Source organism: Lolium rigidum, chromosome 7, assembly GCF_022539505.1.
Source record: "Lolium rigidum isolate FL_2022 chromosome 7, APGP_CSIRO_Lrig_0.1, whole genome shotgun sequence".
Taxonomy (NCBI): domain Eukaryota; kingdom Viridiplantae; phylum Streptophyta; class Magnoliopsida; order Poales; family Poaceae; genus Lolium; species Lolium rigidum.
The window spans coordinates 138,192,211-138,254,199 of NC_061514.1; the positions used below are offsets into that span (position 1 = coordinate 138,192,211).

Below are 61,989 nucleotides of genomic sequence, written 5' to 3' on the forward strand. Positions count from 1 at the left end.
GATATCATCCGATAACCTGGCGGCGGTGGTCGGAGGAAAATGGCCGAATTCGCCAGTCCAGGGGCTTCCCATCTTGCGCGCTTCGACAAGAAAAACGAGGAGAGGATGGTGGTGCTGGAGGTATCCTCGGCGAGGCTCGGGGCTACCTCAATCGCCGGCGGTGAACGGAGGTTGGCGGACTAGGGTTTCGGCATCGAGAGAGAATGACGCAGAGAAAACGGGAATTAGGGCTTCCGCTGCTCTTTATACGGTCTACGGCGTGTGCTAGCAGTCAATAACGGCGGCGACGACGCGGGATGTGGCGATGGTTGGCTCGGTGGCGAGCTCCTGTGCGCGTAGAGGAGAAGAGGAAGACGACGACCCCCACCTCGTCTTTATCCACAGCGAAGGGGTATTCGGGCCGCGATGGGCTGTGCTGGACTTGAGGCTGCCTGGGCTGGTGGTGGACTCGTGGTGCTTGGGCTGCTCGTGGGCTGCGACGGCGAGTAAGGTCCAGGTAGGTTTTTCTTCTCCTTTCCTTTTTCTCGTTTTCATTTTCTGTTTTATAATTCAATTTTGAATTCAAATTTGAATTCTTTTCTGTTTTGCAGGTATTTGATAATTTGAATTTCATTAGGACTAAATAAAGGATCATTGTAACACTTGGATTGTTTTTGAATGAGCATTTAATATATGTGAACCTTTATTGCAAATTTTAATTAAGCATGATTCATGCTCTCATTTTAATTTCCATTTATCTTGTGAATCAAATCTGTTTGGAAATATTGGAGTTGATACTTTCAACTTAAAGTATTTCGGAGGTTGTATTAGGACTTGACTTCCATTTGGGGAATTGGTCACTTGCACATGATCTTATGTGAATACTCGGTTTGTTAAGATCTTGTAGGTTTAATTATAGCCCTATTTCAAGGTTAGCACTATTATTGTATTTTACTAGTACCTTGAAATACTTAGAGTAATTCTACTCTCATCATGGTTTGATCTTGGTTAATAGGTTAAGTGGTTGATCACCATACATATGGTTTCAATTATAAAATGTAGCACAAGATTTTGCTTATGTTCAAGAATTGAAGTATAAGATTTATTTGATGTGCAAATCTAGGGTTCCAATGCTATTTACCTAATGACACATGGTTTGAATCTTAATTGTGGTTTAGGTTTTATTTGTGATCACCCAAGTGATACACAAACTAGGGTTGAGATTTAATTCTGGGTTGTAGAGATGGGATGACACCATATTGCATGTGCTTGGGGTTTAATCTCCCTAACCAAGGTGATATGGTTACTTGCTTAATAGTTGAGGTTCTCCTTTAGTTACTAAGGATATGAGAATTGGTTTTATCTTATACACATAGATTTCTATTATATCCTTAATCTATTGTTAAAGCAACTAAAGTTGTTATAGTTCTTTTTATAGTTAACTTTGGTCATGTTGATGGATGGTTTCTCACCATATTAAGTATGGGGTTTTACTCTAAGGTTCTCTTTTGTTTATTAGGTGAAGAATAAGTGGACTGTAGATGTGGGAGAATTCTACTTATGATCACCAAGTGGTTCACAAGTTAAGGTTGGGATATAAGCCTAGGGTTTATGGTGTACTCACAAGATCTCTTTAGGTATGAAAGATTAAGTCTCTACCTAGAGGGCTTAGTTGAATTAATCTCTACTTTACTTCACCTATTCATGGATATAGTCTTGTTCCATTTGATATTAGGTTATCTCACCACTCCAAGAGGAAATGGTTTACAACCTAATACTTTGGTTCAATGGTTGTCCTGGATTCTTAGATAGGTAAAGCTAGGTTTAATATGAATGTTCTCTCTCATTTGGAAAGGCTTGAATAATACTCTAGGTTCCTCTTGAAGATATTGTTGTGATTATATGGATATTTATATCCAAGATTTAGCTCTGAGTTTGTCATTGCTTCTCTAATAAATAAAATAGGACTCTCTCACCTCTCTAGGTTTGATGTATAATAACTTGGAATAGAGAAATATCTATTTCTGGATTTGATCTCCTTGTCTTATTTCCAAGAATGAAATAATATGAATACCATGAGGTTCATGGTAGGATCATGGATTTGTTTAAGACATGGAAAAGATAAGTGAAGAATAGTTTCTCCAATTATTGTTACTTGATTTCCAATTAAATGGATGTTCATATGTTATGGCAAGGAATATCATGTTGTGATCTTTAATAAGATCAGGTAGTTGATCATTGTGTAAAGTGTTATTGTGTTGATTATTAGTTCCATTTGATCTAACCCCTTAGATCAAATTATCTCTACCCAAAACAAGGTTTTAGCAAAGTCACATTGAGGTTTATAGCGCTTGACTTGATGAGCTACTTCAGTTCCACCAAGGTCAAGTGAAACTTCGATTCTTGTGGATCTGTTTTACTTTAAAGCGCGAAAATTCCCCAGATTTTCTATGCGTGAATGCAATGCACACATCTGTTTCCTCTATTTTTTGTAACCCCAATACCTGGGATATTACAGTGTCCCACGTACGGGCCGGCGTCTCCCACAGCGTGGCTAACTCCTCTTTCAACAGACCGAGATACAGATGCATGTCGACACCCGGTTGTTTCGGCCCCTGAATAAGAATACTCATGTGTACGTACCGCTGCTTTGTGCACAGCAAGGGGGGATGTTGTATGGCCATACAAACACGGGCCAGGTGATATGCGTGCTACTCTGGTTTCCAAAGGAATTGAGTCCGTCAGTGCTCATGCCTAGACGAACGTTCCTCGATTCGCTCCCGAACTCATCTGCGAACTCAATGTCCAACGCATTCCAGCGGCTAGCGTCCGCGGGGTGTGTCGGGATCTTGCCCTTCTCCGAATCATCTGCGGGCTTCTCCCTTTCCGCGTGCCATTGCATGAGCTTTGCTTCCTTAGGATCTATGAAATACCACTGCAGATGGGGAGTGATAGGAAAGTACCAGACAACTTTTCGAGGAACTTTCTTGTTCCCTCTCTTGTACCGTGCTTGGCCGCACACCGGACATGTGGTTCTGTCCTTGTACTCATTCTGATAATGTGCACAATCGTTTATGCATGCGTGGTATTTTACGTGCGGTAGGTCGAGTGGGAAAACTATTTTCTTAGCCTCGTACTTGTTGGCAATGTAGCGGCGTCTGCGTGCTCTCGGCTTCTCCACCACCATCTGCTCCGGCATCATCGTCTCCTTCATCGGCCTCTCCTTCCTCATGATGAGCACCATGTTCGGGAGACTCTTCGTCTTCTCGCCCGATGTCGGCCTCTTCTTCATGACCAACATTTGCCGCCGGCTCCTCATTGAAGCCGAGCATGAAACCGCGCTCGAGCAGGTGTTCCTCCGGTTGTCCGAGAATCGGGGTCGATCCACCTGCCGGAGTCCGCATTTTCGACACGGACATCTTATCAGGGTCATGTTGTTCCTAACCATGTCGGCCTTCGCGTTCACCTTGTATCTAACCACATGGCCTTCCCTCATATGGATGACCATGGTTGACTGTGTGTCATGCATAGAGCAAAAAAGAGTTAATTAGAACCACACACACCATGCACAAACACACATGCATGCATGCATGATCGCTGGAAAATTTCTGCATGACCTATCCTAAAAGTAGGACATATGGCTAGTGCAAAAATTTGCAATGGAAATGAATCAACATTTCGGCAAACATCCATGCACCACGCCGGCACAAACCAACAACACCAACAACACAAATAAGCTTCTTCGCAAGCAAACATTCAACCACAACACAAAGCTCAACGTAGAAATACCATCGTCTCGCCGCCGCAAACCGTCCGGGAGCATGCTAATCTTCACCTACAAAACATCCATACACACAAAACATGCATCCAATAGTACTCAACCTCTCACAAATCTACCAATCATGGTGGAGCAAGAGGATGGGGTGGTGGAGAGAAAACAATGGAGCATGCAAGAGGGAAAGTGGAGGAGGGAAAGAGAATTGTGGTTTTTAGTACCCTCTACAAGTTGGAGTGGCTTCCCCTTACAAATATGCCCACAAAAATAGGCTTTGAGCTATCAACAATGAAGGAAAATATGACCAAAATGGAATGGGAGAGAGGAGCAACACGAGCTGGTTGGAGGAGACGAGAATGGAAAGGGTGGTGGGTGGAAGAGAAGAGGGGAAAGCTGCCATAAAAGGCTAGATCCACTGTGCACATTTTGTGCCGCATATGCTGATATGCGCAACAGAATGTGGAACTTCTGTGGCGCATATCAACATATGCGCCATATAATCTTGGCCTCGTGAAGTTGGGGTGGTCCCCCACAGGGTATTCTATGGCGCATGTACCAATATGCGCCACAAAAGTTTAAATTTCTATGGCGCATATTGGTACGTGCACCACAGAATATCCTTCACCCATGTGCAGTGGTGGACCGCTCATGGGTCCCACAAACTTTTTGTGGCGCACAAGAGTACGTGCGCCGCAGAATGTCCACTTTCTGTGGCCCATATGCTGCAGGTGCGCCATAGAATTCGATTAAATTTTGTGGCGCATTATTCTGCATGCGCCACAGATGCTATTTCTACCTATAATGGTTTTCCTACTAGTGAAGCACTTAACCACGCTCCTGGCCCAACGGAGAATGCGAGGACGGACATCAGAGAGTTTAGCGGACATCGGTATGGGGGACCCCGCCCCTACCGGCAGCCCGTACGCAGCACCAGGAGCTCCGCCTCATCAAATACTTTCACCTCGCACAGACGGGAGAGAGGTGTAAGATACACAGCCGCCAGAAACACCGAAACACCACCTCTAGTATAGATCCGGAGGAGGAACTTGGGTGATGGCATCATCTGAGCTAATACATGGATCATTGGAGGACAAGGAATCATCCCCTTCATCATCAACCACTACATCTCCATCTTCATCGCCATCACCGATCCCATTATTCTTCAACCATAGTTGTGATCTCGATTGCTATGTGGATTTGTATTTGAATTCGTACAATTATCTTCCTTCCATTCATAAGATTATGATGTTGTTCTTGATTGTCTCCATGTGTGAGTAGTTCCATTCGTGCTTGCGGAGATGGAGAAAACCTAGCACGAATATGAGATGAATCAAAGATGATCTATGGTTTTAATATATGAATGTGTGTTAGTTCTCTCTCTAAATATTATATGAAGTACACCATGTAATATTTGCCTTAGGGATTAGAGAGGGGACTACCCTTTGAAGTATGATAAAGTGTACGACGACAAGTGACATTACCATGCCGGCACTTTATCATATGGAAGAGGGGATAAAGGGAGATTCACTAAGCTCATATCGATAACCATGGGGAAACCCTTAATTGCGATAGTAAATATGTGGTTTGCAAAAGACTAGCTGCAATGGTTATTTAGAGATGCGATGACTGATGGTTTTCTAGGCGCATCTTATTATGGAGCTCTCTCAACACACTACATGATTAAAAGCATAGCTTATCTTGATTAACATGAATCCTAATTCTTGGTTGGATCCAATAATCTCTGAGAACACTTTGTCTTATTGAGTTTCACTTTATTTTTCTCACAACTCTTGTTACTTTATTGCTTTATTTACTTTCTTGCAACCAATTACAACAACATTTAAAAACAAATTTATTTGAGATTAAAGAACGACTTAGATGTGGCCCTTTATAGATAGTAGCAAGGGTCATAAAGACCTTAACTAGTAGCTCCTCGTGGTTCAATACTCTTATTTCGAAACTAATTACAACTGAATTGTACACTTGTAGTCATCAAGGCTCCCAAAGGGGGCTCTCCTTTTTCCCAAGGGGAGTTGTATGTTCCTCCTTCCCACGCCTCCACCTTATATAGGGGGAGAGGCAGGGGTGGTGGCTGGCCCAAACCCTAGGGAGGGGGCAGTTGGGCTAAGGGGAGGTGGTCGGCTGGGCCACTAAGGGACCATGTGCCCCTGCTCCAAACCCTAGCCACCCCACCACATGGCCCATGTGGGGGGGTTGGCCGGCCCCTTAATGGGCACCCCTCCGGAGGGGCCCATTTAAGGTGGGTTGCACCTTTAATTAAATAAATATTTTTTCAATATTAATTCAATTAATCAAGAAATAATACATATTATTTAATTCCCGATGATCCATGACATCTCCCGGACCACTCCGAACATCCTTCTGATTCCCCCGGTACCCTTTCTTGCTCTGTCTTCTCTATTCTTCAGTGTTTTCAATTAATCGAAAACAATCTTATATTCCGTTGAATCCTTAAGTGTGTTACCCTACGGTTCAAGCACAACACAAACATGATCAAGATGCCTCTCAAATCAATGATCACCGGGGTATTCTGAAGAACAATAATGACCCCAGTGTATTCTACGAAGATGTGATCGTTGATGCGTGTAGCTGACACGTCCATTGGGAACCCCAAGAGGAAGGTGTGATGCGCACAGCGGCAAGTTTCCCTCAGTAAGAAACCAAGGTTTAATCGAACCAGTAGGAGTCAAGAAGCACGTTGAAGGTTGATGGCGGCGGGATGTAGTGCGGCGCAATACCAGAGATTCCGGCGCCAACGTGGAACCTGCACAACACAACCAAAGTACTTTGCCCCAACGAAACAGTGAGGTTGTCAATCTCACCGGCTTGCTGTAACAAAGGATTAACCGTATTGTGTGGAAGATGATTGTTTGCAAGAAAACAGCAAAACAAGTATTGCGACAGATTTGTATTTCGAGTATAAAAGAATGGACCGGGGTCCAGAGTTCACTAGAGGTGTCTCTCCCATAAGATAAAAGCATGTTGGGTGAACAAATTACAGTCGGGCAATTGACAAATAGAGAGGGCATAACAATGCACATACATGTCATGATAAATATAGTGAGATTTAATTGGGCATTACGACAAAGTACATAGACCGCCATCCAGCTGCATCTATGCCTAAAAAGTCCACCTTCAGAGTTATCATCCGAACCCCTTCCGGTATTAAGTTGTAAAACAACGGACAATTGCATTAAGTATGGTGCGTAATGTAATCAACAACTACATCCTTAGACATAGCATCAATGTTTTATCCCTAGTGGCAACAGCACAACACAATCTTAGAACTTTCCGTCACTGTCCCAGATATCAATGGAGGCATGAACCCACTATCGAGCATAAATACTCCCTCTTGGAGTTAAGAGCAAAAACTTGGCCGAGCCTCTACTAATAACGGAGAGCATGCAAGATCATAAACAACACATAGGTAATAACTTGATAATTAACATAACATGGTATTCTCTATCCATCGGATCCCGACAAACACAACATATAGTATTACAGATAGATGATCTTGATCATGTTAGGCAGCTCACAAGATCCAACAATGAAGCACAATGAGGAGAAGACAACCATCTAGCTACTGCTATGGACCCATAGTCCGGGGGTGAACTACTCACTCATCACTCCGGAGGCGACCATGGCGGTGAAGAGTCCTCCGGGAGATGAATCCCCTCTCCGGCAGGGTGCCGGAGGAGATCTCCAGAATCCCCCGAGATGGGATTGGCGGCGGCGGCGTCTGTGGAAGGTTTTCCGTATCGTGGCTCTCGGTACTGGGGGTTTCGCGACGGAGGCTTAAAGTAGGCGGAAGGGCAACGTGGGGGGCCACACGAGGGTCCCACACCATAGGTCGGCGCGGCCGAGGCACGGGCCGCGCCGCCCTATGGTGGCGGCGCCTCGTGGCCCCACTTCGACTCCTCTTCGGTCTTCCGGAAGCTTCGTGGCAAAATAGGACCCCGGGCGTTGATTTCGTCCAATTCCGAGAATATTTCGTTACTAGGATTTCTGAAACCAAAAGCTGCAGAAAACGACAAGCGGCTCTTCGGCATCTTCTTAATAGGTTAGTTCCGAGAAAATGCACGAATATGACATAAAGTGTGCATAAAACATGTAGATATCATCAATAATGTGGCATGGAACATAAGAAATTATCGATACGTCGGAGACGTATCAGCATCCCCAAGCTTAGTTACTGCTCGTCCCGAGCGGGTAAAACGATAACAAAGATAATTTCCGAAGTGACATGCCATCATAACCTTGATCATACTATTTGTAAACATATGTAATGAATGCAGCGATCAAAACAATGGTAATGACATGAGTAAACAAGTGAATCATAAAGCAAAGACTTTTCATGAATAGTACTTCAAGACAAGCATCAATAAGTCTTGCATAAGAGTTAACTCATAAAGCAATAAATCAAAGTAAAGGTATTGAAGCAACACAAAGGAAGATTAAGTTTCAGCGGTTGCTTTCAACTTGTAACATATATATCTCATGGATAATTGTCAACATAGAGTAATATAACAAGTGCAATATGCAAGTATGTAGGAATCAATGCACAGTTCACACAAGTGTTTGCTTCTTGAGGTGGAGAGAAATAGGTGAACTGACTCAACATAAAAGTAAAAAGAATGGTCCTTCAAAGAGGAAAGCATCGATTGCTATATTTGTGCTAGAGCTTTTATTTTGAAAACATGAAACAATTTTGTCAACGGTAGTAATAAAGCATATGAGTTATGTAAATTATATCCTACAAGTTGCAAGCCTCATGCATAGTATACTAATAGTGCCCGCACCTTGTCCTAATTAGCTTGGACTACCGGATCATCGCAATACACATGTTTTAACCAAGTGTCACAATGGGGTACCTCCATGCCGCTCTGTACAAAGGTCTAAGGAGAAAGCTCGCATTTTGGATTTCTCGCTTTTGATTATTCTCAACTTAGACATCCATACCGGGACAACATGGACAACGAGATAATGGACTCCTCTTAAATGCATAAGCATGTGGCAACAATTATTATTCTCATATGAGATTGAGGATATGTGTCCAAAACTGAAACTTCCACCATGATTCATGGCTTTAGTTAGCGGCCCAATGTTCTTCTCTAACAATATGCATGCTCCAACCATTAAGGTGGTAGATCTCTCTTACTTCAGACAAGACGGACATGCATAGCAACTCACATGATATTGAACAAAGGGTAGTTGATGGCGTCCCCAGAAAACATGGTTATCGCACAACAAGCAACTTAATAAGAGATAAAGTGCATAAGTACATATTCAATACCACAATAGTTTTTAAGCTATTTGTCCCATGAGCTATATATTGCAAAGGTGAATGATGGAATTTTAAAGGTAGCACTCAAGCAATTTACTTTGGAATGGCGGATAAATACCATGTAGTAGGTAGGTATGGTGGACACAAATGGCATGGTGGTTGGCTCAAGGATTTTGGATGCATGAGAAGTATTCCCTCTCGATACAAGGTTTAGGCTAGCAAGGTTATTTGAAACAAACACAAGGATGAACGGTGCAGCAAAACTCACATAAAAGACATATTGTAAACATTATAATACTCTACACCGTCTTCCTTGTTGTTCAAAACTCAATACTAGACGTTATCTAGACTCTAGAGAAACCAAATATGCAAACCAAATTAGCAAGCTCTAAGTGTTTCTTCATTAATGGGTGCAAAGTATATGATGCAAGAGCTTAAACATGAGCACAACAATTGTCAAATATCAAATTATCCAAGACATTTTAGAATTACTACATGTAGCATTTTCCAATTCCAACCATATAACAATTTAACGAAGAAGAAACTTCGCCATGAATACTATGAGTAGAGCCTAAGGACATACTTGTCCATATGCTACAGCGGAGCGTGTCTCTCTCCCACAAAGTGAATGCTAGGATCCATTTTATTCAAACAAAACAAAAACAAAAACAAACCGACGCTCCAAGCAAAGTGCATAAGATGTGACGGAATAAAAATATAGTTTCAGGGGAGGAACCTGATAATGTTGTCGATGAAGAAGGGGATGCCTTGGGCATCCCCAAGCTTAGATGCTTGAGTCTTTTCAAAATATGCAGGGGTGAACCACCGGGGCATCCCCAAGCTTAGAGCTTTCACTCTCCTTGATCATATTGTATCATACTCCTCTCTTGATCCTTGAAAACTTCCTCCACACCAAACTCGAAACAACTCATTAGAGGGTTAGTGCACAATAAAAATTAACATGTTCAGAGGTGACACAATCATTCTTAACACTTCTGGACATTGCATAAAGCTACTGTACATTAATGGATCAAAGAAATTCATCCAACATAGCAAAAGAGGCAATGCGAAATAAAAGGCAGAATCTGTCAAAACAGAACAGTCCGTAAAGATGGATTTTATCGAGGCACCAGACTTGCTCAAATGAAAATGCCCAAATTGAATGAAAGTTGCGTACATATCTGAGGATCACTCACGTAAATTGGCTTAATTTTCTGAGTTACCTACAGAGAATTAGACCCAGATTCGTGACAGCAAAGAAATCTGTTTCTGCGCAGTAATCCAAATCTAGTATTCACTTTACTATCAAAGACTTTACTTGGCACAACAAAACACAAAACTAAGATAAGGAGAGGTTGCTACAGTAGTAAACAACTTCTAAGACTCAAATATAAAACAAAAATACTGTAGTAAAAACATGAGTTGTCTCCCATAAGCGCTTTTCTTTAACGCCTTTCAGCTAGGCGCAGAAAGTGTATATCAAGTAACATCAAGAGACGAAGCATCAACATCATAATTTTTTCTAATAATAGAATCATAAGGTAACTTCATTCTCTTTCTAGGGAAGTGTTCCATACCTTTCTTGAGAGGAAATTGATATTTAATATTACCTTCCTTCATATCAATAGTAGCACCAACGGTTCGAAGAAAAGGTCTTCCCAATATAATGGGGGAAGATGCATTGCATTCAATATTCAAGACAACAAAATCAACGGGGACAAGGTTATTGTTAACCATAATATGAACATTATCAACTCTCCCCAAAGGTTTCTTTTTAGCAGTATCAACGAGATTAACATCCAGATAACAGTTTTTCAATGGTGGCAAGTCAAGCATATCATAGACTTTCTTAGGCATAACAGAAATACTTCCACCAAGATCACATAAAGCATTACAATCAAAATCTTTGACCCTCATTTTAATGATGGGCTTCCAACCATCCTCTAGCTTTCTAGGAATAGAAGTTTCAAGTTTTAGTTTCTCTTCTCTAGCTTTTATGAGAGCATTTGTAATATGTTTTGTGAAAGCCAAGTTTACAGCGCTAGCATTAGGACTTTTAGCAAGTTTTTGTAAGAACTTTATAACTTCAGAGATGTGGCAATCATCAAAATCTAAATCATTACAATCTAAATCAATGGGATTATCATCCCCAAGGTTGGAAAAAATTTCAGCAGGTTTTATCACAGAGCGATTTTAGCAGTTTCGGTGTAATTTTGCGCGCTTTGCACTAGGAGTAGAAACATTGCCAACACCAATTATTTTATTATTGATAGTAGGAGGTGCAGCAACATGTGAATCATTAGCATTGCTAGTGGTGGTAATAGTCCAAACTTTAGCTACATTTTTCTCTTTAGCTAGTTTTTCATTTTCTTCTCTATCCCACCTAGCACGCAGCTTCAGCCATTAATCTTATATTCTCATTAATTCTAACTTGGATGGCATTTGCTGTAGTAACAATTTTATTTTCAATATCCCTATTAGGCATAACTTTCGATTTCAAAATATCAACATCAGAGGCAAGACTATCAACCTTAGAAGCGAGAATATCAATTTTATTGAGCTTTTCCTCAACAGATTTGTTAAAGGCACTTTGTGTACTAATAAATTCTTTAAGCATAGCTTCAAGTCCAGGGGGTGTATTCGTATTATTGTTGTAAGAATTCCCATAAGAATTAGCATAACCGTTACCATTATTATAAGGATATGGCCTATAGTTATTACTAGAATTGTTCCGATAAGCATTGTTGTTGAAATTATTATTTTTAATGAAGTTTACATCAACATGTTCTTCTTGGGCAACCAATGAAGCTAACGGAACATTATTAGGATCAACATTAGTCCTATCATTCACAAGCATAGACATAATAGCATCAACCTTATCATTCAAGGAAGAGGATTCTTCAACAGAATTTACCTTCTTACCTTGTGGAGCTCTTTCCGTGTGCCATTCAGAGTAATTAACCATCATATTATCAAGAAGCTTTGTAGCCGCCCCAAGAGTGATGGACATAAAGGTACCTCGAGCAGCTGAATCCAATAAATTCCGCGAAGAAAAATTTAGTCCTGCATAGAAGGTTTGGATGATCATCCAAGTAGTCAGTCCATGGGTTGGGCAATTTTTAACCAAAGATTTCATTCTTTCCCAAGCTTGAGCAACATGTTCATTATCCAATTGTTTAAAATTCATTATGCTACTCCTTAAAGATATAATTTTAGCAGGGGGATAATATCTACCAATAAAAGCATCCTTGCATTTAGTCCATGAATCAATACTATTCTTAGGCAGAGATAGCAACCAATCTTTAGCTCTTCCTCTTAATGAGAAAGGAAACAATTTCAATTTAATAATGTCACCATCTACATCCTTATACTTTTGCATTTCACATAGTTCAACAAAATTATTAAGATGGGCAGCAGCAGCATCATCAGAACTAACACCAGAAAATTGCTCTCGCATAACAAGATTCAGTAAAGCAGGTTTAGTTTCAAAGAATTCTGCTGTAGTAGCAGGTGGAGCAATAGGTGTGCATAAGAAATCATCATTATTTGTGGTTGTGAAGTCACACAACTTAGTATTTTCAGGGGTGGCCATTTTAGCAGTAGTAAATAAAGCAAACTAGATAAAATAAATGCAAGTAAACTAATTTTTTTGTGTTTTTGATATAGAGTGCAAGACAAGTAAATAAAGTAAAGCTAGCAACTAATTTTTTTGTGTTTTGATATAATGCAGCAAACAAAGTAGTAAATAAAATAAAGCAAGACAAAAACAAAGTAAAGAGGTTGGGAAGTGGAGACTCCCCTTGCAGCGTGTCTTGATCACCCCGGCAACGGCGCCGAAATTTGCTTGATGCGTGTAGCCGACACGTCCGTTGGGAACCCCAAGAGGAAGGTGTGATGCGCACAGCGGCAAGTTTCCTCGATAAGAAACCAAGGTTTAATCGAACCGAGTAGGAGTCAAGAAGCACGTTGAAGGTTGATGGCGGCGGGATGTAGTGCGGCGCAACACCGAGATTCCGGCGCCAACGTGGAACCTGCACAACACAACCAAAGTACTTTGCCCCAACGAAACAGCGAGGTTGTCAATCTCACCGGCTTGCTGTAACAAAGGATTAACCGTATTGTGTGGAAGATGATTGTTTGCAAGAAAACAGTAAAACAAGTATTGCAGCAGATTTGTATTTCAAGTATAAAAGAATGGACCGGGGTCCACGAGTTCACTAGAGGTGTCTCTCCCATAAGATAAAAGCATGTTGGGTGAACAAATTACAGTCGGGCAATTGACAAATAGAGAGGGCATAACAATGCACATACATGTCATGATAAATATAGTGAGATTTAATTGGGCATTACGACAAAGTACATAGACCGCCATCCAGCTGCATCTATGCCTAAAAAGTCCACCTTCGGGTTATCATCCGAACCCCTTCCAGTATTAAGTTGTAAAACAACAGACAATTGCATTAAGTATGGTGCGTAATGTAATCAACAACTACATCCTTAGACATAGCATCAATGTTTTATCCCTAGTGGCATCAGCAATCCACAACCTTAGAACTTTCTATCACTATCCCAGATATCAATGGAGGCATGAACCCACTATCGAGCATAAATACTCCCTCTTGGAGTTAAGAGAAAAAACTTGGCCAGAGCCTCTACTAATAACGGAGAGCATGCAAGATCATAAACAACACATAGGTAATAACTTGATAATTAACATAACATGGTATTCTCTATCCATCGGATCCCGACAAACACAACATATAGTATTACGGATAGATGATCTTGATCATGTTAGGCAGCTCACAAGATCCTACAATGAAGCACAATGAGGAGAAGACAACCATCTAGCTACCGCTATGGACCCATAGTCCAGGGGTGAACTACTCACTCATCACTCCGGAGGCGACCATGGAGGTGAAGAGTCCTCCGGGAGATGAATCCCCTCTCCGGCGGGGTGCCGGAGGAGATCTCCAGAATCCCCCGAGATGGGATTGGCGGCGGCGGCGTCTCTGGAAGGTTTTCCGTATCGTGGCTCTCGGTACTGGGGGTTTCGCGACGGAGGCTTTAAGTAGGCGGAAGGGCAACGTGGGTGGCCACACGAGAGCCCCACACCATAGGTCGGCGCGGCCAGGGCCTGGGCCGCGCCGCCCTATGATGGCGGCGCCTCGTGGCCCCACTTCGACTCCTCTTCGGTCTTCTGGAAGCTTCGTGGCAAAATAGGACCCTGGGCGTTGATTTCGTCCAATTCCGAGAATATTTCGTTACTAGGATTTCTGAAACCAAAAACAGCGTAAAACAGACAATCGGCTCTTCGGCATCTTGTTAATAGGTTAGTTCCAGAAAATGCACGAATATGACATAAAGTGTGCATAAAACATGTAGATATCATCAATAATGTGGCATGGAACATAAGAAATTATCGATACGTCGGAGACGTATCAATCGTCGTTTGAACCATGATGTTAAGTCCCATTCCCTTTGTTCTTCGATACCGACACTCGTCTGAGAAGTAATCACCGGTATCATGATCTCACCGAGTGGGCCTAGAGTATCTATCCATCACGCGGATGAAAAATTCCTCTCTTGACACATACGCCTCATCGTATCCCTTTGGATACCCAAAAGCACATTTATGATCACCCTATCACGGAATGGCGTTTGATGCAATCATAACGGCCTCTGGTGATAATGATTAGATATGATCTCATGATCTAAGGAATTAGGTCTCTACTCTTTCATAAACATCGTAACGTTGAACTTAGTGACATGATCATGTTACAATGCTTATATGTTTGTGTAATTCCATCATATCATTCATGTAATGATATGACTCCATTGTCAATGACGTGTGTGTCCATATGCTCGGGAAACCTTGACCATGGATTGACCACAATGAACTAGTTTGCATATGCCCACTAGGGACCCTGGTTTGTTTATAATACCACATATGTATCAATATTTCCTATTAATAAAGTTATAGCCTGACATGAAACTATTATGAACCGATGAGATACAATAATAAATACTACTTATTATTTGCCTCTAGAGCACGATCTCCGACAATCTCTCCATAGTTGTGTATTTGTATGATTGAACATGGGCGTGATCTTAATAACATATGCATCTATGTTTTCTTTTTCATCCATGCGTGATTGATTGATTTGGTTCTAGGTTGAGGTATGATCTAGTGCGCTAAGTTAGATTTTGTTGTGATCTAAACGTTAAAATACATGAGTTGGCGAAGATGGGTTCACGAGATCCTTCGTACAGAAGTGTACTTTTGCCACGCGAGTGACAAGCGAGATTCATGCATAGTGCATGCAGTGTGACAACCCGGTAGCCATCAAAGAGAACTTTTATTTTCGTAAGTAATGTCGTGTAGATAATAGATCGCATACATTCGCTCATCTAGTACTAGTGAGACCAAAGCCTAGAAACCAACTATAATCTCCTTTCTTTAATTTGAGTGGTTCTTTAATTTAATCTTTTAGTTCTTTATTATTAGCTACTTTAAACGTCTCGATTATCACTATTCTAAACTTATAGAATAGGCTATTCCAAACCACAGTTTGGATCTGAATATGGCTGCACTGAAAATGCACTCGCGGGATTGTGTAGTTTCAATTTGTGAAGCTTCCATGGAACGAACTTTTTAAATAATATTTTCTACTATAAGTACTGCAATAACCCTGTGTTGATATAGGAATCTAGTCATCTTAAAGCACATTCTGCAATATATTCAAAGTACACTCAAAGTTGGACTTACCTTTCAGCGATCCTCTTCTACTCTTCTAAGTGCATTTTCATATGTAAACTGGACATGATGCCTTAATTAATTACAGACGATCGGCATGAGGTTTTTCTATATTCTTTGGTTTTAACTTGATATCATGGAGTGCCAGAAAACAAGATAATGTGTCTCGCTCTAGCACTGAAGTGGAATATAAGGCATTAGATAATGCTACAATTAAGTTGATTTGGGTTGAGGTTTTAATTCAAGAACTCGGTGTTATTCTGCAGGAAAGACCATGTCTTTTGTGGGATAATCTTGGTGCAACATACTTATCGGCAAATTATGTTTTTCATGCTTGGAGGAAACATAATAAAAGAAGCTATCACTTTGTTTGTGAAAGGGTTGCTGCCAAACTACTGGATATCAGGTTCATATCTACAAAGGATAAGTTGTAGATGGTTTTACAAAAACTTTAGCTGTTGAAGATTTACATGAGTTTTTGTGTAATCTAAGGGGTTCTTAAGCATCTATATTACAACTTTTTATTCTTATATGTATGGAGTAGTACTCCGATGGGTACGACTCCTCCAAGTCCTTCTTGTACACGCCTATGAGGGTTACTTAACATGAACCATGAACCCTCGGTAGGGTATCGTCCCCCCGTATATTGATAATTACAACCATTTACAATTTATGTTATTTACAACAATACCTTATATTATGACACATCATGAGCATATGATAAGAAAACATTGATCGAATTGTTTTTTCTTCACCAGCACTGTGTATTTGCGTTGGTGTCTAATCATATATCATCTCAGATGGGGAAGAGTCTTGGATGGATAATAAAAAGAGACGGGATATATAGGATTAAAGAGATCACACATTCTTTTAGTCTTTATAATTTTTCAACTAACAGTGTTTTTAGTAATACACTAACTAGTATTATTGTTTATGTGCACCCCCGAGTGCGGAGACCTGGGCAATTTTTTCATTTTAAAAGAAAATTATAGAACCCAAGACATAAAATTTAAAAAAATCTAGATAATAATTTATCTATAAAAAATACATTCTAATCGACTTTCGAGGAAGACAAACCATGTCAAGGACAGATAATGTTTACATTAATAGCACATAATTAATTTAGTTCATACTAGTAAAATTTTATTTTTATTATGGAGTAAAAAAATAGGGGTATTGGTCAAATGGTCATTCTACTTCTGAGAACACAAGCATCCAACATGACGTGCTCGTATGCGTCAGACGTGACATGCACATAGCGTTGCGACAAATATCAATATCTTACTTCGCATTTCTCCTATCCTTTGACCACTTTGCACGGTTCGGAGGAAACGAATGACAGACACATTCAACACAATCTCTTGCAATAAATAATGAAGGCGAGAGGAACGTCACAATTCAGCGAGCGCTGACCGAACCGGTGGCTGGCTCAGCGTACAGCCACCGCATAAAATGAAGCAATTGGAGAAGGGATTAAGCAAGACGACAACAAGAGAACGTTCGGATTGTAGTCCTGGAGGGGACGACTTGCCACCGTTCGATTTTTTAGTGGACGGTGGATAACAACTTGCAGCAGAACAAGTTAAAATAAGTTACCATGTGGCAATGGGGATGGACAGGGAGAAGAGTATTAGGGGGTGGATTTGGCAATTTGTACAAATCTCATGTACACATGTAATCAGAAAGGTTGAAATCATAAAAACATGCAGTATAATTGCAATAGTGCCGAAAGTAGGATGATACTACAATGGCGCAACGAGCTCCGCGAAACATGGCGCTCAACTTTCTTGTAGATAGAAAATAAAATAATTGCACACAAGAAGGCATGTAAAAAACAAAAAAATTAAGCGAACTCCATGTGTGGCAGAAATAAGACATGGTCTTCTGAAACCCATTATTCATGCTGATGCTTACGACGCTTACATTATTTGTTTGCAAATTCCAATCCTAATGAAATCTCAGCATCAGAACACATCCTAAATCATCTCCGGTTCCATGCCGAGCTCCAGTGCCCTGCGCTTGATCTTCACCTGCAGCTGCTTGTTCGTCAGTTTCATCCTTTCGTTCTCCAGCCGCATCTTCTCCAGCTCCATGTCCTTCCTCCAGCTCGCAATGGCCCACTTCACGCGCTTCTGCTCCAGCCTCAGCCTCCTGGCGTCAAGTTCAAGCTCCTTTTTCTTGATCTCCAACGATGAAACCGCCCGGTGTGGCACCGAGCGCTTACCACCGGCGGTGGCGGGAGGGCTTTCGATGTAGCTATCATCGTGGTGGGGCTCCTTGTTGATGTCGATGGCGAAACCATTGTATCGCTTCAGCTTCTTGGTAGCGTTGGTTTCCTTACCGTGGTCTTCGGTGTTGGCTTCCTTGCCGTTGTCGGTGCTCTGCTGCGCCCGACGCGCCGCCCTGTTCTTGCACGCGCAGTCGTGCAGCTTGTTGAGGTCGCTCTCTAGTCGCTTGCCGGCAATGTCGGGGACGGGCCTCGCTAGATCCGTGGCGCTGGGAGTCATCATATTGTTATGGGAACTGAGGTTGCACTATTGTGAATTGGAGGCTGCAGTATGCTTGCACTTAAATAGGAGAAGGGGCCTTGGATGAATTAGTGGTTGGGCAGCCCACATTTATTTGTTTCTTGTTCTTTATTTCACCCGGATTAATAACCCAAATCTTTAGAGTTAATGCTCCAAATTATTTTCTTTAGATCTCTCGCGCATGAATTACACCTGGATAGTGCAAAACCTTGCTACGCATACACAGCTGTACTCTTCTATTTTACTCCTTAAATGATGGTACGTACCTGAGCTGGAATATATGCACACCTGCACTATTTCCCTTCAGGTTTGCAAAATGGATGGATGTGGAAGATGCAGTGCAAACAACAAGAAACATAAACTTCCAAGTGACAGACTAGACAACTACTGCATGACGGTTAAGAAATAAGAACCCTTATATTTCTAGAGAATACGGAAACAGCTAGCTGGAGATATAATCCATTTCTAACACGTATAAACTTAAATAAAAGTAGAAAACTTATACTATATAACTCATTGATGCAACGTACAATGTCCAGGACAATAATAAATCAGAAATAAAATTCAGAAATTATGAAAAGTGTGATGTGATGAATCTATAACATGGTAGCCGCTAAGAATATTACAGAAAACATGAAAGAATTTGTAAAGCGTCATAAATCAAGAATTGTTTACAAAGCATTGTCCCAATGAGTACCTCCTTGGACTCCTTGACATTTGACTGTCAAGCATGTAATTTTCTATTCATGCTATAATCTGTTCATGTAATCATATCTTTATGTTTTTAACTATTTGTATTTGGGGATTGTGCATATTTGAAACATATATATACCGAGCTACAATGTTATGAGAATTGACATAATATTCGCGTTATTCATTTGGTAGTTTTTATCATGTACATGGGTATTCCGATTTTAATTTTGGAGTTTCCCCACCCTCCAATATTTTCCTGAGTACTACGGTTGACAACCGCTTGGGCTCCTCCCACATGAAAGCAATATTGTTTTTGTATTTTGGGAGTGGTGAGAGTCCCGCTAGACTGGGCCATAAGAGCATCTCCAGCCGTTGGGGCTACCCAGGCTGAAATCCGGCGCTATTTAGCATCAGATAGATGTAAAATTTGGCCTGGGGAGGTCCATATTTCTAGCGGCGAGTCCGAGATGGATGTAAAATTTGAACAAATATAGGCGAATTCAGATAAAATCAGACGAAATACATTCAAACATAGGCGTAATTTAGATATATTTAACATATATAGGCGAGTTCGTACATATATAGGCCGAATTCGTAATATATTTGAATTCGGCCAGAGGGAAACATAAACTAAAGCTAAACACGGCGATCTACATGCCGAAATGGTGGTAGAACACCGTGTAGTCGTCGCAGCCATCGTCATCGTCGTTGGAGTTGCCGGTGTTCTCGGGCGGCGGCGCCTGCTGGCTGCTTGATCTGGCCGGCGTCTCCGTACCAACTGCTGGAACCCTGGGCAGGGTCTCCGTGTGGCGGCGTCGGCCGATACAGCTCGTCGTCGCTGCTCTCCTCGAGCTTGATCAGCGGCACGGGTGCGACGGGTGTGGTGGGTGTGGTGTGGGCGGCGCGTGGAAGCTACGCGTCCGGCGAAGACTGACTGGCAGTAGGCTTTTACAGCGTGCGGAAGATGATGCGATGAGGACGACGATCGGCCTTTCTTGCCGACAAGTCGGGGCCACCAGCCGCGCGGGAAGTTTTCTCGACGTTTCCCGCGCTTTCGTTTCCTCCGGACTCCCCGAGCACTCCCCGGGGGGGGGGTAACCTGGGCTCCCCGGATGGATGAAAACCTAAATCTGGACGAAAACAAGGATCCGGAGGCGACTAAGCCGTTTTCGTCCATTTGGATAAGAAAAAAGGGATCCTGGGAGCCTTCCCGAGTAGATGGCTGAAGATGCTCTAACAGTTAGATTAGACTGCTTCAGCCCACACGTCCATGGAACTTGAGTCTTTCTCTAAAAGCATCTCCAACAATTAGAATTCACTAGAAAATATGATGACCTGCACAAAGGTTTCTGTGTGGAGCGCTCTCATTGCACCGTGTGACTCGTGAGGGCTATATCTCACAACTCGATACATGTTACAAGAAGGAAAAGAAGTGGGGGAAGGTTGAGAAAGAGGGATTCCGGAGGATGAAAGAATGCAAAATTTTGCATTTATTTTAAGTAATGTAATTTTTTGTTTTTTGAAGTAAAACAGTGGGGAAAACCCACTGCAATTTTTATTATTTAAAACAAAGTACAAATTACAGATTACAAAATACAAAAGAGAGTGAGAAACTCTCAGAAAGATAAAAGAAAGTATCAAAAAAATCTAAGATCTAGAGATGAGACTGAATCCAATCCTTGAAAGTAATGTAAATTTGAAATGATATGTCTTTCGAACCAAGCTTCTAGTTACAAGCGGTTTTCTTTACGTTACATGCATCTAGATCTCCGAAACAGAATCTCATGATAGGTTTGCCGATTTTTTTGTATTGTTAAAACAAATATGCATGTATTTGAAATACTCGTGCAAACATGGAAGTACACATAGTCATCTGTAAAGGCGGCTCCATCTATCTATTATTTGCTCCATTATCTAAAATAAAGTGACACCTACACATTTTTTTAGGGGAAGTGACATGTACACATGGGCTCGACATGAACCATGCGTTGAGAGACTAACTTCACAAAAGTACTGGCCTCGGACCATGGGCCTGCTAGGATGATCTAGACGAGTGTTACAAGGGGTAAAGGGTCGGCTACAACCAGGATGTTGACCGCCTAAGATAGTCATTGATGGTGTCTATACTACAAACATATGGTTAAAAAAACAAGCAAAAAGGTTCATAGATGTGGAAGGCCATGCAATATAGTCAATAAGAAAATGGTAAATATTACAAGATTGTACTATATTTGAGAAGAAAGAGTTTGGAGACCTTAAAGATTTGCTACTATATTTTAGATTTTATTTTGTAATCATTGGGGATAGCTCGTGTATCTACCATGTACTATTTATTATTATAAATATATATGATATTGATTGTCAGAAATATACTAAATATTATTAGGGAAGTTACACGAGAGTTTTAGGGAAGTATGTAAAGAATAGAATATTGAAACCATATTGATAATTCAAATTGAAAGGGAAGTAAAAAAAACAATAGTCAAATGATCATTCCATAATTTCAAGAAGTGAAATTATTGTTGTATACCAACAAATTCTAGTGAATTAAAAATATTATATAAAATGCTACAAATATTCACCGTGCTTGACTTTTACAATTCTTGATGATTCCCTAGTTTGCTAGAAATTTCCTTTGAAAAGAAATCCTAATTATATGTTTCATATTATTGTTCATTTGGTTTTTGTATGATCTGCCACTTGTGGAGAAACTACAGCCACATTTTTGTAAGAGGCTTTGACAAAATCCCCAAAATAGGGGTAAGGTTGTTGAAATATGGGCCTAAGACTAAGGACATCTCTAGCGGCGCGACGCATTTTAGCGTCCGGAAATATCCGCGAGCGTCTGTTTGCGTCAGCCGAAATGGTCGAAATCGACCGCGCGTCCGTTTGCGTCTGGGGGTGGCTCTAGCAGCACGACGCATTTTTTGGCCGAAACATTTTTTTTAACATGAAAACGTAATTTACATAGTTTAACACATGAAAAAAAACCTAAACGCCTGCGCCTACTGCTGCTCGTCGTCGCTGTCGAGCACGATGAGCTCTGGTATCGCCCACGGCCAGTTGCCATCCGGGGCGTACGCCGGGCGCGCCGGCGGTGCTGGAGGTGGAGGCGCCCAGGGTTGTGGTGGCGGTGGAGGCGCCCAGGGATGCGGCTGTGGCGGCGGTGGAGGCGCCTGTAATATCCCAGGTTTAGAGGCAATAAAATGAGAGAACACCAAAGTGTGCATTGCATTCATGCATAGAAAATCCGGGGAATTTTCGCGCTTCAAAATAAAACTTACCACAGTAACTGAAGTTTCACTTGACTTGTTGTAATTGAAGTAGATCATCAAGTCAAGCGCTATAAACTTCACTGTGATCTTTGCTAAAATCTTGTTTTGGGTAGAGATGATTTGATCTATGTATTAGATCAAATGGAATTAGTTTTACAACAAACAACACCTTAAGTGAGGATTAAATACCAGATCTTATAAAGGATCATAACATGGTATTCCTTACAACAACACATTCTTTAATAATCCAACCCCAACTTATTAACACTTAAAAGTTAGCAACTACTTTTGTGTGTAGTTTAATTCACTTCTAAACTTATTACCAAATAAGGTAAACCATAGGGTCTAAAGTGCACAAAAGCCACACATTCTTATTTAAATCATAACTTATTAAATATATGGAATATCATAAAACTAAATCCATTTACATTATGAATTATAGTTCAAACTATTTGAATAAAACAAACTATGAGTATTTTGAAACTCATATGATCATGCCTTGGTGAATTCAAACACCAAGTATCAAAAATTGAGAAATAACCTTCAACCTTGACTTTTTGACCAATATTATAACATAAATCCAATCATACATGATATGGTGCACTATTCACAAGTATAAGAGCATTCACAAGATATTTAGTAACAAAATGTCACTTGGCTATCCAAAAATAAAACATATGAGAGGATAATCTCCATGCCACATAGGATGAAAATATCTACATGACTTGCTTTCCAAGCTATGCCACCTCATGCTCAAAGGATTGCTATGGATGAGGGCATGACAACCAAGCACCTTATTCATCAAACCAAAACAAGAGTCACCCACCTATGTGTCATGATACTAGAGCTTTCCCAAGCCTATAAGTAGAGCCACACCCTTCATCCATTTGCTCATATCTAGTACCATGATACATGGTAACAAGCACATAGAGCCACTCCATATGAATTAGCTAGGATCAAGATGAAGAAGCTAGGAGGTGGAGGCATACCACCAGATGCAGGTTTATCAGATTTCATGAAGAACAAGCTATAGAAGATACGAAGGTAGAATTCCTAGGAAAACCATATATTTAGAGGATCATATCATCATCTCTTAAGTAGGACCTTAGGATATTCCAATACATTGAGAAGTGAGAGAAGTTATAATACTAATCATAGCCATGCGCATACAAGAATATTAGAGGAAGTACTAATCCTAGTTGTTCAAGTCAATATTTGATCTTGGAGGTGAGAACCCTATTCCAATAACAATACTTTAGGAAACCAATTCTATAATCATCATAACATGGTATTAATTATAAACCCTAAGAATCTTGGATAATTGTGATGAGAAGAATATTAAAGAGGGATTAGTGAGGAATGAGTGGATCTTGTCTAATGCATGATTATACCTTGTAGATATAGATGATAAGTTTAACCCATATAATTAATTGATCTCATCTATCACATAAAATAATAAGTATATCACTAGTAGTTAACCCCAAACCAATACTCATGCCTTATATGGAGGAGTAATGGCATTAAACCTAAACCTTGTTTATCCAAGCACTAGAGACAAACCTAGCATTATCTTGATGCATGAATCCTAACCAAGTGAGGAGGAGTAACTCTAGCCATTTAAACATAACCCTAGCCATAATTAAATTATATGGGAGTAATCACTATTGTTAAGCACATTTGTTAAACCTAATAATGTGTTCACTCGCACCTCGTTATTAATTTTCAAACCATTTGAATATATTTGGTTTCTAAATAAAAGTATTTGAGACAAACACTTAACCCATATCTACTTAAAATTTAGAATACCTCTCACAACAACACAAATTTAATCTAAGGTTAAATATTTGTTTGAATAAACAACACAGTGAGTATTATTATCAAATTGTTATGATGTTCACATAATTTAGGACCTGCAAAAACAAACATAAATCAATTTGAATTCAAATATCAAATTCAAACCAGAAAATAGAAAACAGAAAATTAAAATAGAAAGAGAAGAGAGAGAGGAGCTAACCTGACAGGCCGTCACAGCCCAGCAGCAGCCTTTGTCGCCAGCCCAGCCCACGAGTGAAGCCAGCCCAAACCACCATGTATCGCTTCGTCGCTGGCGTCAAACAAAAAGGAGACCGTCGTCTTCCTCTTCCTCTCCACGGCGTCGACAGCGCAGAGAGGAGCTCTGGCCACGTCCTTGTCGTGGATAAGCTCACCCCGGACGCCGCAGAAGGTTCTAGAGCTCCACACTATCGTCCTCGCGTCCGAGTCTATCCGTTCGCATCAAGATTCGCGCCCTCACCTAGCTCACCGTCGCTGCCGCATCTCCACCTCTGTCGCCGGCGACACGACGATTCTGATCACCTCGAGCCCTATAAATATGCCAGGAGCTCCGCATTGAAACCCTAGTGCCTCGCCGCCCTTCCATTCCCTCTCTATCCCTTTCAATCTCCCGTTATCACCCACGAGCACTCGCCGGAGTCGATCAAGAACTCGACGATAGAGACCACCCCGGCGTTGATTGAGTGGTCGAGGTGAACTGCTCGAGTACGCAGAGCACCCTGGAGGAGCAGGGCATCAAGGAGATCAAGCAGGAGGGAGAATTTTAGCGTTCCCTTTCCGTCGGGTTCGCCGAAAAACGACCTATCGCCGTCGTCTCCGTCACCGTCCATCGTCATCGAGCGTTCTGCAAGACTCAAGGTGAGATTGCGGTCATTTAGCGCCCAGATGTGCATCCTATCGACCTCTGTAGCTCTGTTTAGTCATCTCGCCGGAGAACACCGCCGCAGTACCCATCGACGGCAACGCTCCGGTGAGTCCCCACAAAAACCATCACCACCAGTAGCTTTGTTTCGCAGCCCTCGTTCGAATATGCCTAGCCCCACGCGCATCCCGGGGAGCCAAAAATCGGCGGCGCCTAATCCGTCTGGCCGCCGGCGTCAAGCCGCCGGCGAAATCAGAGTGTCCACAGCCACGTCAACATCTTTAACTTGGTCTTCTGCCCACGTGGCAGTTGACTGGTCAAAGGACCCACTAGTCAGTCTCTGTTTCTAGACCTGAACCGGTACATTTAGTATTTTCGAGTTATTTCAAATTCCAGTAAATAGCTGAAACTTTGCAAAATCATAGAAAATTCATATCAACTCAGAAAAATATGAATAATATATCAAAATGCTCACAAAAATAAACTCTATTCAAATAAAATATAAAACAAAAATATTTGACAAAATAAATATCCATTTATTTTTAACTTCATTAATTATGCCTTTTCATTTATTTAAAACACAATTTGAATTCTATAAATTAGTGAAGTTCCAAAATTCAATGTTAGCTATTCAGTAAGTAAATAAAATGTTAAGATTATTTTTCCTTATCATATTTTAGTAACTTAAATATTAATGGTAATTCATAAACTCTAATTTGCAAATTGCTATTTTCTAATTTTCTTTAGATAATAATAAATCAAGAAAATGATAAAAACTAATATGAGTTTGGAAATTCAAAACTTGTTTACTTAAACATCTTTAGTTAACAAGTTAATTATTTTAAAACCTAATAACAATTGTTAAACCCTAGTTTCTAAATTAAATCTAAATAGGAGTTACTCTAATTATTAAATCTTGTGAAAATTAATAAAATGTCAAACCATTACTAATTTTGTTTCAAAGTAATTAGATACCACACCTGTACTTCCAAGCATCATTTTAAGAGTTGTACTATAATGTAGAAACCCTAGTTTTAATTTAAGTAAGATCTTGACCCCATTATTTTATGTGTCCATCCTTAATAGTTGCAATCCTAAAAACCTAGGGGTTTAGCCCATATGATTATATAAACCTCAACTTTACATGTAGAACCTTGATAAGTAACCAATGAATGCATGTTCATGATCCACCAACATAAAACCAAGTCACATGAGATTATCATTTCATGTCCCTATTCTTAATTAAAACCTATATGATTCCCTAGTGTCACTTAGGAGCAAACCCTAACTTGTTAATTGGATTAGTACCATTGATCACCACTCCTATATACCATATCCTTAGGACCAACCTCAACCATCAAACCCTAGTAGAATCTTAGTGATGAACCCTAACACCAATTTTGTGTAGTAGTGCACATAACATGCTCCTATCCCACTAAACCAAACTTAGAAAGTAATAAACCACTTAGATTAGAAACCATTAGTGATTAATTAGTGAAGCAAATGTGAAGCCATAGTAAACCCTAACTCATAGCAACACCTTGACCATCATTCTTGGATATGATACCATAATCAACCGTAGTAATACACCTGCTAATACTTGCTACATATAGACCAATTCTATTTAAGAACCCAACTAGTTCCTATTAGAGAACTAAATGAATCCAATAGTAAACCCTAGAAAGCCATAGCTCCTATGTATAGTAGTTCATATTCTTATTTAACTTGTTCTTCAAAAGTTTTTCTTTTGAAGTATAATACAATAATCATCGACCATGTCCTGTAAAACTTAAAATTGATAACTGCTCTTTACATATTGTTCAACTACAAGTCCTTTATGTGTGTGCTTGTTATGATGTCTTATATCATTTGGTTATGATGCTAATATAACCAAACCCTAATAAGAACCTTGTTTGAGAACCATCCTAAAAGTGCAACACACCCTAAAGAAATCTTTACAACTCATCCATCTTAAATCATCGAGATTAGGTTACGCTCGGGACGATTGCATCTCATACTATGCATTATAGCATTTTTGCCAGTTCTTTAAACATTGTCCTTACCGGACAATGATGGTATTTCAGAATTTGGAGTTCTCACGTATCGAAGCTTTTGCCTGCATAATCTTGCAGTCAAGAAAGGCAAGTTCATCGCTTGCTCATGTCATTTGATTATTTTTATCAAATTATATGCAAAGTACTATACTTATCACTCTTGCATTGAAAAGCAAATATTATTTTTACAATTATGAATATGACTATGTGGTGGTTAATGGAACCATGGTATGTCTTGATTGGTGGAGGTTCCATTGCACGGGTACTATTCATCTAGGATTAAGTACCAATACCGTCCAGTGATTCTAGCGCCGTACATATCGCGTTAACCATAAGATCTATAATGGCTCTGGGAAAGCCAACTGTATCTTCTCCCTCCTGCACGCCAACGGACTGGTTAGAGCTGCGGGGTGCTGGAGGCACTGCCGTAGGTTGGGATGGCCTTTTAAATCCCCATCCGTGTGGATGACTGGCTCTACTGTCTATGATGGATTGTCCAAAGTACACCGTGGATAAAGCCGTATGATCGGGAGACGTCTACCGGGGGTGTACAGGTGGACAAAAGGGTGGGTTTGCAGGGTCGTAGAAGGCGGTGTGGGCTTGGATCTTACACCTGGCCTCACACCAAAGGAAGTGTGGACGGGAAAGCTTGCGCCTGGTTGGCAACAAGGATAAGGTCTCTTATGGGAAAAGTAACGCACCTCTGCAGAGGATACTGAATTGTGACTGTCACTCCCTGTTCCGGGAAGGGAACAACGAACGCGGCAGGAAAGGAACTCCATGAAGTTCTATTCAACCTGTGAAGACTGACGGGCATAGTTTTCAGAATAAAATAAACCTTTTGAAGAAATGTTTATGAAAACTTGCATTGGCCTATGTCTTTCCCTAATCCTAGCACCTAAGTAGCTAGATTTCTATAGCAAGCCAAGTAGCTCTTAAACTTGAGTTAGCAATAAGTTATACTATGAGTCGTTCTTCTGGAGCTTTATTTGAAGTTTTACCTCACTGTAAAGCAGGAGGCTGTGTTGATCTTATGTAAACAGATCGTGTGTACTTCTATAGACATACCTTGGACTCGCATATGTTTCCGTTGTACCACTCTGAGGGATGTAATATGAGTGGAACGGTGTTTCACTTGTGTTATGTCAACGACTTGTGTACTACACCATGCAGTGGTACGCTGGGTCACCACAGCTGGTATCAGAGCAAATGCTTTGACCCTAGGATTAAAATCCTTTAAAGGAGACTGATACGTCCCAAACGTATCCATAATTTCTTATGTTCCATGCTACTTTTATGATGATACTCACATGTTTTATACACACTTTATGTCATTATTATGCATTTTCCAGCACTAACCTACCGACGAGATGCCGAAGAGCCGATTCTGTTTTCAGCTGTTTTTGGTTTCAGAAATCCTACAAAGGAAATATTCTCGGAATTGGACGAAATCAACGCCCAGGGTCTTATTTTTCCACGAAGCTTTCAGAAGACCGAAGGGAATAAGAAGTGGGGCCACGAGGTGGCCAGACCATAGGCCGGCACGACCAGAGGGGGGCCCGCGCCGCCCTATGGTGTGGGCCCCTCGTCAGCCCTCCGACTCCGCGCTTCCTCCTACTTAAAGCCTTCGTCGCGAAAAACCCCAGTACCGAGAGCCACGATACGGAAAACCTTCCAGAGACGCCGCCGCCGCCAATCCCATCTCGGGGGATTCAGGAGATCGCCTCCGGCACCCCGCCGGAGAGGGGAATCATCTCCCGGAGGACTCTTCATCACCATGATCGCCTCCGGATTGATGTGTGAGTAGTTCACCCCTGGACTATGGGTCCATAGCAGTAGCTAGATGGTTGTCTTCTCCTCATTGTGCTATCATGTTAGATCTTGTGAGCTGCCTATCATGATCAAGGTCGTCTATTTGTAATGCTACATGTTGTGTTTGTTGGGATCCGATGAATATGGAATACTATGTCAAATTGATTATCAATGTATCATATATGTGTTGTTTATGTTCTTGCATGCTCTCTGTTGCTAGTAGAGGCTCTGGCCAAGTTGATACTTGTAACTCCAAGAGAGAGTATTTATGCTCGATAGTGGGTTCATGCCTCCATTGAATGCGGGACAGTGACAGAAAGTTCTAAGGTTGTGGATGTGCTCGTTGCCACTAGGGATAAAACATCAATGCTTTGTCTAAGGATATTTGTGTTGATTACATTACGCACCATACTTAATGCAATTGTCCGTTGTTTGCAACTTAATACTGGAAGGGGTTCGGACGATAACCCGAAGGTGGACTTTTTAGGCATAGATGCATGCTGGATAGCGGTCTATGTACTTTGTCGTAATGCCCTGATTAAATCTCATAGTAGTCATCGTGATATGTATGTGCATTGTTATGCCCTCTCTATTTGTAAATTTCCCAACTGTAATTTGTTCACCCAACATGCCATTTATCTTATGGGAGAGACACCACTAGTGAACTGTGGACCCTGGTCCATTCTTTACATCTGAAATACAATCTACTGCAAACTCTGTTCTTTATTGTTCTTCGCAAATAAACATCATCTTCCACACTATACATTTAATCCTTTGTTTACAGCAAGCCGGTGAGATTGACAACCTCACTGTTACGTTGGGGCAAAGTACTTTGATTGTGTTGTGCAGGTTCCACGTTGGCGACCTGGTGTTGCGCCGCACTACACTCCGCCACCAACAACCTTCACGTGTTCCTTGACTCCTACTGGTTCGATAACCTCGGTTTCTTACTGAGGGAAAACTTGCTGCTGTACGCATCACACCTTCATCTTGGGGTTCCCAACGGACGTGTGTCTTGCACGCCATCAAGCAACTTTTTCTGGCGCCGTTGCCGGGGATCTGAAGAAAATATACACCCCATAGATTTCTAACTCCCACGTCAACTACACGCCAGCAAACTTTTTCTGGCGCCGTTGCCGGGGAGATCAAGACACGCTGCAAGGGGAGTCTCCCACATCCAATCTCTTTACTTTTTTTGTCTTGCTTTACTTTATTTTATTTGCTGCTTTGTTTGCTTTCTATATCAAAAATACAAAAATTAGTTGCTCGATTTACTTTATTTACTGTCTTGTTTGCATTCTCCATATTAAAAACAAAAAAAATAGTTACTTGCATTTACGTTATTTACCTTTTGTTTATTTCATCATGTTTCCTCCTAAGTTCACTCTGAAAGACATACCGGTAGGACGAGGGTCTATCATTGGAAGAGATAATATAGAAGCATTTTTCACCCATGTTAGTATGGATGAAGATTTTGAAGATACACCCTTGGTAAAAGTTGCTCCTACTTATGAGAGTGCTACTGCTTGTTTAATACACATGTTGGAAACTAGATTTGTTAATCTCAATCCTATAATTCAACATATGTTTCTTACACTCTCTGATATGGAAAGGGGAGAAAAGAGAAATTTTGTTTTAAAAGTCCTTCTTAGAGAATTTGAAGATATAGCTAAGGAAGCTAGAAAAGTTTTATTAAGCATAAGAGGCTTGGTTTGTTCACCGATTTCACAGAAACACTTGAAAAGATGGACATGGATAGAATAAAGTACACTAATAATGTCAATGATGGTGGAAAGATTAAAGTACTGATACCTAGTAAGCTCCTAGGAATGCATGAAGCTCTAGAAAATAACTATGGTTGGCTTGTTCCTGAAAATTTGTTTGATGAGAATAGCAAGCCTAAGAGTAATGAAAATGGGGCCTCTGAAACTTACATAGATAAGATACAATGCATAGTTGAGAAAACTCCAAACCCCTCTGTTGATGCTTCATCTCTTGATAATACTTGATTCACACTTGCTGCGCCTTGCTGAAAGGAGTTAAAGAAAAGCGCTTATGGGAGACAACCCATTATTTTACTTCTGCACTTTTATTTTGTATTTGAGTCTTGGAAGTTGTTACTACTGTATCAACCTCTCCTTATCTTTATTTTATTGCATTGTTGTGCCAAGTAAGGTCTTTGATAGTAAAGATGATACTAGATTTGGATTACTGCGCAGAAACAGATTTCTTGCTGTCACGAAATTGAGCAGCCCCTTCTATAGGTAATTTAGAAACATCTGCCAATTTACGTGCATGATCCTCAGATATATACGCAACTTTCATTCAATTTGAGCATTTTCATCTGAGCAAGTTAAGTGCCCCAGAAAAATTCGTCTTTACGGACAGTTCTGTTTTGACAGATTCTGCCTTTTATTTCGCATTGCCTGTTTTGCTATGTTTGATGGATTTCTTTGTTCCATTAACTTTCAGTAGCTTTGCGCAATGTCCAGAAGTGTTAAGAATGATTATGTCACCTCTGAATATATGAATTTTAAATTATGCACTAACCCTCTAATGAGTTTGTTTTGAGATTGGTGTGAAGGAAGTTTTCAAGGGTCAAGAGAGGAGGATGATACAATATGATCAAGAAGAGTGAAAAGTCTAAGCTTGGGGATGCCCCCGTGGTTCATCCCTGCATATTTTAAGAAGACTCAAGCATCTAAGCTTGGGGATGCCCAAGGCATCCCTTCTTCATCGACAACTTATCAGGTCACCTCTAGTGAAACTATATTTTTATTCCGTCACATCTTATGTGCTTTACTTGGAGCATCTGTTTGTTTTTATTTTTTGTTTTTGTTTGAATAAAATCAGATCCTAGCATTCCTTGTTTGGGAGAGAGACACGCTCCGCTGTTGCATATGAACACATGTGTTCTTAGCTTTACTTTTAATGTTCATGGCGAAGGTTGAAACTGCTTCGTTCATTGTTATATGGTTGGAAACAGAAAATGCTTCATGTGGTAATTGGTATAATGTCTTGAATAATTTGATACTTGGCAATTGTTGTGCTCATATAGATCATGTTTAAGCTCTTGCATCATGTACTTTGCACCTATTAAGGAAGAACTACATAGAGCTTGTTAAAATTTGGTTTGCATGATTGGTCTCTCTAGAGTCTAGATATTTTCTAGTTAAGGTGTTTGAACAACAAGGAAGATGATGTAAAGTCTTATAATGCTTGCAATATGTTCTTATGTAAGTTTTGCTGTACCGTTTTATACTTGAGTTTGCTTCAAACAACCTTGCTAGCCTAAGCTTTGTATTGAGAGGAATACTTCTCGTGCATCCAAATCCTTGAGCCAAAAACTATGCCATTTGTGTCCATCATACCTACCTACTACATGGTATTTCTCTGCCATTCCAAAGTAAATTACTTGAGTGCTACCTTTAAAACTTCATTCCTTGTCTTTGCAATATATATCTCATGGGAAAATAGCCTTAAAAACTATTGTGGTGAAGAATATGTAGCTATGTATCTTATTTCTTATAAGTTGCTTGTTGAGCGGTAACCATGCTTCTGGGGACGCCACCAACTATTACACCTTTGTTGAATATCATGTGAGTTGCTATGCATGTTCATATTGTCTGAAGTAAGGGTGATTTATCATGATCAAATGGTTTGAGTATGCATATTGTTAGAGAAGAACATTGGGCCACTAACTAAAGCCATGAATCATGGTGGAAGTTTCAGTTTGGACAATTAATCCTCAATATCCTATGAGAATATTATCTGTTGTTGAATGCTTATGCATTAAAGAGGAGTCCATTATCTGTTGTCTATGTTGTCCCGGTATGGATGTCTAAGTTGAGAATAATCAAAAACGAGAAATCAAATGCGATCTTTCTCCTTAGACCTTTGTACAGACGGCATAGAGGTACCCCTTTTGACACTTGGTTGAAACATATGTTATGCAATGATAATCCATGTAAATCCAAGCTAATTAGGACAAGGTGCGAGCACTATTGGTAATCTATGCATGAGGCTTGCAACTTATAGGATATCTTATACATAACACATATGATTTATTACTACCATTGACAAAATTGTTTCTATGTTTTCAAAATGAAAAGCTCTAGCACAAAAATAGTAATCCATGCTTCCCTCTGCGAAGGGCCATTCTTCTACTTTATTGTTGAGTCAGTTTACCTACTTCTTTCTATTTTAGAAGCAAACACTTGTATGAACTGTGTGCATTGATTCTTACATGTTTACCTATTGCACTTGTTATATTACTTTGTGTTGACAATTATCCATGAGATATACATGTTGAAGTTGAAAGCAAATGCTGAAAGTTATATCTTCCTTTGTGTTGTTTCAAAGCTTTCTACTAAGAATTTATTGCTTTATGAGTTAACTCTTATGCAAGTCTTATTGATGCTTGTCTTGAAAGTACTATTCATGAAAAGTCTTTGCTATATGATTCAGTTGTTTATTCATTGTCTTTACCATTGCTTCGAATCGCTGCATTCATCTCATATGCTTTACAATAGTATTGATCAAGATTATTATAGCATGTCACTTCAGAAATTATCCTTGTTATCGTTTACCTACTCGAGGGCGAGTAGGAACTAAGCTTGGGGGTGCTTTATACATCCCAAACGTATCCATAATTTCTTCTGTTCCATGCTACTTTTATGATGATACTCACATGTTTTATACACACTTTATGTAATTATTATGCATTTTCCGGCACTAACCTATTGACGAGATGCCGAAGAGCCAGTTGTTGTTTTCTGCTGTTTTTGGTTTCAGAAATCCTACAAAGGAAATATTCTCGGAATTGGACGAAATCAACGCCCAGGGTCTTATTTTTCCACGAAGCTTCCAGAAGACCGAAGGGACTACAAAGTGGGGCCACAAGGTGGCCAGCCCATAGGCTGACGCGGCCAGAGGGGGGCCCGCGCCGCCCTATGGTGTGGGTCCCTCGTCAGCCCTCCGACTCCGCCCTTCCGCCTACTTAAAGCCTTCGTCGCGAAAACCCCAGTACCGAGAGCCACGATATGGAAAACCTTCCAGAGACGCCGCCGCCGCCAATCCCATCTCGGGGGATTCAGGAGATCGCCTCCAGCACCCTGCCGGAGAGGGGAATCATCTCCCGGAGGACTCTTCATCACCATGATCGCCTCCGGATTGATGTGTGAGTAGTTCACCCCTGGACTATGGGTCCATAGCAGTAGCTAGATGGTTTCTTCTCCTCATTGTGCTATCATGTTAGATCTTGTGAGCTGCCTATCATGATCAAGATCGTCTATTTGTAATGCTACATGTTGTGTTTGTTGGGATCCGATGAATATGGAATACTATGTCAAATTGATTATCAATATATCATATATGTGTTGTTTATGTTCTTGCATGCTCTCCGTTGCTAGTAGAGGCTCTGGCCAAGTTGATACTTGTAACTCCAAGAGGGAGTATTTATGCTCGATAGTGGGTTCATGCCTCCATTAAATGCAGGACGAGTGACGAGAAAGTTCTAAGGTTGTGGATGTGCTTGTTGCCACTAGGGATAAAACATCGGTGCTTTGTCTAAGGATATTTGTGTTGATTACATTACGCACCATACTTAATGCAATTGTCTATTGTTTGCAACTTAATACTGGAAGGGGTTCGGACGATAACCTCGAAGGTGGACTTTTTAGGCATAGATGCATGTCTGGATAGCGGTCTATGTACTTTGTCGTAATGCCCTGATTAAATCTCATAGTAGTCATCGTGATATGTATGTGCATTGTTATGCCCTCTCTATTTGTCAATTGCCCAACTGTAATTTGATCATCCAACATGCCATTTATCTTATGGGAGAGACACCACTAGTGAACTGTGGACCCCGGTCCATTCTTTACATCTGAAACACAATCTACTGCAAACTCTGTTCTTTACTGTTCTTCGCAAATAAACATCATCTTCCACACTATACATTTAATCCTTTGTTTACAGCAAGCCGGTGAGATTGACAACCTCACTGTTACGTTGGGGCAAAGTACTTTGATTGTGTTGTGCAGGTTCCACGTTGGCGCCGGAATCCCTGGTGTTGCGCCGCACTACACTCCGCCACCAACAACCTTCACGTGTTCCTTGAATCCTACTGGTTCGATAACCTCGGTTTCTTACTGAGGGAAAACTTGCTGCTATACGCATCACACCTTCCTCTTGGGGTTCCCAACGGACGTGTGTCTTGCACGCCATCAGAGACCTATAGGTTTGGTAGTGTCTATAGGAAGTTGTATTAGCAAAGTCAACTATGCTAAACCAACTATTCTTTTGACTTGAGATGGGTATTCACTTCAGAATAATCCTGACACACTTGAGTCAATCTTTCTTATATTTTCTTAAGTAAAGTTAGTTAGTTATCTTGCTTCATTCCAAATAACTAGAACACCATTGGAGCTTAAGATAATTTGTGGTAGTAGACCACAGTTGGTATACAATACATGGTAGTCCAAAGAGAGGATACAACCATAAGGAAGATATCCTATTGGAAGAAGTATACCAATGTAAGTTATAGTTAAGTAAGAGTCATTTAAAATGTCAAATGACTGGTATAAAATGAGGAAGATAAGTCATACGAGGTAGTATATACCTATGACAAGTCAATCATGAGAGGTAAGGAAGAGTTAAAGGAGTTACATGAGTCTACATTCAATAATAAACTAGGTACTCCTATATGATTCACTTGAGAGTCATGATGTGATGGAGTAGAACATCATAAGTGAATTACAAGAGTGTGATAAGGAGTAGGATTTAAGGAATAGTTCGAAAGCTTAGGCCTTAAAATCCTGGCAATTGTGCCAAGTATGCTCGAACCAGAGATGATAGTCGGAAGAAGGCTTCATTAGAGCATAGCATATAAAGAAACTTGGAGTTATTGGTGGTAGACTTTAACAATCATGTGTAGAGAGTAGTCATGTTATGGTCTCAAGAGATCATGTGAGGTTAGTTATCAATTGAACGGAAGGTAAATTAGCACTTTCCAAGGAAATTAGGTCAATCACAACTATTCTAGACCAATTTGCTCAAGTTTATTTGATTGCAAGTGCGCAATCGAGGTAAATATTGAGCCAAACAGTAGAAATCCCTATATATGTGCTAAGTATCACAACCAAAACATATCTTATGTGGTGTTATATACTACACATCTGAGCCTGATGTTTAGGGATGTCTTACCCAACTATTATATTCAGGCATATAAGGGTGTGTATTATAAGCACAAAGCTGGATTTTCTTGGATTTTATTGGATTTTCATTGTTTGACTAGATCCATACATGAAGTTTGACTTTGATATGCAAATGCATGTTGCAATATCAAGCTCTTACTTGATGTTATAGGTCTAGAGGGTAAAGGTATTCGTGTGAGGAAGTGACGAATTTTGAAGATTTTGAAGACAAGATGAAGGCTCACGAAAAGAAGGAAGAAAAGTTGTGGGAAGCAACCACAACAATCTGAAGGAAGGACCAATCAAAACTCACTTCTATCCTTAATCAAGTACTTCAACATGGAAGTACCATGAATGTGAGAAAAATAGTGAATATGGAGCAGTAGAAGTGGAGCCATATTCATTATGGAAGAAGGGATTGCAAGTAGAGTCACTTACGATACTATCTTCATAGTATCAACAAGTGGTTATCTTGCAAAACAAACCCTAGAAGAAGGAAAATAGACAAGTGAAGTTGCAGCTGGTATAATAAGACCGCGGCTGATATAGGATAATCATGAAGAGAAAGTACGTGAAGTGAGGTATATCTTAACTAAAACTATAAAAGTAGCCACAGCTGGTAGGTAGATATTGACTAGAACTATAAAATAGTCGACGATTGATATCAAGTAAGCCACATCTCGTGTTAGATAGTCTGCAGCTGGTAACAGATAGTCCGCAGCTTAATCGTTCTTTCACTCTAAAGGAAAGAGGGATTCCGCAGCTGGTATTCCGTAGCTGGCAAATATTTAGTTGGAGGATTCACAACGGATATCCACAATTGTGTGGATACACCGCAAAGAATTCTTCATGAGACTCTAGAAAAGTACAAACTATAAGCTAGACTAAGACTAATCTTCTAACCTTGGAGTTTAATGATTAGAAGAAAGAAAGTTTGAAGATCATTAGTAAACTCCAAGGGGGAGAGGAAGGCTGAAGGAGAAGTATTAAGTTATGGTTTGTAGTGTGATAGACGGAGAAAAAGGTCTGAACTAAGAGGAAGTCCGATCTTATTTTTATAAGGTTGTTGGGAAGTACCCATATAAAAGTACTCTCAGGAGATTGTCAGACCAGAAGCCGAGGTTCATATCTCGAGGAAGTAAGGGTTAGACTTTAACTTGAGTGGGTAATTGTAATTACTCGAAACCAAGAGAACTTAAGTAAGTCTTAGATAATGAAGTTGGAGGAAGAAGTTATCGGAAGACAATCAAAGCCTAAGAAAACAAAAGACTGAAGGGTTTCACCATACCAAAACATAAGCCTATTAGAAAGATTCCTTTCATGGAACCTAAAGAAACCAAAAGGAGGATAACTAGCATAAACTAGAAGCCATGATTGGATGGACTAAATGAGTCTAATCCATTCGTAGGAATAAACCACCAGGACCATGCCTATTGTAAATACCTTACTAAGTACCATTACTTTCGTTATGGTAGTAAGGGAAAACAATACCCTACCTTAAATAAATCTTTAGAATTAAGGTTTGGGCATCGCAGCTGGATTACCGCAAGTTGGTAGATCCAAGCTTTGAGTACCCAAATAGGAAGATGTCATCACAACCATTAGTAAAGTCCATTAGCCCAATAAGATGTCCTAATCCAAGGAATTTTGAAGAATAAGACTAGAAGCTTAGAATGTTGGAAGAAATCTTAGAATTTAAGAGAGTATCAGTGCCAGATATCAGAAGACTACAGGAAGGATCTGAACAAGGGATATATTCAATTATATCTACTAAAATCACCATGGAGTTTGAAAGGACCGTGATCCGTTCAAGTCAGTTCCACGTTCCGAAACATGAGAGCGTTCGAACTTCGGGACGAAGTTCAGTTTAAGGGGGAGAGGCTGTAATATCCCAGGTTTAGAGGCGATAAAATGAGAGAACACCAAAGTGTGCATTGCATTCATGCATAGAAAATCCGGGGAATTTTCGCGCTTCAAAATAAAACTTACCACGATGAATCGAAGTTTCACTTGACTTGCTTGGAATTGAAGTAGATCATCAAGTCAAGCGCTATAAACTTCACTGTGATCTTTGCTAAAACCTTGTTTTGGGTAGAGATGATTTGATCTATGTATTAGATCAAATGGAATTAGTTTTACAACAAACAACACCTTAAGTGAGGATTAAATACCAGATCTTATAAAGGATCATAACATGGTATTCCTTACAACAACACATTCTTTAATAATCCAACCCCAACTAATTAACACTTAAAAGTTAGCAACTACTTTTGTGTGTAGTTTAATTCACTTCTAAACTTATTACCAAATAAGGTAAACCATAGGGTCTAAAGTGCATAAAAGCCACACATTCTTATTTAAATCATAACTTATTAAATATATGGAATATCATAAAACTAAATCCATTTACATTACGAATTATAGTTCAAACTATTTGAATAAAACAAACTATGAGTATTTTGAAACTCATATGATCATGCCTTGGTGAATTCAAACACCAACTATCAAAAATTGAGAAATAACCTTCAACCTTGACTTTTTGACCAATATTATAACATAAATCCAATCATACATGATATGGTGCACTATTCACAAGTATAAGAGCATTCACAAGATGTTTAGTAACAAATGCCACTTGGCTATCCAAAAATAAAACATATGAGAGGATAATCTCTATGCCACATAGGATGAAAATATCTACATGACTTGCTTTCCAAGCTATGCCACCTCATGCTCAAAGGATTGCTATGGATGAGGGCATGAAAACCAAGCACCTTATTCATCAAACCAAAACAAGAGTCACCCACCTATGTGTCATGATACTAGAGCTTTCCCAAGCCTATAAGTAGAGCCACACCCTTCATCCATTTGCTCATATCTAGTACCATGATACATGGTAACAAGCACATAGAGCCACTCCATATGAATTAGCTAGGATCAAGATGAAGAAGCTAGGAGGTGGAGGCATACCACAAGATGCAGGTTTATCAGATTTCATGAAGAACAAGCTACAGAAGATACCAAGGTAGAATTCCTAGGAAAACCATATATTTAGAGGATCATATCATCATCTCTTAAGTAGGACCTTAGGATATTCCAATACATTGAGAAGTGAGAGAAGTTATAATACTAATCATAGCCATGCCCATACAAGAATATTAGAGGAAGTACTAATCCTAGTTGTTCAAGTCAATATTTGATCTTGGAGGTGAGAACCCTATTCCAATAACAATACTTTAGGAAACCAATTCCATAATCATCATAACATGGTATTAATTATAAACCCTAAGAATCTTTGATAAGTGTGATGAGAAGAATATTTAAGAGGGATTAGTGAGGAATGAGTGGATCTTGTCTAATGCATGATTATACCTTGTAGATATAGATGATAAGTTAAACCCATATGATTAATAGATATCATCTATCACATAAAATAATAAGTATATCACTAGTAGTTAACCCCAAACCAATACTCATGCCTTATATGGAGGAGTAATGGCATTAAACCTAAACCTTTTTTTATCCAAGCACTAGAGACAAACCTAGCATTATCTTGATGCATGAATCCTAACCAAGTGAGGAGGAGTAACTCTAGCCATTTAAACATAACCCTAGCCATAATTAAATTATATGGGAGTAATCACTATTGTTAAGCACATTAGTTAAACCTAATAATGTGTTCACCTGCACCTGTTATTAATTTTCAAACCATTTGAATATATTTGGTTTCTAAATAAAAGTATTTGAGACAAACACTTAACCCATATCTACTTAAAATTTAGAATACCTCTCACAACAACACAATTAATCTAAGGTTAAATATTTGTTTGAACAAACAACACAGTGAGTATTATTATCAAATTGTTATGATGTTCACATAATTTAGGACCTGCAAAAACAAACATAAATCAATTTGAATTCAAATATCAAATTCAAACCAGAAAAAAGAAAACAGAAAATTAAAATAGAAAGAGAAGAGAGAGAGGAGCTAACCTGACAGGCCGTCACAGCCCAGCAGCAGCCTTTGTCGCCAACCCAGCCCACGAGTGAAGCAAGCCCAAACTACCATGTACCGCTTCGTCGCTGGTGTCAAACAAAAAGGAGACCGTCGTCTTCCTCTTCCTCTCCACGGCGTCGACAGCGCAGAGAGGAGCTCTGGCCACGTCCTTGTCGTGGATAAGCTCACCCCGGACGCCGCAGAAGGTTCTAGAGCGCCACACTATTGTCCTCGCGTCCGAGTCTATCCGTTCGCATCAAGATTCGTGCCCTCACCTAGCTCACTGTCGCTGCCGCATCTCCACCTCTGTCGCCGGCGACACGGTGATTCTGATCGACTCGAGCCCTATAAATATGCCAGGAGCTCCGCATTGAAACCCTAGTGCCTCGCCGCCCTTCCATTCCCTCTCTATCCCTTTCAATCTCCCGTTATCACCCACAGTACCTCGCCGGAGTCGATCAAGAACTCGACGATAGAGACCACCCCGACGTTGATTGAGTGGTCGAGGTGAACTGCTCGAGTACGCAGAGCACCCTGGAGGAGCAGGGCATCAAGGAGAGCAAGCAGGAGGGAGAATTTTAGCGTTCCCTTTCCGTCGAGTTCGCCGGAAAACGACCTATCGCCGTCGTCTCCATCACCGTCCATCGTCATCGAGCGTTCTGCAAGACTCACGGTGAGATTGCGGTCATTTAACGCCCAGATGTGCATCTTATCGACCTCTGTAGCTCCGTTTAGTCATCTCGCCGGAGAACACCGCCGCAGTACCCATCGACGGCAACGCTCCGGTGAGTCCCCACAAAAACCATCACCACCAGCAGCTTTGTTTCGCAGCCCTCGTTCGAATATGCCTAGCCGCGCATCCCGGGGAGCCAAAAATCGGCGGCGCCTAATCCGTCTGGCCGCCGGCGTCAAGCCGCCGGCGAAATCTGAGTGTCCACAGCCACGTCAACATCTTTGACTTGGTCTTCTGCCCATGTGGTAGTTGACTGGTCAAAGGACCCACTAGTCGGTCTCTGTGTCTAGACCTGAACCGGTACATTTAGTATTTTCGAGTTATTTCAAATTCCAGTAAATAGCTGAAACTTTGCAAAATCATAGAAAATTCATATCAACTCAGCAAAATATGAATAATATATCAAAATGCTCACAAAAATAAACTCTATTCAAATAAAATATAAAACAAAAATGTGTGACAAAATAAAAAATCCATTTATTTTTAACTTCATTAATTATGCCTTTTCATTTATTTAAAACACAATTTGAATTCTATAAATTAGTGAAGTTCCAAAATTCAATGTTAGCTATTCAGTAAGTAAATAAAATGTTAAGATTAGTTTTCCTTATCATATTTTAGTAACTTAAATATTAATGGTAATTCATAAACTCTAATTTGCAAATTGCTATTTTCTAATTTTCTTTAGATAATAATAAATCAAGAAAATGATAAAAACTAATATGTGTTTGGAAACAAAACTTATTTACTTAAACATCTTTAGTTAACAAGTTAATTATTTTAAAACCTAATAACAATTGTTAAACCCTAGTTTCTAAATTAAATCTAAATAGGAGTTACTCTAATTATTAAATCTTGTGAAAATTAATAAAATGTCAAACCATTACTAATTTTGTTTCAAAGTAATTAGATACCACACCTATACTTGCCAAGCATCATTTTAAGAGTTGTACTATAATGTAGAAACCCTAGTTTTAATTTAAGTAAGACCTTGACCCCATTATTTTATGTGTTCATCCTTAATAGTTGCAATCCTAAAAACCTAGGGTTTAGCCCATATGATTATATAAACCTCAACTTTACATGTAGAGCCTTGATAAGTAACCAATGAATGCATGTTCATGATCCACCAACATAAAACCAAGTCACATGAGATTATCATTTCATGTCCCTATTCTTAATTAAAACCTATATGATTCCCTAGTGTCACTTAGGAGCAAACCTTAACTTGTTAATTGGATTAGTACCATTGATCACCACTCCTATATACCATATCATTAGGACCAACCTCAACCATCAAACCCTAGTAGAATCTTAGTGATGAACCCTAACACCAATTTTGTGTAGTAATGCACATAACATGCTCCTATCCCACTAAACCTTACTTAGAAAGTAATAAACCACTTATATTAGAAACCATTAGTGATTACTTAGTGAAGCAAATGTGAAGCCATAGTAAACCCTAACTCATAGCAACACCTTGACCATCATTCTTGGATATGATACCATAATCAACCGTAGTAATACACCTGCTAATACTTGCTACATATAGACCAATTCTATTTACGAACCCAACTAGTTCCTATTAGAGAACTAAATGAATCCAATAGTAAACCCTAGAAAGCCATAGCTCCTATGTATAGTAGTTCATATTCTTATTTAACCTGTTCTTCAAAAGTTATTCTTTTGAAGTATAATACAAGTAATCATCGACCATGTCCTGTAAAACTTAAAATTGACAACTGCTCTTTACATATTGTTCAACTACAAGTCCTTTATGTGTGTGCTTATTATGATGTCTTATATCACTTGGTTATGATGCTAATATAACCAAACCCTAATAAGAACCTTGTTTGAGAACCATCCTAAAAGTGCAACACACCCTAAAGAAATCTTTACAACTCATCCATCTTAAATCATCGAGATTAGGTTACGCTCGGGACGATTGCATCTCATACTATGCATTATAGCATTTTTGCCGGTTCTTTAAACATTGTCCTTACCGGACAATGATGGTATTTCAGAATTTGGAGTTCTCACGTATCGAAGCTTTTGCCCGCATAATCTTGCAGTCAAGAAAGGCAAGTTCATCGCTTGCTCATGTCATTTGATTATTTTTATCAAATTATATGCAAAGTACTATACTTATCACTCTTGCATTGAAAAGCAAATATTATTTTTACAATTATGAATATGACTATGTGGTGGGCAATGGAACCATGGTATGTGTTGATTGGTGGAGGTTCCATTGCACGGGTAGTATTCATCTAGGATTAAGTACCAATGCCGTCCAGTGATTCTAGCGCCGTACATATCGCGTTAACCATAAGATCTATAATGGCTCTGGGAAAGCCAGCTGTATCTTTTCCCTCCTGCACGCCAACAGACTGGTTAGAGCTGCGGGGTGCTGGAGGCACTGCCGTAGGTTGGGATGGCCTTTTAAATCCCCATCTGTGTGGATGACTGGCTCTACCGTCTATGATGGATTGTCCAAAGTACACCATGGGTAAAGCCGTATGATCGGGAGACGTCTACCGGGGGTGTACGGGTGGACAAAAGGGTGGGTTTGCAGGGTCGCGGAGAAAGCGGTGTGGGCTTGGATCTTACACCTGGCCTCACACCAAAGAAAGTGTGGACGGGAAAGCTTGCGCCTGGTTGGCAACAAGGATAAGGTCTCTTATGGGAAAAGTAACGCACCTCTGCAGAGGATACTGAATTGTGACTCGTCACTCCCGTTCGGGAAGGGAACTACGAACGCGGCAGGAAAGGAACTCCATGAAGTTCTGTTCAACCTGTGAAGACTGACGGGCATAGTTTTCAGAATAAAATAAACCTTTTGAAGAAATGTTTATGAAAATTTGCATTGGCCTATGACTTTCTGGTCTATGGTTGTAGCTAGTGCATGATACACCTATTTCCTAATATGAACTTGCTGAGTACGCTCGTACTCATTCCCTCCCATTTGAATCCCTTTCTTAGATCAAGGCACCGAAGGAGAAACTACCGTGGAACTCGGAGACAAAGGAGTCAACTGCAACAAGATGAAGAATCCAGTCAAATAAGTCAATGGAGTCAACTTCTGCATCAGCTATAATGGAAACCTAGACTAGTAATAAAAGGGAATCTTTCCCTAATCCTAGCACCTAAGTAGCTAGATTTCTATAGCAAGCCAAGTAGCTCTTAAACTTGAGTTAGCAATAAGTTATACTATGAGTCGTTCTTCTGGAGCTTTATTTAAAGTTTTACCTCACTGTAAAGCAGGAGGTCTGTGTTGATCTTATGTAAACGAGTTCGTGTGTACTTCTATAGACATACCTTGGACTCGCATATGTTTCTGTTGTACCACTCTGAGGGATGTAATATGAGTGGAACGGTGTTTCACTTGTGTTATGTCAACGACTTGTGTACTACACCATGCAGTGGTACGCTGGGTCACCACAGCGCCCAGGGATGCGGCTGTGGCGACGGTGGAGGCACCCAGGGGTGCGGCTGTGGAGGAGGATCCTAGGGGTTGTACGGCGGCGGTTGTGGCGCGGCCGAGTCCTGTAGCGCCTGTCGAAGGGCTTCATCCTCCGACAGGCCCGGCGGCATGACGCCGGTGGCGTAGCGGGGCAGCGGCGGCTGCACATGCGGGTCGTTCTCGGAGACGAGGACGCCGAGCTTCGCCATCTCGTCGTCCGTCATGTTCTCCGGAAACTCGAAATTGCGGCCCTCCGCCATGGCCTGCTGCCATTCGTGGAAGACGGCCGCGACGTAGTCATCGTTGTCGTCCTTGACCTCCTCGTTATGGTACGCGAGCGCCTCGATGTAGTCATCCTCGTTGTCGTAGGCGTCATAGGCGTCGTCGTAGTGGTCGTCGTCGTCGTTCTACTGCGCGCGCGTCAGCGGCTGCTAACGACGCGTCGGTGCCTCCTGTCTTCGTGGATGAGTCGGCGGTGGACGCGCGAAGCGAAAAGCCCTGTCGCCCATGAAGCCCGCCCTCCTCCTCCTATCCGTCTCGGTCGACAGATAGGTACGCCACTTTCGTAGTCGATGGCGTACGCCGGATCGGCGCGGAGGTCCGGCGGCAGGTACCGCCTCCTTCGCCGGATCTCCGCGGTCCGATCAGGCTCGTGCGCAGGGACTGGAGGGATGGGCACCCGGCGGCAGCTGAGCCGCCAGCCGCCAGGCAATTGCACGCCCGACCAGGCCTCGCACGGCATCCATTTGCCGTGCATCAGCCTCCCCAGCGTGACGGGCAGCGACACCCCTCTGCATCCCCTTCTTGCTGCTGCTGCCGGAGGCCTCGAAGTCGTTCTTCTTCCCCATGGCGCTGCTGCGGTGGTGGTGCGAGTGGAAGTGTGGGCGAAGGAGGAACGCGGCCGGTGGACTTTTAAGGGCGGCTGCGCGCGGGATACGATGCCATTGAAGGCGGCGCAGAAGCCCAGCCGCCGCCCGCCAGTGCGCGCGCAGAACAGGCATCCGCGCCATTGATGGCGATGGCTGCAGCGCAGCCGCGGAAGCGCTGACCGCCGGAACGATGCCCTCGATGCAGACTCGCTGTCAGGCGGGCCCGGTGGAGACACGAGCGGACATTTTGCGCGTCCGCGCAGCGTCCGCAGAGACGCAAACCTTCCGCAAATATGCGCCAGGTTTGCGTCTTTACGGACGGCCCGGTCACTTTGCGTCTCGCCGTTGGAGGTGGTGCCAGACGTATTTTCGATCAAGGTGGACGCAAACGATCGCTGAGCGTCCGTTTGCGTCGCAGCGCTGGAGATGCCCTAAGTCCTGTGAACCATATTAGATTTCAGAAATTCTTATAAGTCGTAATGCTCAACGTGATGGCCCATGTGAGATGCAACTAAGTTCGTGGCAGCTTACACAAGGCATGGCAAGAGGTGGAGGCCCAAATTTATTCCCACATGAAAAGTTCGTAGTAAGTTACAGCAACTGAAGCCGCGTTCCCCAAACCGCGTCTGGTGAAAGCACCGAATCAGTCGTTTGCCAGACGCCGCACCTTGGTGCCGCGCTTGGGGGTGTCCCACTCCAGCTGCGTTCCCCAAACCTGACCCTAAACAACTTTTTATTTAAAATTAGTGTTTTATTTATAATTTTGTAGATGCTTCATCACTTTTACATGGAAAAAATATTAAAACGGGGGAACATACATAAACATTGGAAAACACCAAGATGAAGCATAAAAACCTAGACTAGAGGTTGGCCCTAGTCTTCTACGCCGATGTCGTCATCGCTATCGTCGCTGTCGTCGCTGTGGTAGTGGATACGGCAACTCTTTGCCATACACCTTGACGCTTAACTCACCGTCGCCTTCGTAGAAGAAGTTTACCAAGCAGCCGATATCGACGCCGTGGTCGCGGGCAAGCTTCTTCCAGCCGATGTGGAGGTACATCTTGCCTTCCCCGTCGAACAAGACCTTCACGGTCCACTGGCAGAAGTCGCAGCCTCCTTCCCGTAGGGTCACCGCGCCCAGCTCCCGACCGGCGAGAAATTCGGTGAACGTGTCCGGGAGCTTCTTCTTGTCGAAAGGGTTGTCGTTGATAGAGACGTCGAACTCGAAGTACTTGTTGCAGGGGCAGCCTCTTCCTCAGGTGACGGTGAGCGTGTAACACGACCGCCCCTGCCCCTACCATGGCCGCGGTGGCCGCGACCACCCCTTGTCAAACCCGTCATGGAGCGTGTGTGGAGAAAGTTGGGTGGCGGCGGCTAGGGTTGTGGATGTGTGGTGCTAGGGTTGTGTTAGAGGGGCGATGAGCGAGCACCCCGTTTTCTACGCCAGAGGCAGGCTAGCGGGCGGTGGCTCGCATTAATGCCGACACGCAGGACAAGGCGCGACAAGATGTCTCGATGTGCATCTGGGAAACTACAACGTCGCTGCGCGGAAATTAAATTGTGTTGGCAGAGGTAGGCGACAGGTGGGCGGCAACTCTTTGTCGCTGAAGATGTTGGCCAGCCACTCGTGACGCACGTTTTTTTTTGTCCGGCGTCCCCACAACACCCCCGGTGTAGCGGTGACGTGCTTGGGGCACCGGACACCGTATTGGGTCGCACCAAATGAAAATAGACTTTGGGGCGCACGACTGGGGGAGGTCAAACGTCCGACACACCGAAAACCCTTTTGGTGGATGGTTTGGGGGACGCGACGAGAGATACTCTTAGACCACCTTAGAATGGAGGTTTCCACCATTTGGTAAGAGGCGTGAGAAGATGATTGGTACACGCGCACCCCTCCCTTGTCACATGTCGGTTGTCTCACCACGACGATGTGGTTTGCGGGATTGAGCCCCGTCTCCCTCAACATCACCACTGCATCGACAACTACTTTATCTACACTTGATCAGTACATATGGCATATTCCGATTTGTTTAGGTCACATAGGGTGAAACATAAAAACAACCGGCGAAATAACAAAAAAGTAATGTGTTTAAGAATCTTGCAATCTTCTAAGAAGGCACTGAAGGCCAGAGTCAAAACTGATGTTGACATTGAACTCCTGGCAACACCTCGGAGATGGCCTTGGCAGCGATGTTGCAGGAAGACGAGCAGCACACGACCTTAGCCCAGATCTAGGACACCGATGGATGACGAGGCTGAGCGAACGGAGAGCGGCTGCGCTGCCAAGGAGCACATGCATCGAGGGAACGAGCACAGCGTCCGGAGAATGAGAACAGCGGCAGAAAACTATAAGTACAACTTTTGATGAAGAAATCACATAAAGATTTTAATCTTTAATGGTAATTTCAGTTTTCAATATACTTTCTTAAGAAAACCGTGTGACCATCATCATATCAGAAGTCAGGTAAGTAATGAAGTCATCCATGTCGTCTGACCCCTGGAGTTGAGCTAGTGTAACAAGCTGGATCTCCATTAATTTAGGGGTTAACTAACACAAAATATACCTTTCTATAGCATCTGAGAAGCTTATTCTATGCAGTTACATTGTAAGTATCAGCACATTTTGTAATTGGCGGCGATAGCTTTAAGTCAGAGACAAAGGAACAGTCGACAGCGCAAATGGCAAGCAAGGTAGGCACAATGGGACAGGGCATCACGCATAATCCAACAACATATACCATCTGCTTGGAGTCGCTATAAATCGCTGCATGCGTACATCATTTGCTTTCAAAGGGTTTGGAGCCGCTGGAAGTCGGCCTAGATTAATTTTGGTATCTGCACCTGTCATCTCGCTAGATCCCTGGTGAGTGCGCAATGAACTTACTCTTCTTATTCAGTAATTAATCCTTTTTTTTAATTTTCACCACCTGAATATCACCATCACCACTACTAAGAAAAGACCCAGAGGGTCTGATCCAACCCATCTTGGCCATCCAACCAGAAAATCCAACGCTCCACAGCCTCTCCGTGTTTAACGGGGCAGACAACATCCAGAAGCGAACCGCCGCTCGCTGCCGCGGCGCTCCCACTCGCCCACAGCCGTCCCGCGAGAGCTCCGCCATAGCCTCTAGAGGGAGGCCACCGGGCACGCCCCTTGAATGCGGGGACAGGCTCCTGTGGGCGCCCACGCCCGCTCTGCAACACTCCCGGCTCCGCCCGTTGCCGTTCCACGAGAGCTCCACCATAGCCTCCATGGAAAACAGCACTGGACGCCCCTGAACGCGGGGATAGGCTCCCGCCGGCGCCCGAGCTCGCTCTGCAGCACTCCCGGCGCCACCCGCTGTCGTTCCACGAGAGCTCCAGCATAGCTTCCATGGAAGACAACTCTGGACGTCCCTGAACGCGGGGACAGGCTCCCGCCCGCGCCCGCTCTGCAGCACTCCCGGCGCTGCCGCTGCCATCCCACAAGAGCCTTGACATAGCCTCCATGGGAGGCCGCGCTGCACGTCCCTAAACGCGCGGACAGGCTCCCGCCGGCACCCACGCCCGCTCTGTAGCACTCCCGGGGCCGCCCGCTGCCGTCCCATAAGAGCGCCAACATAGCCTCTATGGGAGGCTACACTGAACTTCCTTGAACGCACGGACATGCTCCAGCCGGCACCCGTGCCAGCCCTGAACGCCTGTCAACGTGGAGACAGGCTCCTGCGGTCCTGCCGCATGCACACATCTGCAATTTCTTCAGGTTCAGGTTCGGCTGCTTCCTGTGCCCCTGCTGCAATGAAAAAATTGGACACAAGTCAGTTTCGTTTTCAAACGTGTATGAAAGCAATGACCTTTATTTTTGAAACTAAATCATGATTCACTAAGATTTTTGCTAGGGAGCATAAACATATATAAAAGAATTAACCATATGCATGGGCAAGTATTTGAAATGCATCAAAACCACCAACCCAAGAACTACTTTTCTAAGCATCATATAGGCCACACGAGTTAGAAAATAGAAAAGACACGGAAATTCAATTCGGCTCCCGGGTGCGTATGCTCCCTCTACCAAAAAAGCATACTTCGAAATGTCAAAAAATTTGGATAAAAAATTCTACATGTATATCTCTATAATGTATGTGCATTCACCAAGTTTCACGAAAAACCGATATTTTTTATGGTCTATGTAAAAAGGAGAAACTTTATCTTGTGAAAAGCATTATTTTTAGAACTGAATTTTGTCTTTTTTACACACGTCACATGATAAGTCGATTTTTTATGAAACGACTTTGTGAGTGTGTAGCACATGAAGATGTACGTACGAATTTTTTGTTTCAATTTTTTTGAAATTTAAAATGTACGTAAGATGCATTTCAAAATATAGGGAGCATATGCACCCATGTTCCAAAACACCACTCCCGAAAAGACACATGTATTCTAGATGGTTACTGCGTATTGATTAATGGGGGAAAAATCAATAAATAAAATTAACAGTACACATGACATCAGGTTATTCTCAGTGATGAACTAAAGCCCGCACTATATAGATAAACATCCAAAATATGTTGAGCCCTGTATCTTTCGGCCCTACACTGTACACACCCAACTTCAACTACAAATAAAGCTTTGTATATGCATATGGTATACAAGATTCAGACAATCCAACTATGAGTACAAAGAAAGTTTGATATATTATGTGAACATCGTATAAGAGAACCAAAGACTTTGACTACTATAGTCAATGTCGACTGTGTGTTTACCTTAGCTCAAGAGGAGTAGCAGCTATATACAGAACCACAACAGTAACTAAAACAATCATCTACAAGGTAGTGTACAACACAAAGGAAGCATATTATGCTAGAGAATAATAACATAATAGTTGCAAACATAACTCTTTTTATTAACACAATGGAAGAGACCATATCATCAATGGAACTTCTCAGTGTAGCAAGTGGACCGAATAAAAAAGATAGTTTTCATACTACAGAGATCATGTATAACAGGGGAGAAGATCCGAGACATCCAAGTAAACTAACAAAGGCTAAATGCAACTTTGTATCAGCCATCAGATTTAAGAAGGCCATGCTACTTGCTTCAAACTAATCAAGACAGGCCAGAAATATGATTACAATCAAAATTCTACAGCCTCATCTAGAAATGTGAAGCAGTCAACTTTTGATTGTAGTGTAAAGGTGGTATGGGAATATCATAAGAATATGGCAACCATGAATAACAGTGCAACTGAAATTATTGACAACAAAGACACATGTACTTAAGATCTCCAGTTACTTCAGTCAGAAAGTTAATGTCAGCAGCTATTTACTCCAATGGTGAAACACAACTGTATGGCATGCGGTAACAACAGTCCACAACTCAATTAAGTGCTGCACTAAAATAATTGCAAAAGGTGGAAGCTGATAATACATCATGGTCAATTACAGAGAATTGTGACATTTTGCACAAGCACGGTGCAATAGGAGAGGAGGTTTATAAAAAATATAATGCAATGGTATGAGATGAAGAGCATTAGTGGGCGTAGCTTAGGGGAAGAACGAAAAATAAGCAAAACTTGGTCACTTGCCTTTTAAGAAACACTCTAATAGCTAGCTTTGGTGATAAGCGAAAAAAAGCCAACAGAAAGGCATCAACACCACGGTAAATAAGAATGTTCAAGTGTGTGTCAACTGAAAAAAAAAAGCAGACCTGTTGTATCTCTCAGAAGCTGAAGCGACGATGACATTAGCACTGAAATTATCGAAGACAGTTGGAAAATAATCCTGGAACATAGAACGTTCCAAGCAGCATATAGACCAGGAGTTAGCAAATACAAAAGGCACATATATTAAATATGGTTACTGTGTATTGATATCCAGATGTCTGGCTCTAGAGAAATTTACAATACTCATTTTGTTTTCCTAGAAATGAAATTATAGGAGATAAGATTTTTTTGTTCTACACAGAAGTAGACTTCTTACAAAATGCATTCAAGTAAGTTTTGTAGGATTTCGACATTCTTCATCAGCTGTTTGCACAACACCATCTTCCATAACTAACCGCACACCATGTGCAATTTTTTACCCAAGCATTATTTCATCTACATGATGATTCGGGTGATAACACTTACCTATTGCAACTTTGCAAATCCAAATCAGAGGCATTATTTCATCTAATTGGTTTGTCCAGAATCGAGATACCAGTCTAATTCTCTCACGCAAAATTCTACAGCCCATCAAGAAAATTAGCTTGCTTCACACGGATATGTATTTCTACCAGGCGAAGCAGTCAAGTTTTGATTGTACTGTACCAAAGTGGGGTCGCGCATAGACGGAGAGAGCCGAGAGAGACAGACCTGCGTTTGTCGAGCAGCGAGTCGTAGACGAAGCCGTGGGTGATGCACTTGCAGGGGAGGAAGCCGGAGATAACCGTCCGTCGGTAGTGAGCCCGGCCAGCGGGATGCCGGCATGGCCAGGGACGTTGAAGACAGCTGATGTGGGAGGGGGCTTACTGCGGCAGACGGCGTCGGTGGCGGAGAGGAGGCCGACGCAGAGCCACCGAATGCCGGTGGTGGCGGCCACGGCAGCGGATCCAGTGGAGACGAGATCCGCCCCTCCACCTCCCTTGGCGCATCCCGCTGGGTCACCTAGCCCTCCGCGAGTGCCGCGTGGTATCCACTCGCCTGGAGGAAGCTGAAGGAGGAGGCAGCCGTCGAGGCCAGCAGCGGAGAGGCATGGGCGGGGTCCGGTCGCCGGGGGTGGGGAGTCAGAGGAAGTGAGCTTGAGATGACCCACTATAGCTCATCTCAAACACATCATCAGAAGTTGGGTTGTCTCGCAAACCATTTCTTCTATTACCATATTCCAATCCAACATATTTGTTAAAAAAAAATCCAACATATTACATTTTCTTAAACATATACTAATGTTTTATTATTATTTTCGTATATGACCCACTATACATGAGATTTAAGTTGTCGTGAAAATCTGTATGTTGCTAGGTTTGCACAGTTGTTTGATAGCTAGCCCAATATCAGTAAGTGTGATATGGTAAGATTTAAATCATTCATTCTCGAAAATGATTTATTCTTAATAATTGATGTTTTGATAAATATAACGTTGCAGATTTTATTGCCTTGGGATATTCTTGGGCTATTCCTATTGTTCGTCCTGAATAAAAAAAGTTGTCTCTGTTTTGGACCCCTTTCAATACCTAATTTGGAAAAGAATATACTTAAAGCAGTGCTCGACAGTTTAAACCGAGCCCTTCAAGTTATAAATCATGCATCGAGGGATTACATCTATAAACGGGAATGCAAAGTTCCCACTATTCGGACAAACTCATAAGGGTATGAACCTTCTCAATGCTTTACAATCTATAGTGATTCATTCAACACATAATGTCACCTTTCATACACATGTAGTGCTCTATTGGGTTATTGATTTTTAATTCCATGCATTCATAGGACGATGGAGTAGTACAGTTACCTAGGATTAGTATTTACACCATGTTCATTTTTATACGCTTTGTACATGATTTTTCAATAACAATGTTGTATAATGCATCCGTAGAGTTTTCAATTGTGGAAGTGGACGGTTTTCAACTATGGAAGTGTTTCTTGGCGCCCATTGTAAAGTACGAAGAAAATGAAGCTTCGAGCAATATCCTAGCCGCTGAAGGAATCACTATAGATCAAATAAATAGGTGGACCTTCAGAAAAGAACTACCATCAACGAATAAATATTAAATACTATGTTTCTTAGTTGTTATTTTCAGTTTTTTGTAACTAATTATAATACATACATTTATATGATTAGAATATTATGTGAAGACATGTGCGCACACATGGGTTCCTCACATGGTTGGACATAAGACACATCTAAGTGGCTCGCTAAAAATGCTAAAAGATAAATATTTTTTTTGTAAAATCTTTTACTATGGATTATAATACGTGCTTGGCACGTGCACCTTTACTATATTGGAAAAAGGGCAGACCTCAGATGGTTTTACAGAGAGGGAGGCCGAGGCAGGGACAGAGAAGTTGCATAGAGGAGCCATAAGGCAGGCTAGCCAGTCATCAACAGGATCATGCAGCTCAGCTCATCTGCCTCGTTAGTTAGACAATTCAGTGGATTCTGATTTTTAAATCTTCATTTTACTTGATAATCTGCCAAAATACCCTTGCTAAATTGCCCTAGTACTTTAACCTTAATTCCAGTGTTATATATATGTAGTGATCAGCTTTGTATGCCTCTCATCAAGATCTGGCCTTCTTGCAGATCGCAGGCTGAGCAATGGGAAAATGGTGTCTAGGCCCAACGATTGCGAAAGATGTGACAGAAGTGCGTAACTAACTCTGCACAATGATAGTATGCACATTTGCAATTCACCTGCACAAGACTATGCATGCAATGCTGATTCTGTTTTTCGGTCGATGCCAGTTGATTGGCAGAACCCCTCTCGTGTACCTCAACAAGGTGGTAACCGGATGCGAGGCCCGCATCGTCGCCAAGCTCGAGCTCATGGGGCCCTGCTCCAGTGTCAAGGACAGGTACGAGACCATATGTTAAGTGTGAGTACTTTAACATTCCACTTATCGGGAATAAATTATCAGTGATGTTATTGTGATAGTTCTGCTGATTTTGCAGGATTGGTTACAGCATGATCGCCGATGCAGAGGAGAAGGGTCTGATCACTCCAGGAAAGGTGATCACCGCATAGTGAGAAGCACCAAACGAAGATCATCATCAAAATAGTTCATAGGAAGCTTTTACAATTTTATATCTGCGAACTATGTTGCCTTCTAGTTTTTACTAGTTATTATCTCTCTGTCTAAAATAAGCAGGAAGCATGTTGTTTTCAGAGTGTTTTGATCGAGCCTACTGGTGGCAACACCGGCATCGGGCTCGCATTCATGGCGGCCGCCAAGGGCTACAGGCTCATCGTCACCATGCCGGCGTCGGTGAGCATGGAGAGGAGGACCGTGCTCAAGGCCTTCGGCGCGGAGGTGGTGCTCACCAACCCACTCCTCGCCATGGACGACGTGGTGCGGAGGGCGGAGGAGATCGCCGCCAAGACGCCCAACTCCTACGTTCTCCAGCAGTTCGAGAACCCGGCGAATCCCAAGGTACATTACGAGACAACGGGGCCGGAGATATGGAGCGGTACTGCCGGCGCAGTGGACATCCTCGTGGCCGGCATAGGAACCGGCGGCACGATCACGGGGGCAGGGAAGTACCTCAAGGAGATGAACCCCGAAATCAAGGTGACTCAGAGCTCATGGCACTGGCTTGTGCTCGTTACTTCATCATCGTGTGATTTAATCCATGATATTGACAATTTTGTAACTGAAGATCTACGGCGTGGAGCCGTCAGAGTGCGCCGTTTTGTCCGGAGGGAAGCCTGGTGAGATAATCATACTGTGATTAGGGACCCTGATCTATCTCCATCTTCCTGATCTTTTTGGTTTCAGGGCCGCACAAAATCCAAGGTCTCGGTGCCGGTTTCGTTCCTGGCGTCCTCGACGTCAGCATCCTCGATGAAGTCTTCCAAGTAAGAACCGACTACTTCTGTATGTTCCTCGTCTGAAACATTTTTATTGTTATGATTGTCCACGACATTCTTCCATTTCTTGCCAGATCACGAACGAGGAAGCCGCGGCCATGGCGAAGCAGATAGCCTTGAAAGAAGGCCTTCTGGTGCGCAAACAAACCTCAAAACTCTGAGCGATGATCTCTCCCCTGCTCTCATAAATTTCATATTATATGAATCGTGGCAAGGTTATGATGTGTGGGTTTTGCAGGTCGGGATGTCATCCGGCGCTACCGCGGCTGCTGCTATCAGGGTCGCCCGAAGGGCCGAAAACAGAGGCAAACTCATCCTCGTGAGTGTCGTTTGTCAGATGTTAACTTGCTGCAGTATATTTGTTATCCCTGATTGTGTTCTGGTATGTTGAAGGTTGTGTTCGCGAGCTTCGGAGAGCGCTACCTGTCATCGTTTCTCTTCGAGTCCATCAGAAAGGAGGCGGAAAATATGGTCTCTGAGCCATGAGTGGTCTCTTCTCATGTTCATGGAACAGTTTAGGCACTTCTCTTATTTTGGATCCCGCTGCTCAAATCTCCTTTTTTTACTTCGCCTAGTCCAGTGAGAATGGTCTTGTTTTTCTAGATTTGTATTGTGCTATCTCAGTTTCTAAAAGTAAGATATTTTAATAGCTTAAATTGAACGGTCAGAACGTTTAATTGTAAGGTACAAACGGAGTGTAGTTTATTCAACAATAATAGTTGATGTGTATCAATCAATACATAGCCAGAAAATCACTTTTTTCAAACAAAAAATAGTCAGTATGTATCAAGAAAAATAAAGTAAGTTACAACATCTATGATGGAAAGACTTCGACGTGGTGCCATGCCATGTTGAAAAGGCCTAACCGAAGAAGGAGAAGGATGGATGGCTCGATGGCAATTTTGGGAACTCGAGACCTTTCCCAACCTCGCCTCCACCACACACTACGATGGGTGATGTACTTCGATGTGCTCACGATCTCAAAATGCCATTGGCGGAAGGACGGAGAAGAACCGGAAGGCCAAACTTGTGGAGATGCCACATCGTTTAGGGAGAGCTCATTGACATGGTGGGTTTGCCGATGACCCTGGCTCAAATCACCATAGGAGATTAGTGCAGCCGGAAGCGACCAGATTGATCTTGTAGTGGATTCTGATAAATAAAGAGATACATAGGAGTGGTTCCAAATTGCTTTAGGTTGTGCCCTCCCAATTGTGACCATTGTTGATTCTGGCCAGGGCAGGGGACAAGAAAACGGTGAGATGTCCCTGGCTAGGTGACATCCATTTTGTCTCGATCGTCCGCATGCAAATGGCGTAATCCTGGTGATCACATTAAAATTAGAGCTGGCAATTGTTTCTGTTCAATAGTGGGCCGAATTGGGCCTTAATGAACCCTTTGGTAGAGACCATAGTACGAGTTGAAAAAGAGAGGGGTGAATCGATAGGGTTATGTTATATTCCTGAGCAATCCCCCAAGCCACCATCACCCACCTTTATTCACTATCCGCTCGACTGTGGAGCTTGTTATCTGGTGTTTGAGGAGAACACACGAGTTCAGGAGCCGAGGGGGATCATTATGCCTTTTTTCCCTAGACAAGGAGCCCACTTCAGCGGTGGGTATATGGTAAAGCGTTTAGGGTTAGATATCAAAAAGCTGGAAAACACTCAAGTTTTTACAAGCAAATGTATAACTTGTTCAAATACCGCTATTAGACCTAGTCCCTAAGTTACTTTCCGCTCCACACCGTTAACTCTAAACACAAATGAGGAGGAGACTGGTTCATCGGCGGGGAAATGAAGGTGGTGGCACTGGTGCCATGACGATGCAACGATGTTCCTCCTTTTCTCCCTCCACTCCGTTAGACGGCGGCTATGTTCTCTTGTCATTCATCTTCTTCTTTCCCTCTATCCTTTTCGGCAGCAAAATTACTCCATGTGTTGTCGAAACATCGATCGTGCATGCGAATGCATGCTAGCTAGCATTCTCCCTTTCTAGCGGCTGCCGGTGCCGAATTCTAGGAAAATTCCTACAACCAACAATTGCATCCACTCCCACCTCCTCGTCAGCAACAATACATGCATTACAAGATGGAGGCTCGACATCTAGCAAGACGCTAAAAACTACACCGAAATAACTGAAAAATCTTACACCCTTAGCATGTCGGCAAGGTAAACTAACCCTTAGTAGAAACTACCCAAATCTTATCATCATCCTTGATCTGATCAATGACCCTCTGAATGGGTTTGTGGTTGTTCTTGAATACTCTTCCATTCCTATTGCGCTAGATGGACCATGTTGTGAGCATGACAAGCGTGTTTAGCATTTTCCTCCTTTTGCCTTGCAAGATGCTCATACCAGCTATGAAGGGTTTGGTCCAATGATAGGACGACCTGCCACCCATCGATATGAAAGGTTAGGTGATTGATGGCTCCCAAGTGCAGGAGATTAATTGTAGTAATTTTGAATAAAGAAAGGTTGTCGAACCCACGAGGAGTTAAAGGTATTGGTTAGCAAAATAACAAGAAAGCAGCAATAGTAAAGTAACAGTTTTTGTGGTTTGAGTATATAGTTTGCAATAAAAATAAAGTGCGAAAGTAAATAGCAAATAAGTAAGAGGACAAGCTAAAGTGTGTGTGCTTATATGAGACAAATGTTCCCGAGAGCGGCATGGATTCGCTAGCATGTGAGTTCTAAACAACATGGTAAATATCTTGTCAAGTTTTATTCCATTAGGGACGGAGTCTTAATTAGGTGCAGCCATAAGCATGTGCAAACACACCCCTTATGATAGGTCCTAGAGCCATTTTCACGTGCATAAAGAAATCATTAAGTCATAAATGTCCCATCATCGCAACAAGATTTAGGGTCCCCAACATAAACCCCTCTAATGCAACACATATTGTTGGAAGACGGTTTCTGTCATTCCGACCCCTCCACCACTAATGCATTACATCAAAGTGCAGCCTTATGAGCCCATATAGGTGAAGTAATATGCAGTCGACGTTCACATAAAACCATCATAGAACATCATAAAAGATAGAAAACTCGACCAAATACTCATTGCACATCATATAGAATCATAACCAGATCATCCTATGCCCTCAAGAACATGGGAAACTACTCACAAGTGACAAATATAATATGGACCAGAGGATAATGGTTCACAATCTGAATATATAATCTCCCCACCAAATAATGAAAAAGTACCAATCACGAACATAAAAGATCACTAATAAGAGTATCCAGGGTTCAATTCAACACAAACTATGAGGGGGTGACATTGATCTCATAGGTGGTGATGGTGATGATGATGTTGCTGGTGGAGATGTTGATCGAGATGACTCCTCCCAAGCCAAGGAGGAGTGGGGATGTCGATAGCGTCGCATTCCCCTTCACCGGAGGCAACGGTGCAGCAGGATCTGCCCTCTCACAGAGTAGGAGAGGACTTTCGCCTCCGTCGCTCTGCCTCAATAAATCTCGGAAAAAATATGGCCTAGGTTTTTGGGCGAAACGGAGCCTTTGGGATAAAAGGGGCGAAACGATGTCCGAGGTGCAAACGAACCTAGGTGGTGTGGCCAGGAAGTTGGGCCGCGCCACCTGGTGACATTTGCACCTCGTGGCCACTCTCGGCCTTCCTTCGGGTGAAAAACTGATCAGATATTTTTTTCCTCGAATTTTCGCGATCCAGAAAGTCCTGAAACAAATAAAATACGAAAAAGGAGGTTTTCTAGCACCCAAGAATTAAATACCAATGAAGGGGACTTTGTAGAAATGTCTCAAAAATCATCTAGAAATGCATAAATAATAATGTATGAAGGTAAATAACAATGAAAACTAACTCTATATGTAGCAATAATGATGATACAAAATGCATGTATCAGTGATGCACCTCTATAGCTCACACGGTGTATTTAACCATGTGAGATGGGCTCTCCATTATCACATGCTTCTTGCCAAGAAAGCGTGTGCGATAGAAATGGCCAGCACAGACGGTTTTTATACGTTTCCGTCAGCGCATTACAAGATCACAAACTAGAAATATTGATCTAGGCGTATATGTTGTACTCAGATGGCACACACTTATTTTAATCAGTCGTATGATATCAGCAAGCATCACAGTCATTTTATATATGCAACAAGAATACCTAGTTGCCCATAGTTGAACATTGCATGCAAAAACATTAGCAAAAAATATTTATATTTGGTTGCTAGCTACAGAAATGAGAGATCTTCATAAATGGTACCTCTAGGATTGATGAGCCTCCTCCAACCTCCCTTTGTTGGCACCTTCTACTTCTTGTGCCTCTAGCATATATGATAGGAAGGTGATTGTGTTTCAGGACAAAAGTCATGACCTCCCTCTTTCCTCAAGATCCATCATGAGAGCGACCCCATATCCGTGCATTCTCACTAGCGCTAATCTGGATGCAATACTCCGTATCACAATGTTTGTAACGAAAATATCATCCCTATTATAAGAAGATAACTCGTTTAATACTTGAAACATAGACAAAAAGTAGTAATGTATAGATCTACCTAGATTAGACAATAGAACATATAGATCAAACATAAAGATCTACGTAGCTTACACAATAGAATGAATATATAGAACAAACATAAGGATCTGATAAAATTCAGAACTTCAAACTCAAATTTCTGGGAAATGTGATCTTTAAAACCATAACAAGGGCATTGCTTAATAGATTAATACTAGTTGTTCAGAAAGTTATTAATTAGAGATTCTCAAACTTCTTTCTTTAATGGTATGTAAATTTTATATGCATGGAGTGCACATTTGACATGAAACCTTAAATGATTTACAAAAAAGTAGAGAATTCAGTGTCCCTTTAATATGAACTTCTTGAAAGCCTATTCTAAAATCATGTGGAATTATCTTTTTCAAAACCTACTTATATATGATGATTTTGTGTAAACCCGAAACACCAAATTCATTTTTGATTATTTCCAAAAATAAAAGTGACTAGACTTAAGATAAACTTTCCACGAGAGTGAAGTTTATCGTGTTTGAAAAGGAAAAGGTAGATTTGAGGATTATGAGAAAATTTATGATGGGAAAATTTGAGCGAAATAACTGGGTGTTCACGTTGATGATAAGACAATTAAGAGTAGTGATTGGGATGAAACTACTCACAAGATGCAAAAGAGACTAGGATGTTGTAAAAAAACCGTTCAACTGTTGGGGGAACCGTTTTCATTAAGGGATTTCTATTTTCGTGCCCTCGGGTCCTTAGTTGTGCTCAGTTTTCCCCAGCTGCTTAGTTTTTCCTCAGTTTTCCCCAAGACCTTGTCTGAAACCATCACAGGTGTTGTAACGGTCGGTTGCCCGACGGTTGACCGTTATCTTCTGACTAGTGGGGCCACGTAGAGCCCGCAAAGACACGTCGGACCATTCATCTTTGTTTGACCGTAAGCATCGCTGTATCCCTGACCAAATCGCGAACGAGTGGGGCTTCAGTATATCGAATGACAAGTGGGGCCATGACGCTGATACAAGGGGCAATACACGGGTATCCCTAGATTTTTAAATGGAGCTCTACAACGATGGCACAGAGGAGGTGGCCTGCGGGGTGCCGAGATGAGATCGACGTCCACAAAGAACTGCATGAGGCGAGACCAGACGCATTAGATAGATATGAACTAGACGCATTTAACCATGCAAATAAGAGAAGAAATGGTCGACGACATCGATGACTACCTCAAAACTTTGACTGACCGTGTCGGACACGAACGCGAGCAATGTAGAGAAAACTATTGTCTCTCCTTTCTGGCGTGTATAGATGGGTGCTAGAAGAGTGTGGTGGCGAAGGGAAAGACCTCGCGGTGGTCTGTGGCGTCCAGCATAGCGGGGCGGCGTGGCTGTGCCCACAACGGCGTGCATGCATGTTCGACATTGGCATCAGCATGTACGTTCGGCATTGGCCTCGGCGGTATCTCTGGTGTGTCAGTGATCGAATGAGGGGACGAGATTGAGGGTGCATCCCGACGGTGACCTAGCAGTGGCGGCAAGCATAGCCGTTCTGAACATGCAGATATCGGCATCGGCATCGTTAGAGGCTGTGGTGCTCGAATCAAGGTGGGATTTTTTTCTTGTACGCCAAAATAAATTTGAAACAAGTTTCATGTTGAAGGTTAGGTAACGAAAGTTTGTAACTCCATGGTGAGGTTCTTTTTGATAGAGCTATACGGTTGGGCAAACTTTTTGACACTTTTTAGATAGGGTTCCTTGTTGTTACATGTATGGTATCATATATGGCAAATTTTGGGTCATTTGGAGATGTTTGAAAAAATCACTTTGCTTAAGCGCATGCCGTTTTGTCTCACTGAAACCAGCTTTTCTAACAAGGTGATTTTTTCTACCTTCTCTAAATAACCTCAAATTTCATACAGCTGATCTTCTATGCATAGATAGATAGATTGTTTCGTTTTTACATTTTTCGAACTTTTTATTTCCCTGTATAATACCCAATTGATTTTCAGGTCAAAACCTCGAAAAACAGCATCATGTATGGCATCATTTTCACCCTAAATTTAAAATTTTGTGAAACTTTCCCTTTTAGATATTCCTTGTTGTTATAGGTATGGCATCATGTATGCTAAACTTGGTTAGGTCTCACTGAAACCAGCTTTTGTAACAAGTTAGGTTTTTTCGACCTTCTCAAAAGGGATTGTTTTTCTACCTTCTCTAAATGACCTCAAAAATCATATAGACGATCTTCTATACAAAGATAGGTAGATTGTTTCGTTTTTACATTTTTTTGAACTTTTATTTCCCTTTATAATACCCATTTGATTTTCAGGTCAAAACCTCGAAAGTTAACATAAGTAAATGGTGAACCCTCCCAAACTTCAAATAAAGAGATAGATAGATTTTTTCGTTTATCATTTTTACCGTGAATAGTAATGGCTACAAGAAATCGGTGATGGTTTATCATTTTTTGCGTGAAAAGTAATGGCTACAACAAATCGGTGATGGTTTATCATTTTTTGCGTGAAAATTAATGGCTACAACAAATCGGTGATGGTTTATCATTTTTTGCGTGAAAAGTAATGGCTACAACAAATCTGTAATGGTTTATCATTTTTTGCGTGAAAATTAATGCCTAAAAGAGTTTGGCTTATAATTTTTAGCGCGTGAAAAATAATACAGAAAACCGCCCTTTAGCATACTTAGAGGGTGGAAGCTAACCGCCGACAGAGGGAGAGCGGGGTTATCCTGCCCGTTAGATCATACGATCAACGGTCGGCGGGCACGATCCGCGTGACATGGGCTAGACCAATCAGGGCAATGTTGCACGTC

At 41.7% G+C, this 61,989-nt stretch overlaps 2 protein-coding genes across 2 annotated transcripts; one reads left to right on the forward strand and one right to left on the reverse strand.

Annotated features, from left to right (window-relative positions):
- Positions 1 to 48,075: 48,075 nt before the first annotated feature.
- Positions 48,076 to 52,523, reverse strand: LOC124672059. The gene is made up of 3 exons (XM_047208352.1): positions 52,511 to 52,523; positions 51,460 to 51,897; positions 48,076 to 48,900 (listed from the first exon to the last, which is right to left on the reverse strand). The coding sequence occupies exons 1-3, from the start codon at positions 52,521 to 52,523 to the stop codon at positions 48,812 to 48,814; spliced, it is 540 nt and encodes a 179-aa protein (XP_047064308.1). The 3' UTR covers positions 48,076 to 48,811.
- An 875-nt stretch (positions 52,524 to 53,398) lies between these two features.
- Positions 53,399 to 55,154, forward strand: LOC124674215 (cysteine synthase-like). The gene is made up of 9 exons (XM_047210253.1): positions 53,399 to 53,446; positions 53,546 to 53,655; positions 53,753 to 53,810; positions 53,968 to 54,369; positions 54,458 to 54,509; positions 54,577 to 54,656; positions 54,743 to 54,802; positions 54,907 to 54,987; positions 55,062 to 55,154. Exons 1-9 carry the CDS (start codon positions 53,399 to 53,401, stop codon positions 55,152 to 55,154), a joined length of 984 nt encoding a protein of 327 aa, XP_047066209.1.
- The last annotated feature ends 6,835 nt before the right edge of the window (positions 55,155 to 61,989 follow it).

Excerpts from the sequence above, each read along its gene's own strand:
- LOC124672059 (XM_047208352.1), bottom strand. Across the intron at positions 48,901-51,459 it reads TCGCTGCTCGACAAACGCAG|CAGGGGCACAGGAAGCAGCC; the intron begins GTCTGTCTCTCT and ends TTTTCATTGCAG.
- LOC124674215 (XM_047210253.1), top strand. The coding sequence starts at position 53,399 with ATGGGAAAATGGTGTCTAGGCCCAACGATTGCGAAAGATGTGACAGAA. Across the intron at positions 53,447-53,545 it reads TTGCGAAAGATGTGACAGAA|TTGATTGGCAGAACCCCTCT; the intron begins GTGCGTAACTAA and ends GGTCGATGCCAG. Across the intron at positions 54,370-54,457 it reads AGATGAACCCCGAAATCAAG|ATCTACGGCGTGGAGCCGTC; the intron begins GTGACTCAGAGC and ends TTGTAACTGAAG.